This window comes from Ailuropoda melanoleuca, chromosome 12 (assembly GCF_002007445.2).
Source record: "Ailuropoda melanoleuca isolate Jingjing chromosome 12, ASM200744v2, whole genome shotgun sequence".
NCBI classification, from domain to species: Eukaryota; Metazoa; Chordata; class Mammalia; order Carnivora; family Ursidae; genus Ailuropoda; species Ailuropoda melanoleuca.
In genome coordinates this window covers 71,057,372-71,129,460 of record NC_048229.1, presented here as the reverse complement: position 1 = coordinate 71,129,460, position 72,089 = coordinate 71,057,372, and the positions used below count along the sequence as shown (strand labels likewise).

The following is a 72,089-nucleotide window of genomic DNA, read 5'->3' as shown; positions in this document are numbered from 1 at the left end:
AGTGCTGGGGACTCCCAGAGTGAAAACTGAACTGACAGAGACACACAGGCAGGGCTACTGGGAAAGCAACAGGCACACTAATGGTTTGACTTTTCTAAGTCGAAGACACCGTACTGATAGCTAATGGAACAATGAAAAGAACAGTGGTACCACAGGGTTGTAGACTGAGCAATCCTTTCAGGTTTCAAAGACACATGGGTCATAGCAGGAACAGCAACACAGGCAAAGGCATGGTGTGCCTTATGGAGGCTGTTATGGTCAGAGGGGATAAAGTGGAGGGAAAGGAGGCTTGAAGTCAGGAATGAACTCTTCCAGAGCCCTAGCAGACTCACCCAGGCCAGCAGAGTCTCTCTCTCAGCCACATGGTAAATGAGGCGCAGGGGCCTAGAGGAGCTGTGGAGGCGCGCGTGCAGACGGTGGTACAGGTCCGACAGCCGCTGCCGTTCCTCCTCTCTGCTGTACGGGGCCTCCAGCTCAGGGCTGCAGTGATGGAAGGAGGTGAGGCCAAGGTCAGTCAGAGGCTTGCTTGGCTGGCCCTCCTCCCCTCAGTCTAGGGAGTTCAATTAAATGAGGCAGCCCAGCGGCCCCCATTAGACTTGAGGTTTCTCAATGGCTGGAGGCCCGGCTGGCCCAACAACCGAGGGGATTCCTTGGGTACTGGGGCCCTCTTCTTCATCAGAGTAAGGGATTCCTTGAGGTTGGTGGCTGAGCCTCCCTCATTAAGCAGACACCCATTCTATTCTATCCTTCTAGAGACCGCCTGTCTCTCCCACCTCATGTCTATGGGATGCTGAATCTCATGCCTTTCTGCCCAGCCAACTGCCCACAGGGTCAAGGCCTACCTGGTAAACTGGGGCAGCTGGCGGTGGTGGTCAGGGATATCCAGTGGCTTATAGAGGAAGTGTCGGAGGCCAGGTGCCCCCACAGCCTGCACGCTGTAGGCAGGAGCGCCGGCTGACGGGGCATTAGAGAAGCTGGCAGCCTCCCCCAGGGCCCGCATGGCACCAAGGGTGTGCATGCCCTCTTCAACCAGGCGCCGGCAGGTGGCCATGTCATGGAAGGCCTCAGGGTCGGTGCCGAGCAGCAGCAGACAGACCGGCATGGCGTCCAGGCGAGCCACGTAGGCGTAGAAGAAACCATCGGGGTTGAAGCGGGGCAGGCACACAGGTGCCCATGCCTCGCCTGCCGCAAAGGCCGGGGCCCCCACCCAGTCGAGCAGCAGCTGCAGGTCGGCTGGATCCAGCCGGCACTCGGCTAACACAGTCCGCTCCTGGGCTGCCGTCACCAGTCGACCTCCGATCGCCAGCACCGAGAGTGCCAGGCCAGGCGCCGTGCACCGTCGCAGCAGTGCACCCAGTGCTTCCCGCAGGGGGCGAGCCAGAGGCACACAGCGCACAGCGCCCAGCAGCAGAGCACCAGGGTCCCGCTCCACGCTGTCCAGAAGCCGGTCTAGTGTGCGCTCTGAACCGGCCAGCAGGCGGCGGAGGTCGTAGTTCTGCTTGCGTGCAAAGATGCGGGCCACACTTGCACGCGTCAGTGTGCTCACAATCTGTGCATGCACGGCTAGGAGCTCCCCCCGAAGCTGGGCTGCTGACTGAGGAGTCCTTGACACAGCCACCAATAGCAGTGGGCCCTGCTGTAGGAACACCAGCTTGTGGTCCTCTGGGGGAGGGAAGGGGGGTTAGAGGGTAGAGATGGGTCAGCAGCGACTGGAGGGCTCAGGCAGGGCTCTTCTGCTCTTTCCCTGAACACACGCACTCCTGTCCCAAGTTCACATGGTCAGTCCATGGTACACTTGGACAAGGCTAAGGCCAGCATGGGGAGTTTGGGTTATTTGTAGAGACATGATGGGATGGTCAAGGAAGCAGGTTAGACACACAGCACGGATAGGAGAAGACACAGCAAGGACTGACACAGAACCCAGAGACACCTGACTCAGCCACAGAGCCCCCAAAGTCACGCTTTCAGATAAACAAGGAAGTATCCAGCCAGTGACTCAGATCCAGGCGGGTTAATCACTCAGAACCCAGCAGGCCAAAGCGACAGACAACAGACAGATGCCTGGCCAGCCATCCACATACACGGACTTCACCCCTGGCTGCCTGGATAGTGTCCCAGGCAGCCAGCCGGCCAGCCAGCCGTTTTCCCTGTCACCATCCCCTGCTCTACCTCCTCCTCCTTTGCTCACCAGCGTAGATGGCACGGATGGCATCTCCTGCACTCTGCACGAAGGACACGAGGGCTGTCATCACGCCCATGGTCGTCGACAGTGCCTCCACACTACCATACCTTGAGTAGATGGGCTTGCCTGCCTCGCTCAGCACAAACACGTGCTTTCGCTTGCTGCGCCAGTCCTCATCACTGGGGTCCCCACCCTGGCCCCCAGAGCCAGTTTCGGGACCACCCATGGGACTATTCTCAGAGGCTGCAGGATCCCAAAGCCCACAGGTGCATGATGGGGCCTCTGACTGGGGCAGTGGTGACAGCAGGCCAGGTGGCTGATCCTTCGTCTCGGATTCTGAAAGGCAACTCCTGGTGGGTCATTCTGGCTGTGGATTCCCCATTAACCCCATGTGCCCAAGGACTTACCAAATCTCTACCAGCCCTCCCTAATGACTCCTGGCGCTGACCCAGACCTCCAGGCATCTCCTCTGCCCCTCAATGACCTCCATATGATCCCCCTAAAACCTCAACAATCCAATCTCTCACTGTCATCACTGAACTCCCTATGTCCCTAGAGACTATTTATTTTCCTTTCAATAACTGCCACTTCCAAGTCTTCAAAGGACCCCATTGCTTCTGAATGACTATTAATATCTTCCTCTTCAATGATCCCCCATTAACACCTCTGATCCCTCAGGTATTCTCCTAGTATCTACTCACCCCTCATTGCCCATCATGACATCCACTAATATCTCTACAGTCTGTCATTTAAATCCTTCCCCCTGCCCCACCCCTCCCTAATCCCTTATTTATTCTCATGGATGTTCACTGATCCCTAATTACCTCATTGACTCTCCTGGTCACCCGTGTATATTTTTGGTGATAACCACTAATTCTCCCAATGATTGCCGTGAATATCCACTAGCACCCAGATCTTTAAGCCTCCCCTAACCCCCTATTTACTCCCACTGCTGTTCACTAACATTCCAAAGACCCCACATTAATATCACTAATACCTGGGTCTTCAATGACCTCCAGTGACTGTGCTGACACACAATCTGTTTTACCCCATGTGCGCTCCATCCCCGCCATGACTACCATTTAATGTCTACTAACATCCAAGACTTCAAATAACATCTCCTGATTCCCCTGACCCTCTTTTATTTCATTCTCCCTTCTCCCCAATGACTACTACTAATTTCTACTAATATCCAGGACTTCAGTGACCTCCTCTGACTTCCTTGACCTTTTATTCTCATTGATAATCCACTCCCTTCCCTACAATACGCACCATAATATACACTAGCACACAGAACTATAATAATGAACTCTACCTCCCTTCCTCATAACTATCATTAACAATCAGCAATAAAACCCACGACTTCACTGCCCCCTACTGATTCCCTTGACATCCCTCCCATTTATTCCAGTCAATGTCCATTGATTCCCCAATGACAACCCTTACTTCAACAATTTTCCCATAAAATCCCAATGAACTCATATTCCTTCATTCTCTGATTGACATTCACTGATCCCCCATGTCCTCCTCCCAATTTCCCTCCCAAAATCTGCCATTACTTGCCAATAATTCCCAAATTCTCAAAGACAACCCCCACCCTTTATTCTCAGTGATGTCCACTCATCCTTCCCGATGATGCCATCAACATCCACTCATTCCAAAGTGATCAGAGAGCATTGATTCCCCAATGACTTCCATTGAGTCTCCACCAAATACCTTTACACAACCACCTAGGACTTCAAAGGCCCTCCTACTAGTCCTCTGACTCTCCAGATAATCTCATTGATGTCCACTGCCTCCTCACCAGTGATCACTATTTAACATCTACTAATTTCTGGTTCCTTAAAGACTGCCACCAACAACTCTCCACTGACTCCTCAATGATGTAAACACTGAGTGCGCATTGGTCCCTACTGATCCCCTTTCCCACCTCAATGACTTAAATAATGCCCTAGCCTCAAAAGACACTGACTTCTAAATAGTTCCCCTTTGACTGTATTAACTTTCTTTTGGTCATTCATTGACCTAAACATCCTAAATCCTCAATGCCCCTCGTTGACCCTAACTGATCTCTTTGATTCCTCAAAGACCTGAACTCAGACCAAGTCCCCAGGGAACATCCATTGACACCCACTGATTTCCTTTTCATTCCTCAACGATTTAAACTACACTGTGTGTCCACAACTGCCTCCTACTGATCCTGCTATGCTTTAAACTCCTGAGTCCCAAAAGACTCCTTGCTGGTCCCCCTGGGACCTCCCCCAACAGTGACACCCTCCAGGCATTCTTTCCAAGACCCTAGTGAGGGGAAGGCATACCTGTTTTCTCCAGGTCCCCGTCTCCAGAATCTGGCGGGTCCTCGTGAACTCCTCCATCCTCACCAGCCTCCTCACTGGGGAACCGAGTGTCCTCCAAGTCCTCCGCGTCCCCAGGGGCTGGGGCAGTAATGTCTCCTCCAGCCTCCATCTGCACATCCCTGTGGGGTAAGGGAATTGAGGGTGACAGGCAGCAAAGGAAACTTCTTAAAAGCCTGTACAGAGCCTGGCCCCCTTGGACACATTCCTAGTGTTCGTTTCCCCTCGGGTTTCAACAGGATGAGACAAGCAAAAACATGACCAACTACTTGAACCCTCCTCCAACATTTCCCGAAAAGGGAGGTTCTAATAAGCTTCGGCAGATAAAGAGACATAAACACCTGTTCTAACCCCGTATCCCCACTGGCCGGGTACCATCACTTTCCGATCAGCGGTAGCATCACACTTCCGGGTGCGGCTGCCGTTTTGCCACACTTCCGGGTACGACGCCGCTCTGAAGACACTTCCGGCTGCGGAGCTTTATTCGCTCTCCGCCGCACCGGAGCCCTATCTCCCGCCGCCCACTGGTGTCCCTTCACCGTTGAGATGACGCGCGCCACTCCCGGATTTACGTCGGTCTGGTTGGGGACCCGGCCAGCTGCCTATGCACTCCTTCACCGCACTGGCTCGCCAGGCTAACACAGGCGAGCCAGGCAGCTTCCCTTACAGCAGCCTGTTGGCGTGACGGGGGCGCGGCTCGCGTTCAGCCAATCCGAAGTCGGAGGGCCTTCCTGATGGCCCAATCAAGAGAAGGCGGCTCTCCTCCCTCGGTTCGCACCCACTCTGGCAGCGCGGTATCTCCACCAATACTGTGCGCTGCATTGCGATTGCACCCGCCCATCTTGACTGACATATCCCCGGACCCAATCGAAGTCTCGAGGACTCTCACAGCCTCGGTCCTGATAGATACCGATGCCCGCTTAATAGGCGTGCTCCCTCAGAATTGAGGCAACTTCACCCTCCCTAATCCACCTGAAAATGAGACGGGATCACGGGGGAATGGAGTAGTCTGGGCAGAGAGGAAATGTCTGACGGACAGTCCCCGCTTCCAATCGGAACGCTGTGCGCCGCCTGGCCAGCCTCTGGAGCTCGGTTGCTATAGAGGCGAGAGGCGGGCTTCTCAGAAGTAGGACGTATTCGTGTTATCTCTCTACAGTCAGGCAAAGGGCTCGACAGCCTCTGGAAAAAGGGAAGCGCGAGCCGTGGGCATGCTCATGGAGAGGGGGGAGTGAGCTTACGAAGGCGATGTGCAGGCTGCCCAGGGTTTGCCCAGATCCGCCAAAGGCCGGGTAGACCTCACTTCCGAAACAGCTCTGTGGGCCGAGCTAGGCGGTTTAGGAGTCTGGGCTTAAGGGAGGGGCATGCAGGCAAGGCTTTGAAAGGTCTAGGAGCCCTGGTTGGTTGAGGAAAATGCCCCTTCGGCTTCTGCGTGCCACCATTGGCTGGGCCAGGGGAGGCGCAACGCCTCCGTCGCTGGGGACACACCCCCTGGAGGGTGTCCTCCCAGAAAGTGTTGGAGCTGGCTTTGTTCTTATCCTGGGCCAGAGCACGACAGGGCAAAGCCTTTGAGGACCGGCGGAGTGGAGTCCCCAGCTCCATTGCCCGCAGGATTTCCATTTACGTTGGGAAATCTTAGGAGAAACAGACTCCACCTCTGATCACTATCTCCTTAGGAAATTGAAGGGTAAACTCTTCCATCCCTCCCCCATAAGGGTTCCCTAATTGTGACTCGCTTTCCCTCTGCGTGATGTGCCCAATTCCAAGTTTCTTGTCATGTCAGCTGGAATATGCTTTTTCTTGAATCTACATCACCAGGTAAACAAACCAACTCTTCCCATATCCATATTCCCACCAACGTACAAGGTATTAAAAAACAGCTCTGCCAAGAGGGGAGTAAATTTCTGGAGTCCAGTGAATCTTGAAGACACGGTAAGACCCTGGACTCATACAAATAACTTCAGTCCTCATTACAGAGGATCAAGGGAGCTGAAGGGTGCTTGAGTTTATTTATACGGCTGCGAAGGAGAATATGTGCTCACATCCTCAAGTGGGCATCTCCGCTGGGAAATTCTGCGTTTGGGGTGAGTTGATCAATCTCAAGATACTTGCCCTCTCATCCTCAGCACAAACACTTCCATACTGGACTCCACCCACAAGCCCAGGAAAGCATCCCTTTCTAAGAACATTTTTTATTTCATGAGGTCACGAGAACATATTTCCCAGGTCTGCACAACCATGCCTACTTCTGTACTTGCCCCAAGACAGATAGAGCCTCTGGAACTGAGGCTTTGAATTCATAAACCACACTAGGAACTTGCCTGTGCCTATCTGGATACATTGTGATGACCCTCCTGCCATGGGTCCTTTTCTTTCTAGATTTCCTGAATGCTAGAAAATTGAACTTGAATATACACAGTGCAAATTGGAGTGGGAAGAAGAACACAGTTGTGAGTAGAAACAAGGCAACTTGTAGTGTACTTGTGCTGTGATTGGCTCCCTCAGTTGTACCCACAGTGCAGGAACATTTGTGGCCTTTGTTTCCCTGTTACCTGTCACTCTCCTGTTCCTTGTTTCTTCTCTCTTTTCGCTGCCCTCTTACCCCCTTTGATACTCTCTTCTCTGATTTGTACTACTGCTCCCTGCTCCTACTTTTTGTTCCCTACCCCATCATGCTGTTCTCTGCTCTGTTTCCTTAGTCCTGTTCACTCACCCAGTTATTTGCCTCTTCTTTCTCTACATTGATCCCCTGATCTTATTATCTCCCCCACACTGGGTTGGGAACAGGACTAGGGAGAAGAGGAATGATGATCTTAGCTACATTCACCACATTCTTCCATAAGGAAAGTGTTGGTTGCTCTCCTAGAAACACAGTTTTGAATGGAACACCCCCTGCCCTGCATCCATCAAGTGCAAAAATTGAACAAGATTGACCTACCCTATGTAACTAATCAATGTAAATGGCACCAAAAATTCATAGCCTTCTCTATTTCACCTGACAGAGGTCTAGCCCCATTTCTAGGCTTACCATCCTCCACAAGCCAATTTCTTCAAATTTCTAAAATACAAATTTACCAATTTAACCAAACCCTTAAACACAGCTTAAGTCATCAACCTCCATAAAACATTCAATGTCTTCAATTCCAAAACCTCCCCAAACACTATGCCCCCCATCTGATAAACTCTCCTAAACCCCATCTTCCCCCACCAGTGTCACCAAAACTCTCACTCTTGTTATTTATCCCTCAATTTTATTCCTTTTTAAATAAAAATTTATTTATTTATTTTAAAGAGCAGGGGAGGAATGGGGTGGGGAGGGAGAGAGAATCTCCAGCAGACTCCACACCCCAGTGTGAAGCCCAATGCAGGGATCAATCTCAAGACCCTGAGATCATGACCTGGGCCAAAATCAAGAGTCGGATGTTTAACTGACTGAGCCAGCCAGCGCACCTATCACTACAATTTTATTCCTAACGAATATGCTAAACTCGCTAATAATGTTTAGTATTGAGAACAATGGTTCCCCAAAAATGCCTACATCTCAATCTCAATCCCCTGAACCTGTGACTATATGGCCTACATGGTAAATGGAGCTTTGCAGATGTGATTAGGTGACGGTACTTGAGCTGAGGAGATCTACCCTGGATTATCCAGTGGCTCAGTGTTATGATATGAGTCCTTAAAAGCGGAGAACATTTCCCAAATTGAATCATAAATAGTTAGGAAAACGGAATGAGTCAGAGAGATTCTGTATGGTTGGCTTCGAATATGAACACAGGAGGCCAAGGGCTAAGGAAAGCTGTAAGCCTCTGAATTTCACAAAGCAAGACATAGATATGGCTGTAGAGCCTCCAGAAGGGAAAGCGGCATTGCTGATATGTTGATTATAGTCTGGTTGGGGTTCTGACGTACAGAAATGCCAGAGATCAAATTTGCATTAAATATGTGGCTAAGGCTGTGGTGGTATGTTATATACATAACAAGAGTGAACTAATACATAATAGTAGGAAGAAATTCATAAAAACACTCATAATAGCAACACACACTGAGGGATTAACATGTACCAGGCACAGCTCTGTGTGTTATAGGTGCTTGAAGTTATTTAACACTGCATTCCCAACGATCTTGGAAGAAAAATTATTCTCATATTGCATTAAGGAATCTGAGGGACAGAGGGGATGAATGTCCTGTCCTGAGGAAAGAGCCCGGAAGGAACATAACATAGATTTGGTTCTAGGGTGGTTTGAGGCCTAGCTCCGTTCTTGTCTCCACTGTTCCTCCCAGGGTGATTAAACAGAAACTTGTTACAAGTCTCTAGTGTCTATATTTTGTCCACGTTATATTGATACACTGCTGGTGTCAATATATCAATAAATACTGACATCAGAGAATGGGTGAAAAATGCAGCTTCAGGATAATGCCATCAACACTTTCCTCATCCCCCACGTGCACCTCCTTGGTTGCTGTGGCTGGCGGAGAGGGGATCCCCTGGCATCCAACAGGTCCCAGCGAAGTATCTTTTTCCCTACCCCCCCCCCCCCAAGTTCTTTACTTTCTTTTCCACACACTTTCTCCTTATAGATGATCAAAAGGCCCAAGGGACAAACGATATCTTCAATTGAGCTAAGTCAGTGACTCTGTATTCTAAGACCAGTGAGGTTGGTTTTCCAACAGATTTGCTCACATGGGGTATGTTGACCTCTGCCAGGTTTTTTGTCATATTATCTCACACAATGGAGCCCTGCATCTTGCACCCCACGCACGCACTGAGTCATCCAGAATGCCCCTCACTCCAGACATTCGACCCACTGAGTCACTCCCTGGTGGCTGTGGTCACGAATCTGGCAGCTCTTGGCTCTGTCTGTTCCTGCTTCAGGGCTCCTGAGCCTCTGAGACTGACCACCTATGACCTCTGAGCAGTGTGTGCTTGTAAGTGGACATCTGGACACACTGTATTGACCCTTTTGCTATAGCGTCTGTTCCTGAGTGGTGATTTGGACAGTAATAAATTGCATTTGACCAAGCACAATATAATTCCTTGCAGAGAGGTCAACAAAGTCCAGAAAGCAGGTTGTGAGAGAAGAAGGAATTACATCTTCTAGTCTGAGTAGCCTCTCCAGTTTCTGTAGCCAGGCCCTGGGGCTGGTTTTATTTCCTATTGTCTGTTTCTTGCTCCCTGTATCTTGCTCCCTTAACCTGAACAATGCTCCCTCTCTCTGCTCTTGGCCCAGTGCCGTACACTTACACTCACCACATCGCTCTATTCCGAATGGAGTAGGACTCAGGGAAGGAGGGTTGGGGGTTGGCTTTGCTGAGGTTACTCCAATCCCAGATTATTATGGTGCTTACATGCCTTCGGTCAGCATGCTCCCTGGAGGCTTGCTGTGCCCCCACACATGGAAGAGACCAGCACTTGCATCTCCTGGTCTCATGCCTGAATGTATCTTCCAGTTCTTTCGTGTCATGCCATCTCATGCATATCCGAAGGTCTAAGACCACGACACTCCCAAAGAGCACTTAGTCATACAGCCCACGAACCCCCTAAAGCACTTCAAGTATTATCTGTATGGGTGTTCCCCGGGACTTTCTCTTGGTCTGAGTGCTGCAATGAATGAGAGGTGGCTTGTTGAAATATGTAAATGGGCACACAACTCTTTATCTGGATTATGTATCAATAAACTCAAGGAAGTTCAAATATTAATAAGCTACAAAGAATGTCAACATCTCCTCCTGCTGACAGATTCTATCTATACCTTCATTCAATTCCTCTCCCCACCTCATTCTTTTTATTTATATAATTGCAATTAAAAATATTGATGTGCTTTAAAAATATAGATGTTCTTGTAAAGTAGCATTAGACAATTCATACTTTGGAGGTTTTTTAAAAAATGAATCAGAATATGGGAAGAGCCCAGATCTCCATCAATGGATGAATAGATAAAGAAGATGTGGTGTATATACACAATGGAATATTACTCGACCATTAAAAAGAATGAAATCTTGCCATTTGCAATGATGTGGATGGAACTAGACTGTATGTATTATGCTAAGTGAAATGGGTCAGTAAGAAAAAGACAAATACTATGATCTCACTCATATGTGGAATTTAAGAAACAAAACAGATGAACATAAGAGAAGGGAAGGAAAAATAAAGTAAGATAAAAACAGAGAGGGAGGCAAACCATAAGAGACTCTGAACTATAGGGAACAAACAGGGTTGCTGGAGGGGTGGTGGGTGGGGGATGGGGTAATTGGGTGATGGTCATTTAAGGAGGGCACTTGATGTGATGAGCACTGGGTGTTATATGCAACTGATGAATCACAAAACTCCATGTCTGAAACTCATAATACACTATATGTTAATCAACTTGAAATTTAAAAAAATTAAAAAATAAAAACATAAATAAAAATGAGTCAGAATTTCATTTGGAAGGCAGTGTTCATGGCTGCTGCAATTTTATTCCTAATAAACTGTCTTGAAAGAAATGTCTGGAAATAAGAACAGTAACCATAACAATGTCTACTTTTTTCCCCTGAAACCTGTCAGTGTTACCTTACATGGCAGATGGGATTTTGCATGTGTGATTAAGTTCTTTAGAAGGGGATCTTTAAAAGGAGGAATTTCTCTGGACTATGCAGGTTGGTCCAATCTGAAAATATGAATTCTAAAAAACAAAACAAAATGAAACAAAAAAAACCACCTTTCCTAGCTGTACTCAAAATGAGGTTTAACAGTGGAAGAAAGTGGGGGCCTGGGTGGTAAGTCGGTTGGGTCTCCAACTCTTGGTTTCAGCTCAGGTCCTGAATTTAGGGTGGTGAGATCGAGCCCCATGTTGGGCTCCATGCTCTCAGTGCAGTCTGCTTGAGATTGTCTCCCTCTCCTTTGGCCTCTCCTGCTTGTGCTTTCGCTTTCTCTCTAAAATAACTAAATACCTCTTAAAAAAAACAATGGGTTAAGGACATGAAAGAGATGCTCTGTTGCTTGTTTTGAAGATGGAGAAGAGTTCCAAGAGTCAAGAAATGACAGTGTCCTACAGAATCCTCAAAAACAAGGAAACATTCTTCTCTAGGATCTCCAGAGGGAAAGCTGCCCTGTGGACACCTTGGTTTTAGCCTGGTTGGACCTGTTTTGGACTTCTGACCTACAGAACTGTAGGATAATACATTTGTGTTATTTTAAACTGCAAAGGTTGTAGGGCCTTTTAACAGCCATAAGAGGAGGTAATACAGAATTATTTCAAAGATTTATAAAAACAAAACCAGCAACATATATTGAGTTGTTAATGTGTGCCACATGCTCCTCCATGGGCTTTACTTGTTTTCATTTTAACACTGTATTTTGAGGAACAGAGATGATAAATGTTCCGCTCTGAGATGTCATAGCCTGGAAAAAACACGTCTTGGATTGGATCCTAGGGTAGTTTGAGGCTGGCTTTACTCATTTCAACATTGTTTTTCACAGGGCGATTAAAGGAAAACTTTTGAGGAATCTCAAATATGTGTTTTCACGTTCTGTCGATATTAGATTGGTGCATTCGTGACGGTGAGGTCAGCAGGGTCATATAAAAGTCGATCAGGACACAGGAACTGAAAATGGCTGGCATGCACATCAAATGCTCATAGAAGATTCAGTTATCTTCAACTGGCATCTGATTTTCCTATAAATCAGGCTGAGAGCCTAAATAAAATTAAACAGGAAAAAGTTTAGAAAAAACCATAATCCCTGGTCCTGAGTAAATGAATGATGGCTCCCTCTGTCCTCAGGCTTGATTCCTGCTCCCTACCTGCCTTACCTGCCTCAAGTTTTCTGCCTGAAGGAAGACACAGAATACCTACATTTGGTGTATATTGATCCATGATATGGCTAGGGTTTACTATCAGCACTAAAAGGGTCAAATTTCCTTTCCTTCCCTTTGCAAGTGGCTGCCATGGGATTTGATATTTTCCTGTTTCTTACCTGACTTCCCAAGGCGTGCTGTGGGATCCCATGCCAAGAATGGTGCCCATGGAAGGAAAGATGAATAGTGATATAGGTGATCCTTTTGGAAGTAAGGGTGCATGTAGCTAATAAAAGAGGATAATTTGAAAGTCTGATCAAGTCCCAGCTACTGTCACTCATTTCCTGCTTCCCACTCTGGTAGATGGCCAGAGGCTTGATCTCAAGAAGGATTAAAGAGTGGGAGTGTAGCTCACAGGCTATCCTGAGGTTCACTATCTACTCTTAAACTCTGGAGTCCTACAGAATCTTCCAAATTGGCAAAGGCAGGTAGGAACTCGGTGTGTTCTCTGCCATTAATCCCTGGTGAAACATTCTGTTCCCTCAGCGCCATGGAGATCAAGGATGATAGATGTTTTTACAGAATCTATCCTTTCTTAGACATTAGTGGGTGGGAGGAGTTTTTCTGTGAGACAATTGCAATTAACCTCTCACTTGTGCCTTTTATGTCCCCACCAGAGAACACATCCTCCTGCTGACCTCTACGGTTGTGTTGTCCCTGTTTGTCACCTCTGCTGTACCTGATTGAAATTGCTTCCAGCCTCACCCCCAAACTATTTACTGCAATTTAGACACTGGTGTGCCTGATGGACATGAGAAGGGCCACCACCATGAGTCTCATGGGGATTCTCCCTGGAGGTTACGGAAGGTCAGGAAGTCTCCTCCTCCAAATGGTTGCTGGCCTCCTCATTGATTTCCATAAATTCCATCACTTGGAGGCTTGTGAATGAAGAGAAACTTGAATCGCTAAACATGAGGAGGGGCAGAGTTTTTGCTGAATATTTTCTTCTTCACCCAGGTAAAGACTCAAGAATAATCCACATACTCACAAGCCAGCTGTTTCATGATTTCATCTTGATTTAGGTGAATTGTTCAGCTTCTCCCCAAACTCATCTCCCCATAGACACTCCACCCCCTCGCCTTGCTGCAGCTGAGGAGGTGAGAAGTGCAATGCGTCCTGGTGATACAGCAAGACCATGGCCCACCGCCCCACAAGAACTTCTCCATTCCTTAGCACTCTTCCACTGTCTTCTTACAGATGGTCAAAGGTACTGCACCCTTTGAAATTTTTGAATATAGACTAAATCATCAATGGGATCACATCTATATCAATATATTTCCCAACGAAGAGTTTCTCATTTTGGGTTGGTGGACCTAACCCAAGCCCTGTGCTCACGGACTCTTTGACATGAGCCACATTCGTGAAGATGGCAACCCGGTCACTTCCACCCCAGACCCTCTCCCCATGGAGTGTTCTGAAGGATACTCTGTCCTCTGATCTGGCTGTCCTATGTATACCTGCCTTGGGGTGTCATGAGATTCTGAGTCTGAAACCTATGGGCCAAGATGTGTCCTTGTCTATGGACATCTGGGCACACTGTACTGATCCTTTTGTTATAGGATCTGTTCCTTTCAGGTCTGCTGATTAGTAAAAATCAACTAAATGTGACAAAGGGTGAGATGATGTCCTGGGAGAATACCAGCAAATACCACAGACAATGCCTTCACGGATACTAAGAGGCAGACGTAACTGCACTGTGAGTCATCCTCTCGGCTCTTCCTACAGCCCAGGAGTTGTGGATTATTTCTTTCCTGCTATTGTCTGCTTCTTGGCTTTGCTTCTTGCCCCCTCAACCTGAAACTTCCCCTTCTCTATGCCTTTGGATCTACTTTCTGTTCTCTGGCCCCTGCCACACTTATGGTAATGAGATGGAGCTGAGTCCTGGGAGGGAAAGTGGTGACCTTTGTTGTGATCTCTTTCTAGATACAGTCCGAGAAAGAAAGAGCTGCCACTGATCACTCTATCCACGCGTGTTGATGGTACCGCCCGGGCTCCGTGGAGTCCTCACACTTGTGCAGCACCAGAGCCTACCCCCTGGATGGAAAGATATAAGTGAGGCCATCTAACATATGTCTCTATTTCTCCCGTGTCATGCCATCTCCTGCATTTCCAAACCTCTGCCTGAAGATCTTGAGACTCACGAAGAACACTACTCTCATTAAGTCCTTGAGCCACGCCAAGCATTTTAATTATTGTCTCGTTATGATGTTTGTCAAGGACCGGTTTTTCATCTAGTACTGCAGTGAGGGCTGTGAACCCTTTCTCATGAGGAGTAGACAGGGGCATTTATGAGCTGCACATATTTGTTTGTATAGCTTCTGCACTAGGTACCAATGAACTGCCAACAAATGGCTGAATCTTCATCCTGTTTACAGATCCTTCAGCATCTTTAATTCTCATCCCCCCACCTATGGGCTCTCCTTCACTGAGGAATCACATTCATAACCATGCTCCTGGTGACCTGGAAGCACATAGTCTCTCGGCTCCTTCCCCCCTAGTCTCCACATAGGGACTAAGAGGGTGCTGAAGCCAGTGACCTCTTGGATCAGAACTAACAGTGCATGTCATGAAACTTTCTTAAAGACACTTGGGATATAAAAAGCTGAGCAGTGGTGTCAAGGAAGGGACTTCATGTGGAGGGACAGAGTCTAGGTTGGGTCCTCTATGACCCCGAAGAACACACACAGGCCTGGAAAACTGGGTCTAAGTGGACACAGCCTGAGGGGTGGGGCCAGGCCAAATGTGTGTGGCGGGTGTATGGTAGATCTTCCCCGACACGGCTTTGACTTCCTTCCCTGGGAGAGAAGTGGGAGACTGATCTGTGTAGTGGTAAGGGACACAGAGGCTGTTAGTGCAGGGCAGATGGCTCAGAAGAAAGTAAAGAAGGTCCCTCTTGCATAGACAATTTTAAAGCTAAATCTAGACTCCTCTGCCACAAGAGGGCATGGCCTGATCAAGGGTGAGGCTGCTATGGGGCCATCCCAGTGTTGGGGTGGGGTGAACAGACACAATCACTGACCCGTGTGTGATGTCATGACAAGTCCTGGATGTGCAAAGGGGAGGGGACAGCCTGGGGCAGACCATCCACTGAGTGTGTGCCCAGTCTGGACAGGAGGCCAGGGTTGGCACATAGGGTTTGCCCGGTGTATGACCTCCACAGATTGCCTGCAGGGGCATGGCCTTGTGCCCAGTGGGAGACATAACTGTCAGGACAGCTCCTTGTTTCCTCATCAAAATGGGGGTGCCCTAAAGGTAGGATTAAACTATACTACGAGAAGTCCCCATTTGCAGCTCTGGGACTACAGCTAATTTCTCTCCATGTCCCCTGGTCCCCGTGTTCCCTCTCTGGCCCTGCACTCTCTCCTCTTCCCAGCATCTACACTGTTGCGAGCTCTTTCACCTTGTTCCCTGGCCTCTCGCTCTGCTTTCTGATCCTGTTGCTATTCTCGGTGCCTCTGTCCTCCCACTCCTTCACCCTGTTGCTTTCTACCTCCCTCAGCCTGTCCCCATCTCTCTGCCCTGTGGCTTCACTGCAGCCTACTTCTTTTTCTCACACTCCCCCATTCACTTCTCTTCTCTAACTGGGAGCAGAGAGGAACTGACACTGCTAGACATTGGCCCCTGTAGACAGCCTACAAAACTAATGTGAGAGGCTGCTTTCCTGAATTCCTGTCCTGTCCACGGGGCACATTTGCCTGAAAACATTGAGACCCTTCACTTGTCCTTGACCAGCTCCGGCCCGCCCTCTCTACCTGGTCACTGTGACTAGACCTACATAAACAAGCGTCTCCTGCAATTCACTCATCTCACCCAAATGATGAGCTGTCTTAATCCCTAAGCTTAACAACTCTCCCACCGCCGACCATTCATTCTCTGGGACGCCTTAAGACTCCCAGGTGCACCAATCATCCCAAACACTGTTCTCTTTCTGTCAAACCCCTCCAAACCCTCCAGACTCACCAAGTGCATGATTTCAGGTCTGTGCTTGGGCACTTGTTTTGTCCTGCTTCCTGACCTGTGTCCTAGTGAGATGGGTGTGTAAACCTTCTTACAGCTCACACAGCTGTGCGATATGATGTTCACACATATTTTCATACAGTTTATGCATCAACATAATGTAATAAATAAAAAATTGACAAACCTCCTCTCTGCTTCTTCATTCCACTTCATTTTATCGCTTTGTGTTCCCCTTCATCCCCAAGTCGCACTCCTGACCCTGTTTTTTCTGAATCTCAAGTATGGTCTGTGTCCTTACCCCACGGAAAGGATAAAACTTGGAGATAGAGAAGGTGCCAGATTCAGAGTGCTCTAGGGTCAGAAAAATTCTTTTATCTTGTGAACTCCCTTAAAGACTGTGGAAGCCATGAGTCATCTCAGGTAAAGAGACAGGGAAGACACTTAGCCTGTTCGGAGGGTTGAGGGCTAGGTCTGACCCAAGACCCCAGTCTTGGTCAAACACAGGAGATAGACTGTAGATGTGATTTTAGTTTAAGGAGTAGGGCCATGCTTCATGGATGCCATTGGCAGCTTGACCCTTTATCTCTGATGAGCCTGTAAGCCTGCCTCCCAGTCCAAGGCAGGAATAGGGCGATGGTTCATGGGGCAATGGACAGGCCTGTGGAAGGGGCATGATGCACAGGGAAAGCTTCCTAGGTTGCCTGTGACTTCCTTCTCTCTAGAATTTGATTTTCCCCTGAATCCTAATGGCCCAATATTCCTCTTCCTGGTCTTCTGTTCTCCCGGAGCCTTTGGGGGAAGTACACCGCTTGAGGTAGGAAGCACCTATCTTGGGTGCTCAGGAGTTATCATGGCAGAATAGATGAACTAGTCAAGGCCCAGACAATCAAACCTACCTCCTCTAAAATACCCTGGGGACTGTAAGAGGCCCAAGGGTACACCTACTCAAATGGATTCATTTCTGATATGCATGATCTCCTGCTGTGTGCAGAGAAGGTCATGGGGAATGGTTATGGCCTAGGGTCACAATCTAAGCGTAGGGCCCTGGAGGGCAACAGGGCCATTGGTACCTGACCTGCCTTTGTCCTCTAGCCAAATGCCTGCTTGTCTTTGGGCCTTCCCAGAACTGGGAAAAGGCCCAAGATCTGGCTGCAGACTGATATGTATCCAGCATTTATAAAGGCATGGTGACTGCTTTCTGACCTGTAATTGCCCAGTCATTAAGTCTTTGGCTCAAAGGGATATTTCCTTGGTTGACTTGTGCTCTCCTGTGACCTCCTCACACAGGGTCTCCAGTGGTCAAGGAGATAGAAGACTTTGTAAGGAATCAGCAAGCTGTAGTGCAGCTGAACCGGTTGAGGCCTTGAAGACTTGGGTAAGAGGAAGCCTGCTTCTTGGTCCATCCCGTGAGGAGGCATGGACTGGCCTTGGTAATGGCTTCGGTATGGCCAGTCCTCTAGTTTGGGTTGACAGCCATAAGCATTGATCAATTACCTGTGTGTGACCCTCCAGTGAGGCCTGACAGGTGTTGGATGTTCTTAGAATAGGGGGAGGCCATTAATGTTGCATATGATTGCCCCAGTCTAGGACCTGGGAGCTACACTGCATCTCTACCTATTCTTCTGTAGTCATATTTACTTTTCTGAGAATCAGAAAAGGTTCTTTACTTTTTAAGATTCATGCAACTAAATTGAGCACACAGATAATCCAGAATAATCTCCCCAACTCAGTGTCCTTAAATTTAATCACACCAGCAAAATCCCTTTTGCTATGTAAGGTAACATATTCACAAGTTCTTAGGATTAAGACATGTACATCTTTGGTGGGCCATTATTCTGCCTACCTTCTCTGGATTGAATTATGCCCCCCACAGTCCATATGTTGAAACCCTAACCCTCAGTGTGATGCTATGCAGACATGGGGCCTTTGGGAGATAAGTAGGTTTAGACGGTCATGAGAAAAGGTCCCATGATGGGATTAATGGCCTATTGAGAAGAGATCAGAGAGCTTGCTTTCTCTCTCTCTCCACCATGTGAGGATACAGCAAGAAGGCAATGGTCTGCAAACCAGGAAGTGGGTTCTCACCAGATACCAAGTCTGCTGTCACCTTGATTTTGGACTTCCCAGCCTGCAGAACTGTGAGAAATGTCTATTGTTTAACTGCACTAGTCTATGCTATTTGATTACAGAAGCTGGAGTCGACTAAAATACTCCCACACTCCTCAATCCCATGCCACACTCCTACCTTTTATTACAAGTGATCAAGGCAACAGATGGGCTATTTGAGTTCATTTATGTGACTTCTAAGGATAACAGTGTTTACATTTAAAAGTGGGCACCTTGGGAGAAATTCCTTATCTAGGAGAAACTGATCCATCTCCAGAATCCTACCCCTAATCCTTGGCATATTCTCAAAAGGACGCCTCCTCATCTTCCCAGGACAAGAAGTCACCCTCTCTGCACATCATTCTTCATGAGGAACTCAGGACATTGCACTCCTGGGACTGGTGAACCATGCCCCATGCTCCACCTGCCCCAAGTCCCCTGAGCCTCTGGAACAGACTCTGTGGAGCACAGCGTGTTTTTTTCTGTGGACGTCTGCATGCATCGAGGTCACCTCCGGGCAATGACTTCTGTTCCCATGAGCCCTTCTGAATCAGAAGAAATTAAAACTGAAGACAAGCAGTCTTCCTGGGGAGATTTCTAGTTGGGAGCAGTAAGAAGGCAAACCATAGATCTACAAGGGAGAATGCAATTATGCTATTTTAGATTGTATCTTGAACATTTTGTGTATCACTTGACACGGTTCCTTTTAAAATCTTCCATTTTAGTAAGTGGTCACCTGTCTGGTTTTGGAACACACACTCTGGCCTCCTGCTACCGGCTGTCGCTCAGCTAGGAATTTAGCTTTCAGAGCCTTTGCAGTGAGATTATGGTTTCTCTCACTGTGTGCTACTCCGATATGCGTTGCGAAACCTGCTCAGTATTCTGTACTGTAGTTCGTTTCTCAAATCTGCTGCGTCGGCTCTGGTCAATAAAATCTTTTTAAAAGATAAATAAAGTAATTTTTAGTTTGGGATAATTTTAGACTTACAGAAAAGCTGGAAATTTAGTATGGAGACTTCCTATATGCCTTCAATCCAGTTTCTCCTAACAACTTACGTAAACACAGTGCATTTGTCAAAGCAATGAAATTAAACGTTGGTACAACACTATGCCCCAACTACAAGCTTTATTCCCTTTTAAGCTGTCTTGCCGTCCATATCCTTTTTCACTTCCCCGATCAGATCCAGGAGTCTTCGTGTGCCCTTAGTCTCTACAACACGTGACAAAATTCAATCTTTCCTAGTTTTTCATGATCTCGGTAATTTTGAAGAGTACTAAGTCAGGTATTTTGTAAAATGTCCCTCATCATTGGTTTGTACAATGTTTTCTCTTGGTTAGGTTTGGATTGTGGGTTTTTGAGCAGAATATACCACAGAAATGGACTGCCCATCATATCAGATGATACATGATATCAGTATGAATTATCCTGGGTTATATTCACCTTGATCCTCTGGTTAAGAAGGTGTCTGCCAGGTTTCTTCACTATAAAGTCACTAGTTTTACCTTTTTTGGAAGTGAGTGAGTCACTAAATGCAGCCTGCACTGGAAGAGAGAAGTGGAGTTCTGCAGGTTATTTACCTATGTTATCTGGGATTCTTTTGTAGGAAAGGTTTGCCTTTTCTCTTCCTTTATGGTTTATTCAACCTTTTATTTACAACCGTGTGATCACGGATATTTATTCTTTTGGGGTAGAAGCCTATACTACCAACATATATTTTGGGCAAATTACTCCAGTTTTAGCCATTGTGAGCTCCTTTAGATTGACTCCTATGTCTTTTTGGTATATCTGTAACATTTATTTACTTATTTAAAACTTGTACATCCTCCTAGGCCATGGTTATCAGGGTGGGGAAAATGGGAAAGGTTGGTTAAAGGGTACAAACTTTCAATGAGATATACAAGTTCTAGGGGTCAAATGTACAACATGGTGACTATGGTTAATGATACTGTATTGTATAGTTGAAATTCGCTAAGAGAGTAGAGATTAGGTGTTCTCACCACACACACACACACACACACACACACACACACACAAAGTCACTATGTCAGATGACAGATTTGTTAATTTAGCTTGACTCTGGTAATCATCTCAGGATGTATATATATGTCAAATTGTTACAGTATATCTAATGTATATATAATTTTTATCAACTGTACCTTAATGAAGCTGGAAAAAATGGGTCTTCAGTTTATGGCACTAGATGATGGCCCAGGGTTACTATGCATTTCCCTTGCTTCGGCTCTGGAATCAACTGTTTCTCCAAGGTCCTGCAGTCTTATAACATCCTACCAAATTCTTCCCTAACCCAAACCCTTCCAAGGGCTTTCCATGACGTCAATAACTAGGTGAAATTCATTCATATCCCAGCCAGGGCCATGTTGAGCCTGCTAGTTAAGCAGGGGCCATATCTCAACAGAGTAGTGCATCCAGCTGTCACGTGCTGGCCAGAGCCAGGGGTTGGACACAGGGCCAGAATCTGATTGGCGGCCAAACAGTATCAAAGATTAAGTTTGGATACAGGACTTCACAGCATGGCAGGCACTGCAATAGATGGTGCGAGCGTGTTTCCAGGACGGCTCCTAGGAATGTGGACTGATGACAGCACTTGGTGGAGAGGTGGCAGAATGGTGATGGCCGACAGCAGAAGTAGGCACGATCGAGGGGATAAACTTGTAAGACCAGGTAGTTTTCTGGCACCTGAGGGCTGTTAACAGGGCTTGTAGTGTTTTGAGCCATGCCTGTTCCTTTTCTGACTTACTCTCTTGTGCTGACTTCCGAGCTAGATGCAACAGAGGTGAACAGTCTCCATCAGTCCTTCAGGCAAACCCCAAGACAGGTTTGACACACTCACAGACATTTGCCACTGAGGTCTACTCTGATCCTTCCTGATTCAGCGAGGAGGGTACCTCTCTGCGAATGTGGGTTACTAGTGCTTTGAAACCGCCGCACAGCTGGGGGTGGGTGGAATAAAGCCAAGTAAGATCACCACAGAACTTTTCTACTGTTTTGAAGTCATATTTTTTTTTCTGGATTCAACATTTGCTCGGTTGCTGTTGGTTGTTGATTGTTTTGCGGAGTTCTGATAAAATTGGTTCTGACATTTTCTGCTTGTTTTTGATGTGTCTCCGAGGGGATGAGAGCTTGGAGCTGCCTACTCTGCCATTCTGATGACATTACTCCTCTAGATATTGGTTTTTAAATACCATTGTCTGATTTAAAAAATATGGGCTTTGCAAATGGGCACAGAAGCCAACCTGAAATTGACCCCAATAGGCAAAACTGGGACAATTTGAGCAAATACATAAATAATATTACAACTGGATTATAACCCCCCAAACAAAAGAAATATCCATGAGTCCATAATAATATCGATGAATAATTGAATAAATAAACAGATGGGGGAAGGAGGCAAATCTCCTGACAGAGCAATTTGAAAGAATTCCAATTACTTTCCCTCCCCAGGAGCGTGGGCTGGATTTATTCACTCACTTTCCAAATGAAAGGGTTTGGCAGTAGAACATAAAAAGTGGTTTTACTGTGGAGAGACCTGGTAGTGGCCACTTAACCCAAGTGATCAAGATTAACTTCACCGGAGATAAACACGTGCAGATAATGGACCCCTGATATGATACAATGAGAAGGACACTTCTCCTTTGCGGTAGTTTTCTCCATGAAAACCATAATCCCAGTTTAATAATGAGAATGCAGGAGACTAACAATACTTGAGGGCCACTGTACAAGATAGATGATGAAGACCCTTGTAAGTTTCCTAAGTTAGTGAAAAACAAAGGACGGAGAAAGTGTCACGAATCAGACTGAAGAGACGTGGTAACTGAGGGCTGTGATATTCTAGATTAGATTCTGGCAAGAAAAATGACTTAGTGGGGAAACGGATGAAACCTGGATAGGGTCTATCATTGAGTTAATAGTATTGTGCCCACGTTGATTTTTTAGTTCTGATGAATGTCCCCTGGTGATGTAAGGTGTTCTCATCAGGGCAAGAGCTAGGTGAAGAGTATGAAAAAAATTCCAGGTACAGTCTTTGAACCTTTTCTGCAAACCTAAATTTCTTCTAAAATTAAAGAATGGGGTAGAATAAAAAATAGAGAACACACTGTTGTGGAAGGGCTCTGGGCAAGTTTGAACTTGATGAATTATGTTAAAAGGAGAAATTCCGTCAATTCCCCCAAACACTCATTGTTCAGCCCTTCTTTATTCTGTAAATTCTTTATAATTTCAACCTGGGTCTGCATCTTACAGTGTGTTCAGCTTACAGTGTTTATGGTATTTGATTTTATTTTGGGAAACATGTTTTATTTTAAAGTAGTCAGATTGATTAATAACCACCTTCACATTTTGTGCCTTTTGTATCTCGTAGTCCTGAAGACAGTCTCCTTTGTGTTATTATAAAAGGTTAAGAGTTTTGTGCTAGGGGAACTAGAATATTCTTCCTTGTCTCACCTAACGATTCTTGGTTCAGCAAATCATGTAGGGAGGTTTCAGGGTATGTCAGCTGGAGTGTGACCCCAGGCTTCTCTGGATCTATTCCTTTCCGTAGGCTTTCTTTTGCTTTGGATGGAGTGAGGCATCTGATTTTAGAGAACCTCAGACGCAATGTATCTTTCCATTCATTCAAGTTAACTTTGTGTCTTTTGAGAATGTTTATAGTTCATATATACTTTGGAACTTATTTGTGGATGGTTTTTAATCTTTCTGAAAATTACATGCACATTTTATTGCTAAACCACTTTGAAGGTAAATTGTAGACATCAAGATATTTCACCCCTGAATACATGTGTTTCCTAAGAACTAGGATATTTTTATACACAGCCAAGAAATTCACATCAATTCAAAGAGCTTACCTAACATACACTCAATTTTCAAACATTTTTTATCATTCAATGTTATAACATAAGGTTCCACATTCTCGGGCCTCCAGATTCTACATCAGACTCCTCTGCCTAAACATCATTTATCCTATGTCCATAGGCAACTACTATGTCCATAGACAAAATACATTCCACATCTCAGATATTTCAATCTCCAATTCTAGACATTATTTCTAGAGACTCCATGGCTAACTCCAAAAAAAAAAAAAATCCATTTCTGGTTCCACAGTCTTTCAATGACTCAGCCTTTAGCCCCACTCACTGAGCCACAAACATTTGCCCCTGAACCCACAGACACTAATCACTGACCCCACGCGTGCCCATCAGTCTCCATACACCACCATCATTAATCCTAAAAGCCCCATCACCTCTTTCACAAACCCAGTTCCATAACCCGCACTTCCAGTGAGATTTATGGGCAAGTCCCCAGGTGGGTCAAGAAAGACAAGAGGCATCAAAGACCCCATCTTTGCTCACAAGAAGATTCTTGTCCTTCTCAAAAATGACCAGTAGATGGCAGAAAAATCCATGCTTTTGATATGCAGATGCCTGCGCCAGGTTATGGAGATTTCAGAGTTTTTTGAGACCAGCTCATATGCCTGGTGAATAGCGAGAATTAGAGATCATTGTGACATCAGAAAATTCTCCATCTAAAACATTTTCTTCTCAGCCCACTTCAGCCCACCACTAATAACATAGCCCATCCCACTCCTGTGTCACTAATCCAAATCGGTACCTATCTGAAGAGTCTTGTGGTTCATCTCACCCTTCTCTTCACTAAAACACATTAGGAGGAAATAAATGAAAGTCTTGAGTGTATGTTTCCTACTAGAGTTTTCTGCATTGCCATAGAGATTATTTGTTAATCCAAAGTGATGAATCTGTAATGGCCAGAGTGGTGTATAGAACAATTTTGGATAAGGAAAGAGTCCATCTGCTTCTTAAATTAGGTTGGTGGAGGCAGCCTTATACTTTTAGAAATAGTAGTAAGAGCAGATATGGGTTTAGCACGTACTATGTGCTAGGCATGTACTAACCACTTTACATAGGCAAACTGAATCTTCACATTAACCCTATGAAGTGATGGCTATGAAACATTTTTTACTAAGAAGTACACTGATGCCCAGAAGATTCAAGCAATGTGTTCAAGGTCCCACAATTAGAAAAATGCTCAGGACCGTATCTTTTCATCTATTCACACTACATGCAATGAACAATATGGTGTTAGCATTTCTGGGGCTTTATGGATTCAAATTAAGTTACTGTTCTCTTGACCCTGCAATACATATGTTGGAATCTGCTCATTACTGGATCTGGGAAACAGTTTTAGCTGTGTTACCTTGGGTAAGTATGACTATTAATTAGTTCTTTGGGGGGCACTGGGACAATGTCTATATTTTAAACTTGGATTGTCCCACTGGCTCCAGGTTACATGACTCTTTAGGACAGTGGAGTGTTTAGATTATACATCCCAGATGCTGCCAGGGACCAATTCAAGCTCATTTTCTTCTTCTCTGGCAGGCAGAACATCACTTATCATTCTTCAATTTGATGTGTTTTTCTGGTGGTATAGCTTGATGGTCAAGAGCTTAAAGCAACAGCTCTGCACCAGCACCCCTGGGGTGACGTGGTATGTAGGGTCACAGTCCTGTGCCTAGAAAAGTCTCCCTCCTCATCGTCCCATTTCCTACAACTCGCTTTGGTGGTTAGGATTCTGGGTTGAAAGTAAGAGAAACCAACTTTAAGGCGCTCATTAAAAACCGAGTTAAGAAAGTGTTGCTCCTCTTTGTCTTTCAGGAACTTCTCTCTCACCCACCTGGCTCTTTTGGTCATGCCCATCCTCCCTGGACACAAGAGTGGAAGGCTTGAGCCAAGCCAGTCCAATCAGAGTACCCCAGCCCAGACCATACAGATTGGTCAGTGAAGGGCACATGACCCAGTGAGAGTTGTCCTCGGAAATTTTGGTGCCCGAGAAGAGAAAAAGTTGGTTACTTTTGGTGAGGTTGCTGAACTGGCAGAGGGGAGCCTGTCTGAGGAAGGCTGCTGGCAGAGTCAAGCAGAGCTGTGAAGTAGAGAGACAGACCGAGTCATAAAGGTACCGAGTCTTTGCATCAAGCCAGGCCCAAAGCCAGGGGGCACTTCTGTATTTCCCAATTATGAGAGCTCATAAATCCTACCTCTTATGCTTAAGTGACTTTGAGTTAGTTTTCTGTCACTTATAACCTAATATACTGGCTTGTATGCCTCAACACACAACAGGCTCTGAGAGTCCCCTCAGGCCCTATTTAATAATTTCCTTAATGGATGATTATTTTATTTGTAAAGATCTTTAAAAGAGAGCATCTAACTAATCAGCAACAGAGCCCTAGCAGGTCACCATTCATAACCCTTTGAACTAGCCTCACTATCTGGTGCTGTGATTGGTATCATTTGGTGCTGTATCATAAATGAATTCATAGTCTTAGGGATGTTATCTTGTTATTATCTGTTTTATCTTAGGTGAAAAATTCAGGGTCAAGGTCATGAAGTAATTTTTATAAAGGCAAACTGTTGAACTCAAGGAGAATATCTAGGAGAAATGTTCAACTTTAATATTAGGCATTCCTAAAACCTAAATACAGAACAATACGTAGAAACAAGAGATAGTTATGTCCACACAAAAATTTGGTGTCAAGAGCATGAGCTAAATCACACACAGATCACTTTCTTAAATTAGTACAAATGGTCTGATTCCTATCATTTGTTTGCCAGCTCACTTCCCTGACAAGCAATGGTGGCATCAACCAAATGTTGTAGAGACTCCTAAATTCCCCTGAGCTTGCAAAACCAAAAACTGAACTCAGAGTATGTGAAAGAGAGGTTTGAAATGTGCTTATAACAAGATCTGGAAATTACCAAGTATACTATTTTTCAATATATACGTGCTAAACATCAAGAAGGCTAGGACATCTCCAACTTACATCATTAACAATACGAATTGGTTATCTCATAGAGAAGTAGCCAATCTGAGTACATTCTCTGCAAACATCCTGAAGGATCCAAAGGCAAGAGCCCTATATGCCAGTAAGTCACATTTTGAGATTGTCTGCATTGTGTTAGTGGGTCCTAGTTGAAAAAATTCAACCAAAAATGAGGATAAAACTGTAATTATCAGCATTTAATTTTGTTGAATTATTTTAAAGTTAGTGGTTATAGGTTCAGTCATACAAATTTAATATAACAGATGTTTATAAAGGAATTGTAATTTAAATACAATGCGTTATATTACATATTCAAGTAAATTTCACTGTGAATAAGGGATACTTTAAAACGTACTCAGAGTTAGAGTATGTTTTTCGTTGCATCATATCAGGGGGTGTATGACACTGCTATAAATGATCTCTTGTGATATTAACTTTGATCACTTGGTTAAGATGATTTCTTCAGTGTTACTCTATTACAAAATCACTATTTTCTCCTTTCCGTATTCTATTCTCTGGGACATGGTAAGTCCTCCCCATACTTAAGAGAAAGGAAATTAATTTCCCACCTCTTAGAAGGCAGATATCTACACATGCTATTTAGAATTCTTCTGAAAGGAAGATTTGCCCCCTTTCCCCATTTATTTATTCAGTATCTTATTAATACTGGTATAAAATGATGGGTATTTATTTTATTTTTGAGTTATAATTTAATAATCTATATTTATTTTCCTAGGAAAATTTTCCTGTATTTTAATTGTTCCAATTGTTAACATATTTTGCTTGGAAAATTGTTCCAGCCATGGCTATTGAGAGTTCTTTCATAGTGATCCATATGTCCTTTAAACATACATGGGATCATCTTGTATTTTAACTGCCCCTGTAGTTAGCCCTTTTCCAAAGAGTTCTGATTTCTTTTATTGGATAATGGTGTTTAGAAACCAAGACCTGGGGCGCCTGGGTGGCACAGCGGTTAAGCGTCTGACTTCGGTTCAGGGGGTGATCCCGGCGTTATGGGATCGAGCCCCACATCAGGCTCCTCCGCTATGAGCCCGCTTCTTCCTCTCCCACTCCCCCTGCTTGTGTTCCCTCTCTAGCTGGCTGTCTCTATCTCTGTCGAATAAATGGATAAGATCTTTAAAAAAAAAAAAAAAAGAAAAGAAACCAAGACCTGGGCGCTAGGTGTGCTCATGGCTAATAGGGTGTCAGCGCTTTTAGGTCTGCTCAGGAGATACAGTCAGGAAATAAAAAGCAAATTTGATAAATAATATAAATATATATGTATGTGTACATAAATATGTTAAACTTTGTATATAAGCATATCTATAATAATTTATGCATCTGTGTACCTGAATACATATTAAAATAAACATGAATTCATACTGTACTCATACCTCTAAGCCTCACGACAGGATACAATGTAGCCTTTCTCCTCCTTGCTTATGCAGGGGGATTGGATGAGTTCATGGATAGCACTGAGAGGCCCTAACAGGGCATGGGGACAAGCAATTGATCCTTGACCTATTTGTGACCTTCTCGTGAGGCAAAAAAGCCTGGGTGTTGGTTAAAATGATGTCCTGAAAAAGACTGCATGTTATATATTAGAGGCATGGCTGTAGGTCCCTGTTCTGCAAGAAGGGTCTAGCTGCTACATACCTGTCTGGACTTGGGAATTTGCAGAGGATGGGGCAGGGGGAGATTAGGTCATGGCCTCTCTGGTGAGTGGTCAGTATGGGTCAAGCATGTAGGGGCATCTATTAAATATTTAATCTTGGCAGTGGTTCTGTACGAGAAATTCTGTAATTGTTCACATTTCACACTTGTAGAATCCGAGGAGATGAGCTGTTGAATGAGCTGCTCCGAGGTCCTACAGCCAGAAATTAATGCAATTTGTATTTTAACCCAAGTATCTTGAGTTCGGGTACCATTAAGTTAACCTTTGTTTCTCATGATGATTAAAGGAATACTTACCACGAGTCTCTAATATTATTTATCCATATTCTGTAATATTTTAATGTTATATCAGCAAATTCAGAAGAACTGTATGAAAGTCTGCCTAAATCCTTCATTGTCCTCCAGGCTCCCAGCTGGCTCCCACCTTCCTGGTGGTGTCTGTATCTTCCTGGCCATCATGGCCATGCCTGGACAAGTCTGCTTTTATGCACTATTATACCACTGGATTGTTTACTTAGAAGTTGGTGAGTCTGTTAAGAATGCAGAGTCTCTTGCTGTGGTAATTCACCATTTGGTCATAAGGGGTGAGAATTCTCCCTGCTGTGGTGTTGAGTGGGGGATCGTGGACATGGATGAAGTGGGGCTGCATTTTTTGTCTTTTTGAGACTTGGCAGGAGACACACACGTGAAATCTTGAATACCTAAACATGAGGGGTCCCGTGCATACTCTTTTCAACCTCTCAATCAATATCGCTTTATTCTAGGGCCTGGCCATTTCACCAGGAAAATGCACGTCTATGAAATCACATTACCAGGTCAACCCTACCAACTCCTCTCCGTACCTATCTCCCCAGGAGAACAGAAGATTCTCTATCCTACTGTGACTGAATGTGCCTGGGTCTGACAGATTCCAGTCAAACATCAACACTGCAGCCCCCCACCCCATACATATTCCTGAGTGGCGTATCATTTTTCCTTTTTCCTCTGCAGATGATTAAGTCCCCTGAGGAGAAATTTCCATTTTCATACACATCTGATGAGGAAAAATACCATGGTTATATTCAGAAGTGGATATTTTCCAGGCAAAAATACCTCATCTGGGGTGATCTTACACACCCTAACCCTTTGTCTTCTTTGTCCCGCTGCATGGAACCTTTGACTTCGGCCAAGAGATCAGAAACACAGGCATTGTTTCTCCTTAGTAACTTGGGACATTGTGCTCCCAGGACTGCCCATCCATGGCTGATTTGTTTCCTTGCCCATGGTCTCCTGAAGGCCTAGGGCTGGATTCACTCAAACTCTGAGGGAATACAGTGTGCTGACCCTTCAAGTTTGACTTCTGACTTCATGAGCAGTTTTGAGCAACAATGAATGATAATTGAATAGATGTAGCATGAAATATGGGAAAGTACAACAAGGAGGAGGAAGAAGGCATCTTGATATCTGTAAGGCAGAAGGTAATTCTACCATGAGCGAACCACCAGCTGTTCTTCCAGCCCAGCAGCTGTTCTTCTCTCTTCTTCTGCTGCTTCTCTCACTGTATTTTGCTCCCTCTCTTGCTTCATTTTTTTCTTCTCCTTTTCTCTATCCTCGTCTTTCCCTTGTCCCTTGCTTTCTTTGTTTTTGCCCTTTCTTCCTATTGGGTGAGCCTCTTCACCTCCCCTTTTCCTTATCAGCACTACCTGCACCAAGGCTTTTTCTTCAGTTACAACTCCTGACCCCTGATAGAGACAAACCCAGATTAGTTAATAGATGGTTTGGCTTGGTATGTTTAACAAGGTGAAAATGGATGCCAACTCAAGGGTGATTTTGAAAGAGGTGAGAGAAAAATTTTCCCAATATAGGGAGTACAGAAAGGGCTGCTCCTGGTCATATTGTTTTTGTGGAAAGACAAATGACCTGAACCTCAAAGATACCTGTATTAGTTTTCTAGGACTACCATAACAAAGTACCACAGACTGAGTGGATTACACAACAGAAATTTACTTTTTCACAACTATGGAGGCTAAAATTTCAAGATCAAACTGTCAATATTGCTGGTTTCTTTTGAGGCTTGTAGATGGATGTCTTCTGTGTCTTCACATGGTCTTTCCTCTGTGTGTGTCAGTGCCCCAATCTCTTTTTATAAGGATGCCAGTCATATTGGATAAGGGCCCATTCTAATGACCTCAATTTAATCACTCCTTTAAAGACCCTCTTTCTGGAGTGTCTGGCTGGCTCGGAGGTAGAGTGTGTGACTCTTGATCCCAGGGTCATGAGTTCGAGTCCCACGTTGGGCATGGAGCCTACTTAAAATTTAAAAAGTGTTTTGAATAAATACCCTCTAATTACAGCAACATTCTTAGGTATTGGGGGTTAGGACTTCAATATATGAATTTTGGGGACACAACCCAGCCTATAATAATATATGAATTCATGGGCAGTGGCAAATGGATGTTCTGGTCTATTTCCATCAGCAGTTAATTGCAGCCCCCAGATGGTGTTGCATGGAGGGGAAGCTCCACCTAGCCAACTCACAGAATCATAAGAAGTAATAAAAGTGGCTACCAATTTAATCAAATTTATAAGGGACATGGATAAACAATGCAATTTTCACATTTCAATGATAGAGTCTAAAGAATTTTTATGAATAAATATGCTATGTAATAATACCTCAATCAAGATATAGAAAAACAGCATTAAATACTCCAAATCTCTCTATCCCTTTGGAGCTAATCATTCTCTTAGGCCAGCTTCAAACATTGACCTAATATCTCTAACTACAGATTAATTTTGCATGTTCTAGAATTTAATATAAATAGAATACTACAGTGTAATCTCTGTGCTAAATGGTTTCTTTAGGACAATGCTTATAAAATTCATCCATGTTGTTGCCTCTACCAGTAGTTCATTCCCCTCCTTGGTGGTTACTATTACATTGTATGAATAAGCCAAAATTTATTATTCAATTACTGATGGAAAATGTTAATTTCCCAGGATTTTGGCCATTATGAATAAAGCTGTTATATACATTCATTACAAGTCACTTTATTTAAAAATAAGTTATATGCTTTCATTATTTGTATAAATACTAAGGCTATAATCTGTTGATCATATGATAATTGTATCATCAACATCATAACAAATTATCAAACTTTTCCAAATTGGTTGCCATATTTTATACTCTCAAGAGCAAATTGGAAGACTTCCTGTTACTTCAAATTCCTGCCAACACTTGGTATTGTCAGTCTTTTTAATTGTAGCCATTGTAGTGAATATGAAATGGTATCTTTAGAGGTTCTATTTACGTTTTCCCAATAATAAGTATTTTTAGGGACTTTGGCCATTCATGTATCATGTTTTACGCAGTGTCTATTCAGATATTTTGCTCATTTGTATTATTTTTCCTTTTGAATAGTAAGATATTTTTTTCCCCTTTTAATATATTCTGAATATAGCATGTTTGTCAGATATATGTGTTTTGCATTTAACTCCCCTCTCTGGGGCTTATTCTCTTATTTTTGGAATTGTAGCTTTTGAAGAATGAAAGTTTTAAATTTCAATGAAGCACAATTTATCAGTTTATCTCTTACCATTTTTGCTTTTTGTGCCCTATGTTAGAAACTACTGCCTATGCAACTGATAAATTTTATTTCATTTAGGCTCTCAGAGCACAAAGCTAGGACATGTAAGTTACCTACGTATACGCAACTGCATATAAACATTTTTATAATTCTGTGTGTGTGTGTGTGTATGGCTTAAAGCCACAGAACACATTCCTGTATCCATTTGGTTCCCTAAGTCTGTGCCAGGTATGCCATCTGTTAGGCAGTGTTCTTTGTCCATAATTCTCTTCTGATTCCAAGGTCAATGGTTGAATTCCAGGGAGGGTGAGATCACACACAATTGGTGCATGAATTTTGCAGCCTCCTCTATGCCTATTAACTACAACTTTGTCCACTTAGATTCTTGATTCTCTGCCAGGAGCTCTATGTTCTGAGAGTTTTAAATGGGAAGAGGAAAGTTGAAATTGGGGGTCTGGATAAATTAGGTTGGGATTGTAGATGTATAAATATCAGGCAGTGCCTTTATTGCTGACACTGCATGCAAGTTCAGTCAGATTTCTGAGTCTGTGCCATGAGGCACCATCTCGTTTATAAGGCTTCCTCTCCCAGAATGGACCCAGGTGTGCTTGGGAACCTTTGAGGGGTTTTAGAATAGAAACTATGTGCAATTGAGTTTGAATGAGTGGGTTAATGTAAAAGCTCCATAAACCTGGTACTAAATTTACTAGTTTGTAAATTTACTTTACAGGGGTACATTCTGGCAATTCTGAAACTACTTTACATGTATACTAGGGTTGCACAAATAAATCGGATAAAATGAGAGTTTTATCAGAGAAAAAACATACAAATAATCAAGAGTTGAGGGCTATAATGAGCCCTGTATTACTCTGTAGTTGTTATTAGTATGAAACTCATGTTTATTTTAATATATATTGAGAGAAATAGGGTAATAGTTACAACCACGTAGATATACATAAATTAGTAAGCATACATTTATTTGCTAGCTCTGGCTACTGAGAAGGCCCGGAAGCAGTGATACCCCGGTAGCAATGAGTAACCCAGAGCCCAGATATGGTTTTCTAAATTCCATTGTCCAGCTGAAAAACAATGGGGGCATGGCCAACAGAGTATACAAAGGGAAAACAGTGCCTTTCCAGTGGAGAAACCTGGCAGACACCACCTTAACCAACTGACTACTGTAAGCACTAACCATGATACAAAGTCAATGCAACATACTTGTGATACAAATCAATTAGAAAAGTACTTCCTCTTTGTCATATTCTTCTCCAAAATCCACAGCCCCAGTCTAATCATGAAAATACATCAGACAAATCCAAACTGAGGGATAGCTTCCAGAACACCAGTACCCTGTAAAATTGCCAGGTCACTGAAAACGAGGTTAAATTAAATGAGTTAAATTAACTCAGATGGTTAAGCATCTGCCTTCGCCTCAGGTCATGATCTCCAGGTCTTGGGATCAAGCCCCATGTTGGGCTCCCAGCTCAGTGGGCAGTCTGCTTGCCCCTCTCCCTCTCCCTCTCCCCTTGCTCATGTGTGCTCTCTCTCAAATGAATAAATAAAATAATTTACAAATAAAATAAAAGAAGCTGGCACAGACCAGGGACACCTGGGTGGTGCAGTCAGTGGGCTTCTGACTCTTGGTTTTGCCTCAGGTTGTGATCTCAGGGTCATGAGATTGAGCTCCACTCCACGTAGTGCTCTGTGCTTAGCGCAGAATCTGCTTGAGATTCTCTATCCCTCTCCCTCTGCCCCTCCCACTATGCTCACTCTCTCAAATCAATCAATCAATCTTAAAAAAAAAGTTGTTGTCACAGACCAGAATAATTTCTGCAGTATCCTGGATTAGATTCTGGCACAAAAAGGGGGAAAAGTTGTAGAAATCTGAATGAAGTGTCATTTAGTTAATAGTACTGTACTCACATTAATTTCTTGGCATTAACAAATGTATCACTGTTGCAAAAGATGTTATCATTAGAGCAAACTAGGTAAAGGGTGTATGTGAATATTTTGTAACATCTTGGCACTTTTTTTTTTTTTGTAAATCCAAAATGGTTCCAAAATTTAAAATAAATAAGTAAAATAAAACCATGTAATTAAATCAAATTAAAAATTAAATAAAACAGAGAAGACACTCTTTCTGGAAGGACTCTGAGGAATTTTTAAGTTAATAACTTATGTTCAAAGGAAAACTTCAACCAATTCCCCCAAACATTCATTATTCAGACCTAATTTTTTTAAAAAAGACTATTTCTTTGAGAGAGAGAGAGAGAAAGAGAGGGAGGGAGAGAAAGAGAGCATGAGCCAGGGGACAGGCAGAGGGAGAGGGGACAAGTAGACTCCCCATTGAGCAGGGAACCAACTAGGGGCTTGATCCCATGACCCCAGGATCATGACCTGAGTGGAAGGCAGATGCTTAACTTATTGAGACAACCAGGTGCCCATGTTCAGACCTAATTTCTACCATGAAGCGGTAAATCCTCTATAATATCAATCTATGTTTGCATCTTATATTTTTATAGTGTTTATGGTACTTTGTTTTATTTTGGGGGGAAGATATTTTATTTTAAAGTAGTGGAATTTATCAATTTTCCTTCATATACTCCCCTTTCTGTTCTTACAAAAGTTTAAAATAAGTTTTCCATTTTATTTTCAGAACTTTAATATGACAAGGAATGATTTTTATATTTGCAAGAGAGTCTTGAGTCTGTGGGAACAAGGAACATTCTTTCTCCTGTGATTTTTGGTTCTGCAAATCATCTGGGGAAGGCTATGTCAGGTGGAGTCTGAATCTAGCCCTATATTTTGGGCCCAGGGCTCTTGCTTTAACAGGATGAGGAAATGTCAGGAACTGTAGAATGAGAAAAATCAGGGTCTTGCATGAGGTTTCTGAAAGAATAAGAAATAGAACACGACTGAAGAACTGAGAAGATCAAGGCAATTTGTCACCAGGGTGGGGTTTATCAATTTGGGCTTTATTTTTATAAGTTTTATTGATGCATACACTACTTACAGAAAGTATAACAAAACTGAAGTGTACAATTGAAAGGAGGTGTAAAAAAGTAACTCCATTCTGTTAACATCAGCCAGGTTAGGAAACACTATTAGAGCCCTGATACATCATTTTGGTCTGAGTGAAGAGAGAGGCCGCTGGAGTTGGGGTTTGGTATTGATAGTTCTTCTGGATACGGGTCCATTCGCAAGACCCAACCATGGAGGGGACACACATGGAGTACGAGGAAAGGTTTCCCTCCCATATTTCGTAGTCACAGTTCTTTTGTTTCCATACACACTCTCCGAAGTCAGGTTGAGGGCAGTTATGCCTGCAGATGAGGCAGGGCTGAATCTAGGGGTGGAGGGAGATATAGGATTGCTCAGCTCTTGTCTATACCCTCTATCCTGGACAGAGAAGAACAAGAGGGGTCTGGGCACAAGGAGAAGCTGAAGGGAAGAATGAAGGAGGCGAGGACAGGACAGAAACAGTGAGAAGAGGTCAGGGCCAAATGGAAGGAAGGTGAAGGAGCAGGGATCATCCAGAAAGGGAGACTGCAAGGGAGAAAGATCTGTTAACAAGGACATGGGACAAGAGCAGTGCCTGGGCTGCAGAGAAAAACCACTTAGGTGGCTACTCACTTCACATTTGCATCCTGTTCTGTACACTGCCTCGAAACCTAGCTTCTGCTCTCTGGTGAGCCGGTACCAGAAATAGACCAGATGGCATCTTGTGAAGTGCAACATCCCCCGCTTCAGATAGCCTGCAGTGATGGGTGAGCACGGCCTGAGTTAGCACAGCAGGCATGCAGGTCCTCTGCGAATTAAGCCCAGAGGGTCTGAAACTCCTGAGGCTGGTAGAGTCAGCCATGAATGAGGGTCCAACATTTCCCCAGGAAGAGTGTGTCAGATCATGGAGAAGGGGCCCGTGGTCCTTGGTGGTGCTGGCTGCAGAAGTCAGGGGGTTCTTTCAGGGGGTGGTAGCAAGGCCGAGGGGCTCTATGTGGACAGGGATGCTCACCTGCAATAAGTAATAGTGATTGTTGGCTGGTCCTCACCCTGTAACCACAGGCCCCCCAACTGATAGGTGAGTAGATCTCATGGATTCTTGGGGTACCCTGGGGAGCCTTGAGTACCTGTGATGGGAGACAAAGAGGGGCTATGACCTTAAGTTTTCATAGAAGCTGCTAGGCTCCGGAGACCACCTAACTCAGCAAGAGCAAATTGGACGGTCTTGTTTATTTTGATGAAAGAAGGTAAGAAGAAAGAAGGTACTGAGTTTACCTTAATGACATTCACTCTGAAACCTCGTTTTGTCCTGGTGTTGTTTGCTGGTCCTAGTATATCAGCTAATATGACTGGGAGGAGGAAGAAATGGGTCAGAGGCCCCTAGGTTCACTGATTTAGGATTTCCCCATCCAAAGTCTCATGGAGACATTGCTCAGATCACCAGAGCTACCCCAGGGTGAGAACTCCTTGGTGGAGAGTTCTCTGGTGTCTCCCTAGACTCACCAACGTCCGACATACAGTAATATGTCTGAGGGTGCTGAATTTTACAGCGACAAGCATTGTAAGGTGTTGACAGGGTCAGGAGCAAAGGAAAGGCCAGCAAGAATGCAGGATCCATGGTGGGTCCTACAGGACATAGGGCATGAATTACAGCACGAACTTCTTCTAACCCAGCTCCCCCATCCACCTCTAGACAGAAACTGGGATGACTGTGGATGACTGTCTACCTCCCTTAATGTTTAAGGACCTGAGAAAGTTTGGGTCCGGTTCCCATGATCTCGTGGACCAGATGCATGAAGTCTATGCCCTGCATCTAAAATGCCTTACCTCTGTCAGTCCAAGCCGAGGGGTACCACAGCTTCTGCGGCAAACCTAGCACCAGGAAGGATAAATAGCCATCTGCATTGCCTTTTTGCCCTGGGGCATATCCACCAGGGAGGAACAATTTGATTACTGGGTGTACTAGTTAGTTAGAAATCATTTTTCTTTCATCTGCATTTTTCATCTTTCAGGCGTATCAACCAGGATGATACAGTGTGATTACTGGGTGCACCTGTCACTTGGAATCGCTTTCTGTGTGGTTATTCAAACAGCCACCAAACTGACCCATTCCTAGATAGTATTTTGGGCTGAGCTGTGTCCCTCTAAAATTTCCATGTTGAAGTCCTAACCACAGGCCCTCAGAATGTGACTGTATTTACAGACAGGTCTTTAAAGAGGGAATTAAATAAAATGAGGTCTCTAATCTGATATGATTGGTATCTTTATAAAAAGAGATCAGGACACAGACACACATAGAAGGAAGACCATGTGAAGACAAAAGCAGAGGGTGGCCATCTATAAATGAAGGAGATAACTCTCAGAATAAAACAGCCCTGCTGCCTCCCTCATCTCTGACTTCTATGCTCCAGAACTGTGAGGAAATAAGTTTCTGTCATTCAAACCAGTCTGTGGTACTTTGTCATGGCAGCCCTAGAAAACCAACAGACTCCTTTGTTTTATTACTCAAAAGTATATTTGGGGCTTTCTACAACTTAAATTTGCCTTAGGATTTTGAGAAAACAAAATCACCTGCAACACCAAATCTACCAAACCAAATTCACTCAGTCATTAACTTCTATTCCTTTCCCACAGCTCTATTCTCTGCTACCCACCCCCACACTTCCACGCACTGTGCTGAGGTTCATCCTCCTATTGCTCTTTTAATTGAAACACCTGTAAGCACAGAACCAGCACATCTACTGTGGCACACGACATACAGCTTTTGTCGTCCTGCCATTTCTAATCTAGGGCATACTCTATGATGACACCATAGTAGCATATATTCCTTATTCTCTATACAGTTGTGAAATACTCTGTGTTGCAAGGCCCTGGATTACCCAATAATTTCCTAATTATTGGTTCTTTCAACAGTTTTCTGCTGAAATACATCTTTTCTTATATTTAAAAATGTGTCTTTATTTTCAAAGTTTTTTTCATTTTTATTTTTTAAGTTTTTATTTTAGTCACCCGGTGCTCATCACAAGCGTACTACTTACTCCCCATCTCCAATTTCACCCATCCCCCCACCCCCCCCTTCTGGTAACCATCAGTTTGTTCTCTAGGGTTAAGAGTCTGTTTCTTGGTTTGTTTCTCTTCCCCCCGCTCCTTTGCTCACTTGTTTTGTTTCTTAAATTCTACATATGAGTGAAATATATGGTATTTGTCTTTCTCTGACTTATTTTGCTTAGCATTTTACTCTCTACTCCATCCATGTTGTTGCAAATGGCAAGATTTCATTCTTGGTTGTGGCTGAATAATATTCAATTGTGTGTGTGTGTGTGTGTGAGAGAGAGAGAGAGAGAGAGAGAGAGAGAGAGAGAGAGAGAGATGTCCTCTTTATCCATTCAACTGATGGATACATGGGCTGCTTCTGTTACCTTGGCGATTGTAAATAATGCTGCTATACACAGGGGTGCATGTATCCCTCTGAATTAGTGTTTCTGTATTTCATGGGTAAATACCTAATAGTGCAATTGGTTTGTAGGGTACGTCTATCTTTAACTTTTTGAGGAACCTTCATACTGTCTTCCACAGTGGCTGCTCCAGTTTGCATTCCCACCAACAGCCCAAGAGCGTTTCTCCTCTTTCTCCACGTCCTCGTCAACACCTGTTGTTTCTGTGTTGTTGATTTTAGCCATTCTGACAGGTGTGAGGTGATACCTCATTGTAGTTTTGATTCACATTTCCCTGATGATAAGCGATGATGAGCATCTTTCCATGTGTCTGTCGGCCATCTATATGTCTTCTTTGGAGAAATGTTTGTTTGTCTTCTGCCCCTATTTTTTAATTGGATTATTTGATTTTGGGGTGTTGAGTTTGATAAGTTCTTTACATATTTTGGATACTATACCTTTATCAGATATGTTGTTTGCAAGTATCTTCTCCCATTCCATAGGCTGCCTTTTACTTTCATTGATTGTTTCTTTTGCTGTGCAGAAGCTTTTTATTTTGTTGTAGTCCCAGTAGTTTATTTGCTTTTGTTTCCCTTGCCTCAGGAGACCTATCTAGAAAGATGTTGTTATGGCCAATGTCAGAGAAATTATGGCTTGTGCTCTCTTCTAGGACTTTTACACTGTCACATTTAGGTTGTTAATCCATTTTGAATTCGTTTTTGTGTCTGGTGTATACAAGTGGTCCAGTTTCATTCTTTTGCATGTTGCTCTCCAGTTTTCCCAATACCATTTGTGAAGAGACTGTCTTTTCCCCACTGTATATTTCTTCTTGCTTTGTAGAAGATTAACTGACCATATAACTGTGGGTTTATTTCTGGATTTTCTATTCTGTTCCGTTGATCTATGTGCCTGTTTTTGTGCCAGTACCATACTGTTTTGATTACTAAAGCTTTGTAATATAACCTGACATCCGGAATTGTGATACCTCCAACTGTGCTTTTCTTTTTCAACACTGGTTTGGCTATTCTGGGTCTTCTATGGCTCCCTAAAAATTTCAGGACTGTTTGTTCTAGTTTTGTGAAAAACGGTGTTAGTATTTTAATAGGGATTGCATTAAATGTGTAGATTGCTTTGGATAATTCAGACATAAAAATGTGTCTTTACAAGCGATTTCTATAGGATTGCAGTAAGGGCCCTTTGCACTCTTTTTCTGTGACTTGTCCATATCATCCTATTTTTCCTACAGGGTTATTACTGTTTCTCTACTTTTAGAAACTGTATATTAAACATATTAACTCTTCATGGTATAATTGTAATTATTTTTCTCATAAAACATTTTATTCCTCAAGTTAAAAAATATATAATCAGTTTAACAATATTTTGATTAACTGCATCTGGAATTTGAGTCATAGTTAGCAAAGGCTTCCACTACTAACAGGCATTAAAAGATTTTACCACGGTTCTTTCCATCATTTCACTTTCTATACTTAGATCTCTAACCCATTTGGGATTTCTCTTAGTATGAGTATGATGCGTGAACACAATTTTATTTTTGTCCTTACGGCTATCTAATTAACTCAATATTCCATTACAAAGGTGTCTTTTTCCATACTTAACTGAGATGTCACCTTTATCATATACTAAATTTGCACACGCATTTGAGACTATATAATGATTTTCTATTCAATTTGTCCCTTCCTTCATCAGTACCACATTACAGAGATTTTAATACATAACTCAATATGTTCTAGATATTTTAATATTTTTCTAGAGAAGAATTTTTTCCTTGTAATTTTTTGCTTTTTCCAATGCGAGAGGTTGCCCCCAGGTTTGATCTCATGATGTCTTTCCAGCTTCCAAGCTGGCAACGGCAAGTCAAGCCTTTCTCCCATCACAATGTCTGACACTGACTTTTCTGCCTTCTTTCCCCACATTTAAAGGATCTTTGTGATTACACTAGCTCCACTCTGGTAAGCCAGGATAATCTCTTTATTTTTAAGCAAGCTGATTAACAAACTTAATTCTATTTGTGTCATTAATTCTCCTTTGGCATTTAATATAACATTTACAGGTTCCAAGTATCAGATGTGGTTCTTTTTGGAGGGGCATTATATTGACTACCTAGGGGTCTCTCCCTCTCTCTCTCTCTCTCACACACACACATGCATTTTCCTACCCAGGGATATAGAAAATCCGAGCTCCACCAGACACACCATCTTTTTATGCTTTGTGAGGCTCTTCATTGGACTATCACCTCCAGGCAAATGCAACCACACTGCTGTATTTCAAGTTAATCGTTTTATTTTTCAACTTTATTGCATGAAATATTCACTATTTTCTTTTGTCTGGCTTCTTTTTCTTCCTTATAGTGTCTTCTGAATAACAAACATTTTGTTTTAATTATTTTTTAAACCCTTCATGGTTTTTTGTTTTTGTTTTCATTTTGGTTTTGTTTTGTTGTTGTTGCTGTTCTAATACAGGAATTATTTGTCTGTGCCAACGTTGCAAAAGTGTTTCGTTTTCCTCTAGAAGTTGTAGGCAGAATCTTTTACACTTAGGTCTGTGATCCATTTCAAGGTAATGTTTGTGTGTAGTCGGGGGACAGAATAAAAGTTAATTATTTTCCATATAACATCAATTGTTCTGGCATAATCTCTTGAAAAGACCCATTTTCTCTACTGTATTACCCTGGGCTCTTTGTTGAAAATCAGCTCCCTCTAAATGTGTGAGTTTGTCTCTAGATATTTTCTTCCAGTACCTACATAAGGATTCTCATGCTAATACCATATTTTGTTACTGTAGCTTTATGATATACTTGAAATTTTGTAGTGTTATTCTTTCAAATGCATTCTTTTTCAAAGCCACCTTGGCTATTTCCACTGCATGTAGAGCCCACTGCATATACAATTTAGATACTGCTTGACGGTATCTACAAAAATGCCTGCTAGGCTTTTGATTGGAATTGATCTGAATCTAGAGATGATTTTAAGGAAAACTGACACCAATATTGAGCCTTTCAAACCATAAGCATCTCTCTCTACTTATACCATTTTAAATTTCTCTCTATAATCTTTTGTAGTGTTAAGAGTCTGGCACATATTTTGTTAAATTTCTTTTTACCCTATTATAGTAGATATTAATTTTTAATTTCAATTTGTAATTGTTCCTGTCATATAAAAATGAGTACAAGTGAATTTTGTACATTGTTCTTATCCCTGCAACATAGCTAAATTCACTTATCGGTTATAGTAGCTTTTCTTTAGATTTCTTTAGAAATTTTAAATACAAGGTTATGTCATCCATGAATAAAGACTATTTTTCTTATTCCTTTCTAATCAATGTGATTTTTATTCCTTTGCATTGCCTTATACAGTAACTAGAACTTTTGTTACAACGAAGACTAGTAGGGATAAGAACAGAAATCTTTACCCTGTTGCTGATGTTGAGAAATCATTCAGTCTTTCACCACTAAGTATGAAGTATGTTGAAAAGTGTTATAACACATTCTTTAACAGGTTAACAAATGTTCTCTTCTATTGCTATGCTGCTGAGAGGTATTATCAAGAATAATTGTTGAATTTTCCTATTTTTCTGCATCTACTTATACAGTTAAATAAATTCTAACTATTTACTTGGTTAATGTAGTAAACTACATTATTTGGTTTTCATAAGGATAAATCAACTTTTTTACATTGCTGGATTTGGTTTACTAATATTTTCTTGTGGAATTTGTGTATATGCCCTGAGAAATACTGATGTTACAGGGTGTGTGTGTCTGTGTGTATTTGTATTTTCTTTGATTTTAGTGTTATAATTTCTCACTGATAAAATGACTTAAGAAAAGACTTATTTCTCTTCTTTTTTTCTTAAAGACTTTGTAAACGAATGTATTATTTTTGCCTTAAAAGTTTGTTAGGTTAACCAGGAAAGCAAAGTTTATTTGGATTGTAAGAAAAATTCAGTAAACAAAGTCAATTTCTTTCACCAATACAATGGTATTGAAATTTTTGTTTTTTTTTTCTCAAAGATTTTATTTATTTATTAGAGAGAGAGAGAGAGTGAGAGCACTAGAGCGGGGGGAGGGACACAAGGACAAGCAGACCCCCTGTTTAGCAGGGAGCCTTATGTGGGGCTCAATCCCAGGACCCTGAGATCATGACCTGAGCTGAAGGCAGATGCTTAAACTGGGCCACCCAGGCACCCTTATTTGTGGTTGTGTATATTTTGGAAATTTTTATCTTTCAGGAAATTTGTCCAATTTACCTAAACTTACAAATTTATTGGCATAAAGTTCTTCATAATCTTCTGTAATTTTATTTTTATTTCTGTAAGATCTGTAGTGATGTCCTTTTATCATTCCAGATAATAGTAATCTGCACACTTTCTCATTTTTCCTTGATAATGTACCCACTGAGTTGTCAATCTGATTGCCCTTTTAAAAAGACAACTTTCTGGTTTAATCAATATTCTCCATTTTTTTACTGATTCCCATTAATCTTCTGAAAGAGGGGAAGAAGAGACCCTATTCTGATCTTTCCAACTTATCTTAGAAATAGTGCTCCTTCTTGCTTGGTCAGTTTGTGTATAAGACCTGGTAGATGGGGATGCGGAGAACGCCTCTCACAGTAAAGAGAGAGCAGGAGCATTAACAGGCATTTGCTGTGCACTCATATGTTAGCTGCCGGCGATAGTAACATTAATAAGGGAAGGCTGACTTTATGCTTCTTCAACTTTGTAGCATCTTTCAATTCTCATTATGGCAATGTGAGATTGCCCAGTGGCTTTTCGTTGGTCTGTTTGTTTATTTTTTAAGATTTATTTGAGAGAGAAAGAGAGAGAGGGAGAGAGAATGTGTGCAAGCCAGGGCAGGAGCAGAGGGAGAGGAAGAGAGCAGACTCCCTGATGAGGCAGATCCCTGAGATGAGGACCTGAGCTGAAATCAAGAATCAGACGCTTAACCAACTGAGCCACTCAGGCACCCAGAGATTGCCCCGTGTTTTAAGTGTTACTCTTGACTCACCTAATAATCGGGTCTTAAATCACCTTATAGGCATTACAAATATTATCTAAACAAAGTCAATCATTGCTTATTCCCATTTACCATGTTATCTTGGGTCAAAAATGAACAGGGACATAGGCTGGGCAATATACTTCAACTTGTCACTGTAGCATCTCATGTTTCACCCACTAGTTTGAATATCTAGAACTAGTTTTAGTTTCACCATGAAATTGCTTTATGATAAGGAACTCTTTGATTCAGTTCTTTTCTAAAAAATTAAGAATGATGTGCTACATTTTTTTTCCTACAGTGGAAATATATGTTTCATAGCTATTAGATATAGAGCAAAATGAAATCTTTGTTAACAGTCAGTAAAGCTGGTTTTGAACAGCTAAGCTCGACTTTGAGCTGGGAAACTCAGAACTTGACCATTTTGCAATTATTTCACTTAGACAAGAGCAATGAGTCTTGAGGAAAGGCAAAAGTACTAATTAATACATTAAAAGGTGTAGAGTTTAAGATGTTTAAAATGTCTGACAAAAAAAGTTTGGTAGAATAATTAAAAGAAAAGTATGAAGGAGAGATGAAGGATGTTTTGAATTTATTTCTAATTTTTAATTTTACATTTGTTTCACTGACTATAAGAATAGTGTCCATATGTCATTCCTTGATTCAAGTGTTACTTAAACAGTCTTTGTTACAAAGACAGTCTTTGACTTTAAGGACTCCAAGTTAATAGAAGGTGTGGGTGGTAGGTGGCTGGGAAATGTATCATAATAGTGTGACAAGTGCATTAGGACACATAAGAGATACCTTATATGGCCTTGAGGGGTAGGACAGAGCATGGAGGAATTTATTCTAAGCTTGAAATTCAGGGAAACATGCAAAGAATAGTAAGAGAACAGGAGTTTTAATAGTTAATCAATACATTTTGGTGAAATCAGCTCTAGAATGGAAGATAAAATTGACCTGCTGGTGACAACGAACCAGTCTCCCCATTGCTATAAGATAAAAAGAGCAAGCGAAAAAAAATTAAGGTATTATTTCTTTATAAAAGATTTTTTTTTAAATTATGAAAGACATAAAAAGGAAATCAAAGACACAGAAGGTGAAAAGATTTTGTGGGTCAAGATAACAGGGACACATGACCATAACAACCAAGAACAAGTATAAATAACTTTTAAGAATAATTAACATCTAAAACTTAGAAATAAAGGAAAAGATGACAACATACCCTTTTTAAAGTCATACTAGGTCATCATTAAAAGGTCTCATCCAAGGATTATTTAATTATCTCAGAGGATGCATCTGTGTTTGACTTTGTTCTTTATTATTTGATGGGAGCACTAACAGTATGATTTTATATGTTCAGTTGTAGATTTCTGTCTGATCAGAAATCTAAACTCCAAAGGTTTCAGGTTATGGTCCTAAAGGGCATTAACCAGTTTTGTATCTATTAGCAAATTCACTTCAGCATTCCTTTGAATGACTCTAAATTTCTGTTCCTTGAATTCTGCTTTATATCATTTGATTGATTCCTTCATTTATTAAGAAAGTGAACTGAATTCTCGGCATGTCCTTATCATATGTTTATATAAGTTCTGTTTTTAACTTTTTGAAATTATCCCTCAATGAAAGTCATTACTTTACTGCTAAAGTTCAACAGGAATACTGATATTGTCAGACATTATTTAATAATAGACAACTCAGAGCCCCTGTTAGAGCAACGTGAAAACCTCATTTGCTAGTGGCTTATAAACTGGACCAAAAATCTAAAGTTCTCAGTGGGTTCCACCCCAAAGATAAGGACCTAGAGATAAAATGGTCTACCATCACATCAAGATGAAATCTTATTAAGTGAAAAATCCATTATTTTGTTCTAGCACTATTTTTATATGTTCACACAGACAAATTTGAAAGGATCATTACCATATCTCACAGCAGAAAGGTATAAAATGATAAGGGACTTTCATTTCCCACTTTATACAACTGTTATCATTTAAATATTTGAAAATGAGCATCTATCAACTTTAATAAAATAAAATTAAAACAATAAAAATATCCCACATTGAAAAATGGCAATTTCATATCATTTATGTTAACTATTCCTACTGTAACCCTTTGCAAGCATCATGGATAATTTGGAATGGAATATCCTGCTTAAATGTTTTCTTCCATTGGTTGAATATTTAAAGCCCTATAACAATACCGCTACCAGTAGCAACTTCCCCTTCCCCTGTGCTCCCCCCCTCAGCCCCATAAGAATTGCTATTCATGGAACCAATACTGTGTATCATGTACAGGAGATATGCGAGATATATTATCTCATTTAAATCTCAGCACTCCTTTAGAATGGATATAACCATCCTATTTTAGAGATAAGGTAAACAGAAACTTAGAAAGGTTAAATCATTTAGTCAAGACACATTGGAATCTGCATCTCTAGACTTCATGGCATCCAATTCCAAGCCTTATCCACCATTCCACACCAGCTCTGCTCTACTCTAGTGCTCATATTAAAATGCAAAAACATGAGCAATTCTCAGAACTGCCAGGTTAGAATGCAAGGCCACAATCATCTTGTTATTCCTTTGGATAAACACAATCTGGTCACCAAAAACTCAGAAGATGTAAATTGCCTAATAGTGATGGGTGGGTGCCTCCATTTTCATAGGCCCCTGGATCCCAGATCTGTTTCCCTGTGGAAGTAATGAAGCCACTCAGCATCATCACTCTTCAAAGAATTAGAAAACAAGGAGCACAAAATCATTTCCAAGTCACCTGCTGCCAGTTAAATAAGATTTGAATGGATTTTCTAATGTTTCAAAGTACTTCCTTGCAGACAGCTAAGAAATTCATAAAACCAGCCATGAGAGTTATATTGCCTGTAAGAGTAAACAGTTATGATAGAGGAGTAACTGCTTACACCCAGAGAGCCTTTTAAGAGGAGACTGATAAGAGTTTATATATCTCAGACAGAGGGAAAAGGCCCCTTTGATCATTCTCATGCAAATCCCCAATAGCTGACAGAAAGCTGCTTCAGGTTGTGCCATATTTTCTTTTTAAAATGCATATGGAACAACTAGCTTAGAAGTAACACTTTCCTTTTGAAGATATTTTTTTTCTTAAATTGGAAACAATTACGGGAGTTAGACTCTTCCTCTTTTTAAGTAGAAATTTTCTTTGTTAACTTTTTCTCTGAAAAAATTCCTTTAGAGGTACAGGCACAAAACAATGCAATTAGCTTCTGGATGTGTTTATCAGAATGGCTCAAAGTTCCCTCTTCTTTTTCTCCATCTTGTATGTAATCAGAAAAAGAGGCACAAAACATCACCAGCTGCCTCATTTCCTATTCCCTGGATTTTAATAGACACACCAAACGGTCTCCTGATTCAGCTGAAGGAAGGTAGAAAGTTGCAATTAGGAACCCCTTTTTTGGTTTAATTTTCTGTGACCTCTTTCTCTGAGCAAAATCCCTTCCTGGTATCCTCTGCTTCTCCGGTCATTGTGATGGGTCTTGGGTTTTCAGGTGAGGTGGGGTCCCTTTGTTGAAACAGAAGGAGAGATGAAGGATGGTTTCCCTTGAGTGAAACCAGTTGTTTCACTCTGGTGCTCCAATTCTTTGAAACAGTGATATAATTCTGCATAATATAGTGGTATTGTCAAATTAGGCAGGGAGGCACGAGCACCTGCCTCAAGCTCCTCTCCCAGCCTACCCCACTCCTTCCCTCTCTTCCACCTACATCTTCAAGATACAGTGTTCGTGCTAGCACTTCCACTGACAGCCTATCATTCCCACTGCAAGACATCACAGAACTTCCTGGAATTTTTGATAAACATAAGCATCAGGCCCACAGAAGACACTGGGACTTAACAGTTCTGTAATTATTTTTGGATAATTCAGCTTTCATTTATTTCTTCATTAATTGAGCACATAGTCGTTGAGGGCTTTGGGGGGATAGATGGAAGATGAAGAGCACACAGTCCATGTCTTCAAGGACCTGCCAGATTCCTGGTGATGGTAGACACCAACGTTGGGATGGTAGTCAACAACCTCTGAGGCTCAGTTGGATAATTCTCCTCAAATCCAAATTGTTCCAAACTGAACTTTGTTTCCTTTCTCCCAACTCATTTCTTCTCCTAGTTAATGGTAATAGTAGTTAGTCCCAAAGTGACTCAGGTCTGTCCTCGTGAGGTTTCACTTTCCTCTGGCTTCTCCCCCAACCTTTAACAACCAAGTCAGCACCCCCAGAACCCCATGAGCACTTCTGGCCTTCACCTACACTGTCCCTTCAGCCTGAATATTCTCCTTCAGGCTGGTAAAATTGCGAAGAAAAAGTCTATGAGGACTTGTGCCAAATGTATGGAAAGTTTGCATGGGGCTGATATGACTTATGAATTATTATTATTGTTGGTGTCCTTATTATTGATTCAAAAGGCAGAAAACCCAATTCAAGCTGCCTTAAATAATAAATGTGCTTTGTTGGTTAATTGAAGAGAAAGGAAGGACTAGTTTCAGGTGAGACTTGGTCCAGGGCTCCAATGATCTGACCAGGATTCAATTTCTTTCTCCATTTCTTGCTCTTCTTTGTTAGAGCTCACAAGTTTCTAGCAGTTTCTTTCCTCTTGGTCCAAGATGGCTTCAGCAGTTTCTTTGGCTATATATGTCCTGCTTATGTCCAAAAGGGTCAAAAGGAGTCTATCTCTCAGAAGTCTCTCCATAAATCTCATTGACTTGGGTTGGATCATGGGTCCACCCCTGAACCACTGTGGCCAGAAGAAGGGTCATTTAGAGTGGCCTAATCAATAAAGATTTACTCTGGCCTTGGAAGTGAAGTCAAGGCTACTAAACCCATAGCAGGGAATACTATCCCGAATAAAATCCAGGGTGCTGCAGCTGGTGGGAGGTAGGAATGCTGAGGAAATGATAAACAAATGTCCCTTCTAGGGTCCAAAGAATGCTTTGATGGCAAAATGTAGGTTTGGACTCAATAACAGCAGCAATGGGAAGACAGTGGGACCTTCAGAGTTGATTATTTTCAGATTCCTCTTTCTTAATCATTGAATAAAATAATGATGAAGGGAAAGGAGAGATTTTAGAAGTGGGTAAAATGTTAAAAATTATATGGTAGTCCTTTTTGGAAGGGATTAAGCCAGTGCTGTGTGCGGCAAATGGAAAAGTCTAGGTTAAGTAAATCCAACACATGAATAAATAACTGTGTATTGCTGGTGTGATTAGCTGTTCTAGCATTCATCAAGAAATATCTGAGTATTAAAAACAAGCCACCTGCTCATTGCTCTTTGCATTTTACTTACAGACTTTAAATGATTCAGTAATTCATACGGTCTTCACACAGCAACTAAATAGGAAGAGCTTCCCCAAGAGAAAGATGATGTCATCTTTACATTACACTTACCCCACCTTATCACTGAGCTGTTCCAAGGAATGGTAAATCAGTAAATTGTCTAAATGTTATACTTTCTCCTCGATTTAGTTTTATTAATGAAGTACAGATACGTTTTAAACAAATATTTGCAATCTGAGAGACACTAGAACACCAAATTATTAGAGCTAGCAAGAACCAGTCAGTGTGACCCATCTGATAGATGAGAAGGTGGGTTGGGAGAGAGAAGTGGCAGGCCTGAGCCCACGTAAAGAACAGACGGCTAAGGTAACTGGTCTTTGGATAGCCAGTCTGGGGCTCAAACCTCCCTGAAGACCAGGCCTTTGTGTTTCTTTCCACCTCATGTAGGGTCTCAGCCCCTGGAAAGAGTAAGCTGAAGAAGATGCCTGGCAACTGCTACTGCTTTAAGGGCCTTTATTAAAGTATAACGGATACATAAATCCTGCACATATTAAACGTCTAAGATTTGATGAGTTTGGACATGGATGCACACCTGTGAAATCATGATAATCAAACTCATAGAAGCCAGGGAGATTCTTGTGCATATCCAGGGTGGGACGACGCCTTTTTTGCTCACATAAAGGCAACTGTCCTCAAAAGTTGACCACTAGATGGCAGAAAAAATCCACGTACCTAATACGGAGGCACCTGTTCTTAAGATTTTGGAGCTCTGAGCATCTCTGAGGCGACTAGCTCATCTGCCTGGTGACTATGGGGGAATTAGGGATCCGCCCACCACCATGTCAATTCTTCGAATCCGTACCTCTCTCAAAAGTCTATTGGTTAAACTCATCTTTCTTTTCATTAAAATATATTAGAAAGAAATGATCTACGTTGAAAACTATTTTAGAAAAGGCTTGAATAACCATTAGGTAGTCTTTCCTATTTCTTACTAGAATTTTCTGCATTACGGAAGAGATTATTTGACAATCCAGAGTGATGAATTGCTAATGGCTACAGTGGCATCAAATATTTTTAGGCAAAGAGGAGCTCATCAGCCTCTGGAATCAAGTCAACAGAGGCCGCCAGATACTTCTAGTAATAATACCAGAAACTCATATTTGTTTAGCACCTACCATGTGCCAGGCACTGTGCTAAGCACTCTATATTGGTAAATTTAATATTCACAATAATCATGAAGCAATACATATCAAATCTGTTTTACAGAAAAGTATACAGAGGTCCAGAGAGTTTAATTAATTTGCTAAAGGTCATATAATTTAAAAAATGTAACTTAAAAAGTGTACTTAGACTGCACAGAATTAACAATGTGGTGCTTGATGTTAGCATCATTTAGGGTTTTATAAATCCAGATGAAAAGTAATTGCTCCTTTGGCCCTGTGACTCATGTAGTAAAAACATCTCATAACTGGAACACTGGAAAAACTGGATCTGGAAAACAGTTTAAGCTGTGTTACTCTGAGTTCCGATGAGCATAAATTTGTAAAGGGGCACTGTGAAATATCTAGGTTGCTGTTAGCAAATTAGACTAGGCCTGTTCTGATGGCCCCAGGTCACATGGCCTTCTGTGCAATGGAGTAGTTAAATCACACAACCTGGCTGTTTTGAGAGGCCAGCTCAGGTCTATCTTCCATTTTCTCCACAGGCAAAACACATCCAGCCTGATGTATTTCTTGGGTGTATAACTTGATGTTCAGGGATTTTGTCTAACAAGTCAGCACCCTTGGGACAAGAGTGAGCTTTGTTGGTGATGTGGTGTCCTGTGTCTGGAGAATGACCCCTCTACTCACTCAGCCATGTCCTAACATTCGCTGCAGTTGTTAGGATTCTTGGTACAAAGCAAGAGAACCCAACTCCAGTCAGCTTATTTAAAAAGTGGCTATAAAACCAACTTGAATATACCTCATAGCACATAGAATGGAAAGCAGCTGGACTTCAACAGGTTTGGAATTCAAAACTGGAAAGATCCTGAGACTCTTTCTCTGTCCACCTCCAGTCCCCACTTTTACTTCTCTGTACATCTTCATTACTCTTATTTCCTGCTTTCCTGAACATTTCCTGCTTCTTTGTAAAAGTCCTGGCCATCCACAGCTCTGAAATCCCTATGTTATATGTTCTGCTACACAAGAAAATCTGACTTCCGAATTTCTCACAAAAATATACGATGGGCTCATTCTGAGCCAATATTGTGCAAAGACCTTAATTTTTCTGTCTCAGGTCATAACATGCTTTGGAAGTTTTTTGTTTTGTTTTTCCATCATGATGGGGCTGTTCTTGCTCACTTGCAGATAAGGCTGTATCAGCTCTGCTAATACAACCTGTTAATTTCAAAGGACTTTATAAGTTGGCTGTAATTCACATTCTCAGAATTGGGAAAATCTGTGTCTTTCGAGATAGAAGAGTTCTTTTCTTTTTCCTTTTAACTTTTGTTTTATTTTTCCCCCCTAAAATATCGGAATGCTATTTTTCCAGGTGCCATGTGGCTCTCTGACAACACACAGGCTGCTTTAGTTGTTTTTAATGAACGTTATCGCCAGCTGCTCAGCTGTGGCAACTTTTGTTTTAATTTTTTTTTTTTTTTAATTTTGAGAGGTGGCAGAGAGCTCCTTGTAAGATATTCACGCTGAATGTCGCAGTCTGCATCACTGATGTTCTCCTGGGTACCAGGAAGTCTGTACTGCAGGGGGCGCCAGCACCCATCCTTTCTCTAAATAAAGCCTCAGGTAAAATTGTCAAGTGTCCACCACATCTGTTTGGACCCCAGTTCCCTCCCTGTGGTCCCCCTTCTCCCCTGAATGCCTGCCCTTGTGAGATGAGATGTTGGGTCTGTGGAACTTGTCCGGTTATCTAAGAATTGATAAACAGGACCCCCAAAGCTGAGGGAAAAGAGGCATCACAGTTCAACTAGAGGTAGATGCCGGATCCTCATAGAAGTGTCCAAGCTGTCTCTGCTGTCTCAGTCTCATCCCTCATCCTTTCCTGCCAGGCTTATACAAACAAAGGATTTGGAAGAGGGGCAGGGTGTGCTGTGGCTATTCCCACGTGCTCTCACCTTTTAGAGATTCTCCAAGACTGTCCTTTATGAAGGATGCAGGCTTCAGGAAGACAGAGAAGCAATCTTTTACCTGGCTGGGTGTGTCTGTTCATAAAGGAGATTGACTTGAAGAGCAGGAAAGAGAACCAGCACAAGCAGCAGGAAGGAAAGAAGACAGTGCAGTGGAACCCGGTAATCTTGGAGGGTGAAGGACATGACAGAGTCCCATGGATCAAGAAGAGTCCACTAAGAATGAGCTGGTCTTGAGTAACCTTGTTGGCTTGACCTTAAAACCAATAGTTACTATGAATTCTTTCTTATACCATAAACAAAAGTCAATTTCAGCTGGACTGTAAATCTAAATATGAGAGCTAAAACAATGATGATTTCAGTACACAATTTAGGAGACTATCCCCATGACCCCGTGGCTGTCAACAATCTCTTCAACAGGACACACTCACGCGTACTGTGTCAATGCTGTACAGTGCCAGGTGCTTAACCAAGTTTATGTTCTACTCCTCGCAAAACCCTAGGAGGTAAGAGTAACTCTCCACTTCTGTCCAGGAAAATAAAATTCAGTATCTGAGTGGCTCCTGGCTTTGAAAATTTGACAGGCATGTGATGGGAAGTCTGCTTGGAGTTCTCATCTCAGCCCAAGAGTTGGCTCCAATGATATTTCTAGTTAAAATCAGGGCTCTTTTCAAACACAAGTATTAAAGATCTCAAATTAAGAGAAAATAGGGTCTAAACTAGCTCATTTATACACTTATTCTGCTCAATCCTTACAACAAATATGATTATGCCCATTTTTATAGTTGAGAGAACTGACTGAAAGAGAATAAACATTCTCCCCCAGGTCACAAAGCCAGAAACCTGAGAAGTCAGGACTGGATCCAGATAGTCACCTACATTTACTATCCATGAAGTGAAAAGGGTAGGGGTTATTTGGCTTAGAAATTTTTCAGAACACATGCTACCCACTGTTGGCCTCCACTATGGGATAATCTTAGTTTTCTTTCCATGGAACCACAGGGTTTCCATGTTCTTCCTTTTCAATAGCCAGTCAAGTGGTTATTTTCCAGTTATACTGAGGGATGTTTGGGGCTCAATTCATTTGGCTTTTGGAAATTTTTGGTTAATGATTTTAAATGGAATGTCTAGCTACAGGACTACGGATGTTCTGTGCTTGGTATTTCAGAGCAGTGATCCATGCTTCCTTTAAAAACTTAAAAAAAATTTAAATTTTCAATTTCATCAGCTTCATAAAATTGGAAAAACATATGGAAAAGTACTATGGGGCATAGTATAATATTTGTTTCGTTGTTTCAGGAATTTTTTTTTATTGTCCAAATTTTTTTTTTAAATAAAAGGTTCAGAAGCAGAGAGAACAGCACTGACGAAAACCATTCATCCCATTCTTTGACTCAAACCCTTATACTTTTTGCCTTCCTCTATTCTCCTTCTAGATCATATATAAACTTTTCTGTGAAATCTGTTTTTCACTCAGTCTTTTCCCCACCTCCACCCTCCCACCCCCCACAGTAAGCACTGAAGACTTAAGAAGTAGATGGTAGACTTGCTGTTGCTGGCTTGAGGATGGACAGGGCATGTTAAAGTTGTGAGAAGGAAATGAACTGCCCCTTCTCCCCTCCTGTAACTAGGAACTGCAGAACTGAGAGTGGACCTGACAGGCAGTGATCGCCGTTTCTGTGGGATGGTCTCAGATGCAGTGTCACAAACTAACCTCTGAGAGATGCTGGAGCAGCGGGTGAGACGAGAAATGGCCATCCTCGGAGGTGCCAGACCCATCCATGAATTTACAAGGAAATAACCATACAGAATAGTAGGATAAACCCATCCATGACATTTTTAGGAAATAACCATATAACCTCATCTTGTATTTCACATTCTTTTAGGTGTTTGTTTAAAAGTCACAAGTTAGTGCCACTTCTCTGGGAAGTGGTTTATCCTGGATGGCAAGTCAGAGAATAATAAGATAATGTAGTTGCTGAAGGATGGGATCTAGTCATGAGAAGTTTAGAAACCTGTGGGGTGGTGGAAATCTGTAGAATTGGTAAGGTCAACGTTCGCGTAGCTCAGGGAGAAACATAGCAACACGAACCTAGAGGTAAAGTATGTTCAGATTGTATCTGGAAGGAAGACAGCCAGTAAGTCACAGAATGTCTGGAGGGGGTTATAATGGTTATCCCTGGACCCAGAAACTTCAGGCAGCAGGACCTGGCAGAATATGTCAAGTCTATGGTGTCTGTGCCAGATAGAGGACAATGGCTTCCTACCGCCACAGCTTTATTCTCACGAGTGGGAACTGGAGTTAAGTTTTTAAAAGCAGTACCTAATATACCACTTGTTGGTTTAAGGTACTTACTCTTGAGGCGTCTGTCTCTTTAACTCTTGTTTCATGTTACTGAAGGGTTAACATAAGAACAAGGTTATGTTTGGTTAAAGTTAAAAGCCTTATTATTATTTTTTTTTACTAAAATGAATTTTATTAAATGGTAAAAATAATAGCAAAGAAACAGGATCTAATAGAATTAAATGTGGGTTGAATTCATATACTGTTTTGGGCTTTGAAACCTTGATCTGCCACTTCCTAGCTAAGTGACTATAGTCAGAACACCTAATTATTTTGGTTTTCAGCCTCCTTCTTTTTAAAACTGGGATAATGATATCTAACTCTCAGGGTTGTGAAAAACAAATGAAATAATAAATGCAAAACCCTAGTTTAGTGCTTGAAACTAAGTATGCAACCAATAAACAATTCTATGTAAATGAATATTACTTTAGTCTTTTGGTTGCACACATGAAGGGAGTTATATTTACCCGAGTCCTTCTTCTCTGGCTGGCACCAACCTTTCTAACAAAAACAGAACATACGCGTATAGAGCTCATGAAGAAACGATTTCTTGCTAACTTATTTTGTAAATGTAAGATATTTTAGTAACAGCAAATCCACTGCTCACGGCTGCAAAACTTACATGAAGTTTCTCCTCTTCCCATCATAAAATGCTACAAAGATTTATACTGAGTAACAATTAGAATTAAGGAGAGACCATGACCATGTCTTTAAAACCTCCAAATAAGAGGAAAACTGGGTACCCTTTGGGAAGAAAGAAAGCCCGCCCTTTAGCTCAATGAATCAGATGAAGCCACCAGTATTCTCCCTGAATAATGAAAATAGTTGAAGTTGCATATACATGTCATGAGAAAACAGTTGCTTCTCCGCTGTTAAAATTTAGCAAGTACTTTAAAGATAATTCAGAGATGTGCAGCTTTAGGCACGACATCAAAACGGTTTCACAAGGGACAGCTCCAGTGAAAACTCACTGTAGTAATGTTTACAAGTGAAAGGTTGGGGAGAGCCAGGCCATCCCATTCCTTTAAACTCCCATTTCCCAGAGCTCAGCCCCGCCCCCGGCAAGGGCAAGGAGGTGAGGTCTGCAAAAACTGGTGGGACTCAGCTCCATGATCAATGGAGAAAGCCAGAGAACAGCACGATGGTAGCTTCTTACAAAGACAAAGCTGATGGCTGCTTTTCAACCAATTCGTCTCTTTATTCCAATCTATTCCTGGTGATACTAATATTTGTAGCCAGGGATAAAGGTTCTTAAATACTTTTTACAGGATTTCACGGTCTTGCTGAATCAGCATAATAACACAGAGGAGGGCTGTGGCTGCAAAGAATGGAAAATGACTCTGCAAATCTCAAATGCAAAGGGAAGTTATTTCAAGACTATTGGGTAGCTCATCAGATTGAAGGAAGAATTGAAAATCAATCAGGCCCAGTATCAAGGCAGCTGTAAGAACCCAGTAGCAGGAGTGATCAGTGATATATGGATAGCTTAGATCTACCTCCACTCCCATGGTGTGTCATTCCTCTTAAGGCTCAAGTCCTGGGAAAGAGAGCTGAATTCTCCTGAATGTCCAGTGGGGAGGGGAAGAGTATAGGGCACCGCAACTGACACAAGCAAAGACGATCAGTTTTGCAAAGAAAAACCAGAGCAATGTTACTTAAAGAACACTGGAAGTATTCCGGGCAGACAAAGCTTGTCTCCACAAGTCACATCACGCTGGCAGGTAATGATTTTACCTGGAGTAAAGCTTTCCCAGTAAATCAGTTGCTAATGATGAGTGAAGTATAACAGCAGCTAATTATCTGACCGACACCTCACTCCTATTAGAGCTCAGGACCAGCAGGCACTTTGGCATAGATGATCTTACAAAGAGAGGAAACAGCAAGAAAGAAGAGGAAGGGGGGGAGGAAGGAAGAAGGAAGACTTGGTGGCTCACATCAAAGCTACCATAACCCAGTGAGGGCCAGGGGTGGCGGGGCATAAATAACTTCAGCTCTTGCATCACACAGTTCTATCATCATGTCACATGGCACCTGGAAGAACATTCAGGTCAAGCCTATCCCCAGAAAGAAAATCTGTTTTCCAGATCAACACTGCCTAATAGAAATAGAATGCTAACCACGTAAGTAATTTAAAATTTTTTTTTAGTGGGGCACGCTTAAAGTAAAAAGTAACAGGTGAAATTACTTTTAATTCATTACATACAAAATATTATTAGGTCAACATATAATCAATGCAAAACATGAATGAGTTATGTTACTTTCCCTTCACACTGAATCTTTGAAATCTAGGGTGTATTTTATACTGATAGCACATCTCAGTTGGGACTAGCCACCCTCCAGAAGCTGCATGTGGCTACCATACTGGACAATGGAGGTTCAGAAGATTCTGGCATTCTGGCTTTGCTCTGAAACATCACAGTAATTGTACAATTCTACAATTGCATCCAGAGTATGTGTGAGGGTGGGGTGTTTGGTTTTCTTTCATTTTAAGCAGAAGTAAAGGCAAACCCACTTTATTTCCATTGCATGTTTCCCAAGCTAGGATGATTTGTTTTTGTTCTGATTTCCAGTTGCAATTTTTTCCAATCCTGTTCTGAGAAGTCAACGTTCTGTGAAACTTCAACAATGGTTTCTTGGAGACAAAAGAGAAGACTCCTACACAGATGAGGAACATGAGGCCACATGAGGCTAATTAACTTGCCCAGAAGGCTAGGTGGTGGCAGAGCTGGTATGGGGGCCTTATTTGCCTCATCCGCAGAATGTCCCTGAGCTTCACCCTACATCAGACCAGTTGGTATCTGACCAGGCCAATTTCTCCAAATCCCCATTCCCTTGCTATTGACTTTGGTTTGTAGCTTACTGCTCCCTGAATCTCCAGGCGAGGATGGAAGTGGTTAAAAGGATAGATGTCCCTCTCGAGACTAGGGGAAAGAGAAAGCTGCCTGTGTCTTCCCTCTTCAGAACCACCTTAGTCTACTCTCTACAAAGGTAGATTCAGTGGTCTAATGACTAAGTGTCTGATGATGCACTTTTAAAGCTTCATTCTCTTGGTTACAGGAAAGCCATGTGAGAGGTACAAGAGGGCTTAGAGAATGACTCTGTTCTTTTTCGTTTATTTATTTAATTTTAAGATTTTATTTATTTATTTTACAGAGAGAGACAGCGAGAGAGGGAACACAAGCAAGGGGAGTGTGAGAGGGAGAAGCAGGGTCCCAATGGAGCAGGGAGCCTGATGCGGGGCTCGATCCCAGGACCCTGGGATCATGACCTGAGCTGAAGGCAGACGCTTAATGGCTAAGCTACTCAGGCACCCCTTCTTTTTCGTTTTTTTAAATCAATTACTTAACATATAGTATATTATTAGTTTCAGAGGTAGAATTTAATGATTCACCAGTTGCATGTAACACCTAGTGCTCATTACATCAAGTGCCCTCCTTACTGCCCATCACCCCCCCCCCCGTCCCCCCCACCTCCCTTCCAGCAACCCTTAGTTTGTTTCCTATAGTTAAGAGTCCCTTACAGATTGTCTCCCTCTCTGATTTTGTCTTATTTTTCCTTCCCTTTCCCTATGTTCATCTGTTTTGTTTCTTAAACTCCACATGAGTGAAATCATATATTTGTCTTTCTCTGACTTATTTCATTTAGCATAATACCCTCTAGTTCGATCCACTCATTGCAAATGGCAAGATTTCATTCTTTTTGATGGTCAAGTAATATTCGCGTGTGTGTGTGTGTATGTGTGTGTGTTTGTGTGTACCACATCTTCTTTATCCATTCATCTGTCGATGGACATCTAGGCTCTTTCCATATTTTGGCTATTGTGGACATTGCTGCTCTAAACATTGGGGTCCATGTGCCCCTTTGGATCACTCTGTTTGTGTCCTTTGGGTAAATACCTAGTAGTGTGATTGCTGGGTCATAGGGTAGCTCTATTTTTAACTTTTGAGGAACCTCCAAACTGTTTTCCAGAGTGGCTGCACCAGTCTGCATTCCCACCAGCAGTGTAAGAGGGAACACGACATCAAAAACTAAGGATGTACTGTATGGTGACTTACATAACACAATAAAAAATTTTAAAAAAAAGAGGGTTTCCTTTTCTCTGCATCTTTGTCAACATCTGTTGTTTCCTGAATTGTTAATTTTAGCCATTCTGACTGGTGTGAGGTGGTATCTCATTGTGGTTTTGATTTGTATTTCCCTGATGCCAAGTGATGGTGAGCATTTTTTCATGTGTCTGTTGGCCATTTGTATGTCTTCTTTGGAGAAATGTCTGTTCGTGTCGTCTGCCCATTTCTTGACTGGATTATGAGAATGACTCTGTTCTCACAGGACTCACTTGGCTCATTAGTAGCACTCTTCCAATTCATAGGCTGATGTGGATCATCTGCAATTTTTTTAAACGCTCGCTTTTTTTTTTCTCATTATGACAACAGTACGTGCTTAATGGAGAAAATGTGGGAAAAAATAGGTCTGCATCACAAACAATTGAAAATCACCTGTATTCCTAGCAGTCAGGAAAGAAAGGCTCAAACTTCTGATTTTTGATATATTTCCTTCCGATATTTTTTCAAAATATATCAATATGACACATACAGTTTGCAGTTTTAACGGGATTACACTGTACAATTTGTTTTATAACCTACTTATTTTTGCCCTTCATCTCATTGAGTCCTGTGGGTAGATTGTGGTTTCCAGTCTTTCTCCTGGGCTGCCCGGATTGCTCTACACAAGTCCTTTCCCATTGGCCTCATGACCTAGCTGGGGCTGGACCCAGTGCCCCAGGTCTCCATGGACAGAAAGCCTCCATTAGCTACTTCAACTCCTGCTGGACTCCCTGAGGAGCCCCAGGATGGAGTATTCCAATAGATTAATTTTTCAAAATATGCAAAAACTTGCGTTGAGCTGCCGAACACCTCCAAATATAACTGGAAGTATGTCAAAGGGCTTCTGTGGGTTTGAAAGAAGGGTGTTTACCACTCTGGGGCTCGAGAGGGTGTGTTGGAAGAGAACAACGACCGTAACACATGTGAATAAATGTGAATTCTCAGCCCAGTTTGTGGTGGGCAGACATGGTTACATGAAATATGGGGTGCTGTCACCCAGCCAGCTCATGCCTGGTCCTCTCCACCCCCAACGCCCACCCCAACAGTCCCAAGGGAGGCTTAACTTTCCCCTCTTTGGGGATAAGAATCTAGATGGGCCTTGAGATGAGGAGTTAGTTGCCCAGGCAGCATGTGTGGGGGTAAGGGGCAGTGATGGTGATGCATGTCTGCCCCTATAAGTTAATGTTCCCATTCCCCAGGTACATTTGGCTAAGGCAAAGAACTCCCCTTCTGCTGAGGAAGAGACCTTTTGTTTCCTTCTCCTAAGAATCAGGAAGCAACTGATTATCTTTTCACACTAACAAGCACCAGGAAGCAGTAAACATTTTTTTTTATTAGTTTTCTTATGGATACATTTGTTGACCTACTCCCCAAATTCATCATAAGGTGTGCTGATAACAGCAAGAGAGAAGCAAGGGGAGAGAGATTTTTCCAACTGCTAACACATGAATAATGGCATCTCTATATTTCCTTTACTTAAAAAATAAAACCTACTGTCTACAAATACGGAAGATGACAGCAGGGTATGCATAGATAATTTTATGAATTTAGCTATCCATTTGTCTAGGGAAATCAGCTCTGTTTCAAAGAAGATTAAAAAACAGTGCTTTCTCAGAGTACTTTTCTCCTGTTGATCACCTTGTGATTGTTGACAGTGAGGTTTGCCAATTTCTTTTTCCCAGAAACTTTGTGCTCACGTCAGGATTCTCTCCAGCAGTGTTCCTGCAGAGGTATTGACTGTTCTTTCCTTCAGTAAAAGAACAGCCAAGCCCACCTTCAGCAAGGCCACTATGGCTCTAGAATGATCCCACATTCTGCCATTTACACACTATGTGCTTCTGGGCAAGTCCCACCACCTTCATGCACCAGACTCCTCACCTGCAAGATGGGGATGAGGCTCTCTACCCCCACTGGGATGTGGTGTGGACACAATGAGTCCTGATTTGGAGTGCAGAGAAAAGCAAGTGTTCCTGTCATCCACCCCCACAGAACAGAAGGATAACAACAGTCCTTACCACTCAGGAACATGCGATGTGTGCCAGGCATCTAACCTGCTTGGTGTTGCTTAATCCTTGGAAAGTCAGAACAATGCGACGAGGTAAGCATTACAAACTCACTTTCCAGATGAGAAAAATGAGAGATTTGGGGATTCTTTTCAGTGTAAATAAAAGGGCCAGAATGTGAGGTCCGATGAGTGAAACTTCAGAATGGACCATGTCCAGTACTGCACCAGAATTCTTCCTTATAGGGAGGTCTTGTTGTCTGATATATCCTAAACAAGCGTGTGTGTGTGTGTGTGTGTGTGTGTGTGTGTATTTTACCACTTGGGAGTAAAATATGAGCAAACATTAGGCACAAAAATACTCCTCTTTCCCCATAAGGAGACACTGCACTCCAGAACAGGTGGAAACCAAGCAGGGCCCTAGGTTCCCTTTGGCGTGGTGTTTGGCTCCCTTTCAGAACTGAAGAAGCCAGAGGGCTGGGTCCCTGAGCATCCTCTGCCCTTCAGGGGCATCTGGCCACTCAGTCCCTTGCTACATGAACTCAGAAGCTCGCTGGAGAGTTGGTATCACTCCGTGCAAGCAGCATCTAGCCCCATGCCCACTCAGAGAGTGGTGAGGTTGCCCTGGGAGGTAGTCCTTCTCCATCTTACCAACACGTGCTGCCTGTCAGCTGCCCCTGCTTCTGAAAACAGTCCATTTATTTTCATTACTAATATACAGTTCTCCCTTTGCCACAACAGTGCTTTATGAACCTTTTCTTTGAATCCCTGAATTCGTTCTTGGGCTAGGATCTGTGCTAGAAGCTGGGGACTCAGTGGTGGCCAAAACAGGGTGCATGGGGAGTGTCACACTCTCTGATCAGGAGAACGGACATTAAACAACACATCCCGAATTAGTGTTTGTAGGAAGTCTCGGTGCAGGTAAAAGAAATATAGAAGGCTGTGCAGGCACAAGACCAGGGCCACAGAGATCCTCAGAGCCTCACTTTCCTCATCTTTAAAGTTCGTACTAAAAATTTCCTGTCCTGCTAATAATACCAGATTGTTCTGAGAGTCAAATTATAAAAGAAAGTGCTTTGTAACCTTTAAATTCTTATAATTTTTTTTTTTTTAGAGAGAGAGAAGGCACGCAGCAGAGGGGATGGGGGGAAGAGCAGAGGGGGATGAAGAGGGAGGGGAAAGAATTGAGCAGGCTCATGGCTGAGCACAGAGCCTGACATGGGGCTGGATCTCAGGACCCTAAGATCATGACCTAAGCTGAAACCAAGAGTTGGACACTTAACCGACTGAGCCACCCAGGTGTCCCTTATAAATGTTCTTTTTACGCTTTTTAGTAGGAATAATTATTAGGATACCTAAATTATGAAAAAGCATATTACCATTATTGATTATAAAATAATCACATTTAAAGTTTTTCTACCTTCTCTACACAAAGACTAAATTCCACTTCCCAAATCTTCTTTGAGGGTGTCACATTCTAATCATTTGTATAGATGTGGATGGAGCTGTTTCTGGACAAAACTGCTAGGCAGGTGGGGGGGGGCGAGGGGTCATATGTAGTGAGGGCCAGAGATGACAGGAGATTGCTCAAGAGAACATTCCTTGAATGTCTACTATCTGTGCGCATCTCGCAACTGCTTTACAAGATGGGTGTTCTTTTCCCCGTTTTCTGATAAGGAAGCAGTTTTGAGGGTCAAGGCCGCTCAGCTGATGGGTAGTGCAGCCAGCAGCATCTGGAGCCCTGCTCTCCAGCCAGGCCCAGAAGCCTCCCACAAACAGGAGTTTTGCTGCCTTTTTGCCCCCTGGAGATGCTTATTGAGCTCACACTTTTCTGGTTTAAAAGAAGTAATCTTACTGACACTCACTGAAGGTGTTTTTGACTTAGCTGTGAGTTCCCCACCCCAGTGCAGAGTTCCTTGAAAATGCAAATTCCCTTTTGTGATTGGTTTTGAATACTATGAAGCTTCTAGAAGGCATGAGATACAAAATTTTAAAATGAACTAAATGACCTCTCTCAATGTCATTTCCATTATAAAAAATGACTCAGAAATGGCACTAGCTCCCTTCGGCAGTATTTCAGATGGAGAGAAAGTCTAGAGATGCAATTAATGGTGTGCATTCTGGAGTCTATGGGGACACCCTCAAATCTGGCTCCCTACTCCACTGACTCATAATTCTTGCTGAGGCTGGAGCTCTTTTCTGGAAGGCACTTCTCCAAGTTCTACATCTGGCCTTGCTCTGATTCTCAGTGAGCACAGTGAGGCCCAAGCTCTGTAGCCTGCCAGGACACAGGGTAGTGTTTCCCATTTGCTTTCTTTCCTCAGAAAAACCATTCAGTGCAGGGAATTAAAAAATGTAGCAGACACATGCACGTGTGTGTGTATGTGTGTGTGTGTGTGTGTGTGTGTGTGTGTGTAGCAGCAAAATCTGGGATATATGCCCTTCTACAGCAATTAGGCTTCTTACTTGTTCACTTCAATCTCCAGTAAGATCTTACACCTTGACATGATTTCTGATGTGACATTTTCCTATATAGATGCAAGGGAAGATGTTGATACTCACTTTGCATTTGCGAGGAAGTTGTTATGGTAGCACTTGCCCCTTGGAAGGTATAGGAAAATAAGTCATCTTTGTATGATTTATTCCCAAAGCCCATTATAACAAAAAGCCCCTGATAATTCAAGTTCATATTAAATTTCTGCCAATCAGAGAAAGAACAATTTGGGCAAATAAGTGCTCATTAAAATTTATTTAGAGGGAATATTTTCCATTAGGGTGTTTCATTATTTAAGAAGAAAATAGAAGCCTATGTAGTAATGCATAATGCTCACACCAACATGGCATTTCAGATAAATTACATTTGGATAAAGATGAACGTGTTTCAGTTTGGAAGGCTGATTGATTCTAGCAGGTACTGTAGTTGCATAATTATAAGCCAGGTTGAAAGAAGTCACTAAAAAACAACGATGAGCCCGAAGAAATCCACCAACACGCCAATACAAAATTATCCCATGCTGGTCTAATTTTTGTTCCCTTTGGAACTGAGGTTTTGGGCCTCCATATAGATGGAGCATTACTGAGGTGCATTACTGAGTCTGAGGTGGTTAAGGGGATAGACAGGTAGTTTAAGGAGTGAAGAGGGAATAGTGGGCACCCTCAAAAATATCAACCTTAACTCTGGACATTGCATTTCATTATTTTCAAGGCAAAGGAAGGATGACTTGGGCCGGATTTGGGGCTTGGCTCATCAAGGAGAAGCCGTGAAATTAACATAATTGTGTGTGTCTGCAAGAGGTGCATTTTCCATTCATAACTGTGGCTTGATAACTTTCTTTCACACAGCCTCACAGCAAGTTCTCAGGATGCCCACTTTCTGCATAAAGGCCCTCTGCCCAGACACCTTGGAAGATTTAACTTTTTCTCTAAATAGTTCTGATACCAATACAGTGTGTGTGTGTGTGTGTGTGTGTGTGTGTGTGTGTAGGGGGGGGTTCCCACAAGAGCAAGCAATTCTCCAGATACCAGCAGGGGGTCTTACAATTCAACTCAATTCTGACACCATCTACCTGAAGATAGCATCAGATTCCACAGGTTAGGGGTTCAGTCTTATAAGACTGATCCCCCCAAACTCCCTTTAGACACCAGTTGCAAGTTCAGGCTATTATCTGTATTTCTGATTGACTGGCTATAAATTGGAGGTTTCCAAGAGCCCCTTCAGTTTGATTACTTTGCTAGAGTGATCGGAGAACTCTAGAGAAATATTTTTCAGATTACCAGTTTATTATAAACAGATGTAACTCAGGAACAGCCCAACAGAAGAGATGCAGAGGGCAAGGTATGGAGAGAGGGCGTGGAGCCCCGTGCCCTCTCCAGGAGTGTCCCTCTCCCAGCACCTCCACATCGTCACCACCCTGGAAGCTCTCTGAACCCAGGTGTGCTGGTTTTTTGTGGAGGCTTCATTACATAGGCATGACTGGTTAAATCGTTGGCACTGGTGACTGAATCAACCCCTAGCCCCTCTCCCTGCCTCAGAGGTTGGGGGGGGCAGTGACTGAAAGTTTCAACCCTCAAATGATGTGGCTCCCTTGGCAACAAGCCCCCTCCTCAGCTTACGTAAGGGCTTTCCAAAAGTCACCTCGGTAACACAGATACGAGATACCTCTGTCACCCTCTGCATGGGAAATGGCAAGGGTTTTAGGAGCTGTGAACCAGGAACAGGTTGATGACCAAATACAGATTTCTCACTGTCCATCACAGTATCATACTCTCCATCTCCCATCCAGATTTCTTCCGGGAGCCCCCTTTCTGCCTCCACCCCTTCCCCATGTGGCATCCTCTGCACACGGCTGCCATGCGTACTCCTCTTCCTGTGGTTCCCACTACTGGAATCCCCACAAGTTTTACAAACCCTCACTTTACTTTACCTTGCTTACCAATTCCAACTTGCGCTCCCTTCCCCCTCCTCAGCCCAAATGACTGCATGCTGCTGAGTCAGAAGAAAGAATGAGCACTGCACAGGGAGGGAGAGCACCACATGATCAACCCATGGTTTTGGGACCTGCGCCAAGGGCCCATTAACTGCTTTAAGGCTCAATTTCATCATTTAAGAAATGGGCATCAAACATACCTTTCCAGGAAATTCTGGAGATGAAATGAGATAATGTGTAGGAAAAGGCAAGCAAGCTGCTATCAATTCAACAAATATTAATTAAATAATGTTTTACGTGCTACATAGCACATTGCATTTCCTGGTCCTTGTTTTCATTATACTCATCGTCTGCTGTCTGCAATGTGGTTGGCAGTCAATTAATAGTAACTGAGAGTGACACTACCAGAAAACAAATATTTTCTTTATTGTACATATTAAATTAAATGCTTAACTTCTTCTTTACTCAACTCTGCATATGATCAACATTTATTTAATATTCTAGGCAGGTTGCCTGCAATAGCTTAAAACTTTTGAATGCCAAGGGCCAAATCAGATTCTCATCTCATACAAAGAAGCATTTGGTGAAAGCTTCTGATGGATTTCAACCTTATGTCACTTAGAATATATTACGAACAAGTCTCACACATCCCATTCATCAACTGATGTCCAACATGATTAAGATATGAAATATGTACTTACCCAACTGAAATAGACAGTTGCAAGTAAGTTAAAAACTGGTATCATTCTTCTTCATGTTATTTCCCAAGTTAAGTAATTGCTGGTTAACTTGAACTTCAAGAATAATTGCCAAAACTTACAAGACCTATAAGGTAAAATGAATTTTAGTTCTAGACAGACCATGAGTACTTTCCTTTTTTTTTTTTTTTTGTTCCTACATTCTTTCTTTTTTTAGCACCATTTATCATGTTTACCTAAGTGGCTCTGATTCCTCAGGGAAACAAAATTGATAGTAAGCTTTAGAGATGCAATTTTCACAATAAAGCAGAAAAGAGGAAATCAAGATATTTAATTTTTCCCAAGATATTTCTGGGAAACCTGGAGCTCTAATTCCCATGCTCTTAGTTGCATCACAATAAAGCAGAAAAGAGGAAATCAAGATATTTAATTTTTCCAGGTTTCTGGGAAACCTGGAGCTCTAATTCCCATGCTCTTAGTTGTATCACAATAAAGCAGAAAAGAGGAAATCAAGATATTTAATTTTTCCCAAGATATTTCTGGGAAATCTGGAGCTCTAATTCCTATGCTCTTAGTTGATTATTCCTTGTATTTATATGTTGCCATCCTATTGAGGGACCAGTGCATTCTCATGGTCTTTCACTGGAGTTAGACTTGAGGGTGGGGAATATTAATGGAGATAACCCAAGACCTATCCTGCAGTGAAGATAAATGGCATGTTTTCAGTCATGGAGCTAAGAAATGCTTGGACTTTAGAGCATCTTCAGACCCCTATATCTTCAAGTACCAATCTCCTAATCAATACATGTTTAGTTTTGACTTTAAAGCCTTAACTTTAGAACTCAGATTGAGTTTTATTCTCACATGAGATGCTCATTAAAGTCAAGTGTTATTTTTATTCTTATGCAACTGTTACTTTCGATTCAACTGCAGAACTTCACTTTCATCCTTGTTCATGTTCAACTTAGTTCACCTCCTTGTGAACAAAGACATAATGGGGGATTAACACAATGGATGAGTGTATGTTTTTGTTTTGTTTATAATAAACTTTTATTTCCCTTCAATCCTGAGATTTTCTAAGACTATATCTTCTTTTTTATGGCAGCATGGCTGGAAAAGAAAATACGGATTTCATCATTGTTCCACTTAGAACCACACAGAAAGCATAACTGGTATAACTTATCAAAGGTGAAGTTAAATAGTATTGCTTCCCTATCACCAATCATGTATGCTTCAAGTTCACTTACATAATAGAAAATTTAACTGTTTATAGTTTATAGGGACCAGATACAGAATATTATCATTTCCTCAAAAAATTACTATTTTTAAAATACATGAACAACCAGGACATTAAGTTGAGATCCCATAAAGTCAATGCCATTTGGGTATAGGTGTTAAGTGTTAGGACAAAAGTGTAGCAGATCCAACCTAACAAAACCTAAAAGTGGGCCTCATCAGGAACAGAGTGATCTGCTGGAATTTTAACAGCACCCAGGACAAAAGCCAACACTCTTTAGAGGAAGATAACATAATATGGACTCTCATTCACAATGCCCAGCATGCAATAAAAGTTATCATACATGATAAGAAGTGTCCAATTATAAATAAAATAGTCAACAGAAACAGACGTAGAGATGATTCAGAGTTGTCAGGCAAGGGCTTTAAAAACTGGATATTATATAAAATAGAAGATAAAATGAATGTAAAATTGATTATTTCAAAGGAAAATTGTGATCTATAAAAAGAATCAAATCAATATCCTAGAAATAACAAAATAGAGTATTTGAAATAAGGAACTCATCCAATGCATTTATGGCAGAATGAACACAATAGAAGACAGAATTAGTAAATCTGAATAAATATCGAGTCATAGGTCAATATACATGAAGCATGAAGAACAAAGAAAAACAAACAAACANAACTCATCCAATGCATTTATGGCAGAATGAACACAATAGAAGACAGAATTAGTAAATCTGAATAAATATCGAATCATAGATCAATATACATGAAGCATGAAGAACAAAGAAAAACAAACAAACAAAAAAAACCCAGAAGTTAACAAAAATGAAATGTGAGACACTGTCAACAAGTCTAATGTATGTATCATGGGAAAACCAGAGAAGACAAAAGATGTACAGAAATTATATTTCAAGAAATAACAGCCAAGACTTCCAAATCATCTGATGACAGACATTACTCTATTGATCAAGAACCCTAATTAACATTAAGTCAAATAGCTACAGAGAACACCGCACTCAGGTACATTATATTTAAACCGCCAAACACCAAAGATAAAGAGAAAACCTTAACAGTAGTTGAGCTATGTGTGCATTTTGTTGTTGCTATGGTTACCTTCAGTAGTAGAGCTAGGTGTGATTTTGTTGTTGCTATGGTTACCTTTTGTTCCATAGGGGAGGAGGACGTAGGCGGGGATTTAGGCCTTTTGTACCTCTCCATCCTCCATCTTTCTTTTAAGTACCAGGGGTGTCCATGAAGAATAACCTGTGAGTTGGTACAAACTCCCTTTGCATCTGAAAACCTCAGGGGTTCTATACTCTCACACTTGCCTATGCTTGGGTCTTTAGCAAGTCATTAAAATTCTTAGCTGATGGGCACCTGGGTGGCTCAGTCAATTAACCTGTCTGCCTTTGGCTCAGGTCACGATCCCAGTGTCCTGGGATCGAGTCCCGCATCAGGCTCCCTGCTCCTCGGGGAGCCTGCTTCTCCCTCTCCCTCTGCCTGTTGCTCTGCCTACTTGTGATCTCTCTCTTTCTCTGTCGAATAAATAAATAAAATCTTAAGAAAAAATTTTTAGCTGAAATTTGACCCACTTGTTTGGCTTATATGGGTTGGCTTGGTGAAGAAATTAGAATGATTTTCTTATTCAAGGTACAGTTGTGTTTGTATCAAGTTTTCTCAGACTGTGGGAAGCCCAACCTAAGATGGAGATAGGAATATTTGGCCAACCTTGTCCATGGTGTTAGTTCTATGGGTCTAAACTCACTCTCTGCACCCAAACCAAAAGCTGCATTTGGATGATTCCTTTTTTGGGGAGCAAAGAGCTGTGGCTTCAAGCTGTTGATACATTCCTAAACCTATGTACTTATTTTATTATTTATCAAATCTTGCACTCTTTAAAACTCAGTGTGATAATCTATTAAATTCCCTATGGAACTTCATAATCTGTGGATACATGCAGAGCAGAAGACCTAGACCCTTAACAGACACATATGCTTTTAATATGAATTGCCCAAAACCACAACTCACACTGGCTGAAGCATGACAACTGGTCTTCCCGGAGGAAGTGCACTTGTAAGATCTGCGGTCGAAACTTTAGAATAGTTAATTTAAAAAGATCAAAAGGGTGGAAAGTACTTATCATGGGGGAGGAGAGATTCCCTTTTACCATAATTTCAGAACTTGTTTGTTGCTTATCCAATAGCCATTACCTCCAATTTGCTTTTTTAAAGACCTTAGGTTTTTCTCAGGTACCTACCTTTCTTGTTATGGTGAGCTTCTTCATTAAGCCTATCCTGGTATTAATTCCCCTTGCCAGGGACCAGTTTTAGGAATGGATATAGGAAAAACTATGACAGAAAGGCGTATGTGTATGGAAGAGAAGAGTGCCGGGTGGTTTGTTAAGATTGTGTGTGTGTGTGCGTGCGTGCGTGTGCGTGGAGATGTTGTGAAAGTAGAGCTTTTTCTTTCATTGGATTTTGTTGTTTTTTTATGACACCTGGGATGGTGCCAGCCCATCTATGTCCTAGCAGAGTAGCAAGACAGAAAGAACACAGCTCCTTGATGATGATGGTGAGACACTGAAATATGAATTAAGCAGTCATATAAAAATCTAAGCAATATAAATAAATCATGAAATGACAGTACCTATAACTTGAAAGTATGTACCAACCCTCTAATTTTAATAAGTATCTTGTTTCCATTAATAATAAAATGAAAACACATCCTTAACGAAAAAGATAAATGTAATACAAAAGTATATCAACTTCAGTATGGACATTTCTCTCTACCACATTCTCTCTCTCCTGGGCCCAGTCTTTCTTTACCTCCTCTCAAGTAACCCCCGGCCATTGTTGGATATCTTTCTCATTATTTTACTTTGCATTTGACTACTATCACAGACTTACATATACACATATAATTTTAGTTTACAAAATGGAAACAGAGCGTATGTATGTATCTTCACAGTGATGTTTCACTTAATGTCTTTAGGTTATATTTCCGATTCACCACATACACTGTATATTTATGTACGTAAAAAAAAGCAATTCAGTAAGACTCATAGAAGAGGACGTGCTGCAACAGTGGCTATGCCTATTTAAATTTTGGCTAATATTACCAGATTTCTATCTAAATCAGCTTTAGCAGGTTATGCTCTCATCAAAAGTGTGTGAGAGAAAGCAATTTTACGTTTTCTGGAAAACTTTTTAGAGAGCAGAAGACAATCAAACCAATAAGTTGTTTTCTGATAGGTATCAGATTTTACATTTTTTACACCCAATTCCACTTTCAGAAATTAATCTTACAGAAATAATTACACAGGTGGACAAAAACATATAAGGATGGCAGATACAACAATACTTAAAATCTTGAATTGGAGACCACTAAATATCTGGCAACAGGCAATTTGTTCAATGAATTATGATATGAAAGACTGCTTAAGAAGTGACTTTCAATATGTCACATAACCACCCAGCTTAGGGAATGTATGTTCAAAGAACATAAACCTTAAAATCTACTGCTCTTAGTTCCAGATGTCTTTGGGCAATTCCATGAACATTTACCCCACAGTAAGGGGTTAAGAACTAGCAAATGAAGCAAAAGAATACAGGATTTCAAACTTATATTCTCAAATGTTTTCTTGTAATTTATTTTTTTTTAAAGACAAAAACCCCACAAACTATTTGACCTCAGGACTTAAAAGATGCGTATCAAAATCAGCCAATAACAATTAGGAAGAAAAATGAACTCAGATGAAAGATATGAAAATTTTAAGTGTAAGGGAAAGCAGAAACGTTTTAGATAGTATACACGACACTTAGAACAGATGCTCCCAGTTCTACACAATATTCATTCCCGTCCTCTCACTAATAGAACTTGGACTTTTTTTTTTTTTCCTGATGGAGAGCTACTCAGGCTGTATTCCCAGTGCTCCCCTGCATCTTGCTGTGGCTCTATGACTAAGTTCTGGCAGATGTGTACACAAAGGTATGTTCAGGAAGTTCTGGGAAGGCTAAGAAAGGGGGCTGAATCATTAGCGAACCAATCCTTTCATTTTGTCCTCCTTCTACCTGCTGCTGGCCAGAAGCATTCTGAATCTGATCATTAGAGCCCCAACAGTTATTGTGAATAATAAGGTTCATAGGATGGAAGCCAGGTAGTGGGAACTGGAGCATGAAGATAAGTCTGGGTCCCTGATAATACCAGGGTACTGACACACCAGTCCCAAGCTGCACAACTTTGGGACCTCTTTTACATGAGAGGCAAAGGAACTTTTGTCTTCAGATACTGCTCCTTGACTTTTTGTAATATGCTACATGTTCTATGTTATATAATACAAAATACACATTTTATTCTTTAAAAAGATTAAAATAAAAAGGGAAATCCCTGGCAAACCTAATAAACAGACATCAAATGAATATATGATATTAATAATGAAATATGATCTTCAAACAGAAAAGCTTAAAGATTTATATTAAAGCAACTTATACAAACTTACCATAATAAACTTGGGAAATCTGAGAGAAATAGGTAACTTGTTATCAAGACATAAAATACCTCATTTGACCCAAAAAGAGAGAGAAAATTTAAACAGTCCAATAACCATAGCCAAATTTGGTGGCAGGTTCAGATGGTTTTACTGAGTTTAATCTAAATCCACACATCACGTAATTCCTATGTTATTTTAAATAATTCTAATCCACAAAGAAAGATTAAAGTTCCCGAAATTCACAGTATGAAGTATTGTAAAGATAGCACACAAGAGAAAATAAGATGAATTCCAATTACAAATATAGAAGCAAATATTTCAAATAAATTATTGCAAGTCTGAATACAGCTATTCATTTACAAAATTATGATATAAACAAATGGGATTAATTTCAGTAATGCAAGGACTTCAGAAATAGGAACTTTATCAACATATTTCATTACCATAGCAAACTAAAGGATAACAATAGACGTTGAAAGCTATTCAATAAATTCTAGAGCTACGGTGAATAGCCACAAGGAGAGTAGGATTAGAAGGAAGCCACTTAAACAAATGCTATTTACTGAAAATAGGGAACACTGTTTGAAAAGGTGTAATATTAAAGCCATTTACTATTAAAAACTGGAATCAGTACTAATCACTTCTCATATTTACTCATTTAACCTTCCCATTGGCGCTTTGAGGAAAATTATTAATGCCCCATTTTAAAGACAGAAAGGAGGGCAGAAAGGGGTTAAGGTCACTTACACTAGCTAGCACTGAGCCAGGATCTGTACTCAGGCAATCTGGTTCCGGAATGTTTTTCCACACCCAAGCCGGTTTATTCGGTCACCCGCACACCCAGGCCCGCAACCCCAGCAGGCTGGCTGCAACTGCTCGGCCTGCAGCTTCAGTTCTGAGCAGGTGGAGTCGGCACCGCCCACACCAGCATGACGCTGCGGGTCTGCGAGCTTCTACCTATTTCCGGGGTGCACATGTCCTTCGGCATAAGCTTCCGCCCACGCTCAATGACGATCCGATGCCCAAGGAACTGGGGCGCGGCAGACTGTACGACGTTGCTCAAGCGATCCCGGGCCACGGCGCACGCGCAGGACTCACTGAGCGAGGTGAGTCTCACGTGGTGTAGGAAGGCGTCGAGTGGCATGAAGCGCACGCGCGTCAGATCTGACATGCGTAGTGGCTCTTCCCACCTGGGGTGGGTCCCAGTATCCTTGATAGTCGTGGTCTTAGAGGTTAGTGACAGGATTCTGAAGCTGGAAAGTGCTTTGTCCTTGTCGTCGCTTGCGGGTTGAGCATCGTCTGGGCTGCTCCTCGAGGCAGCCTTAGGCGTGAAGGGGGGGCGGTCACCAGGGCTGCCTCTGATCCAGGAAGCCGCCGCCTGCTCCTGTGCCACGGGCGAA

The 72,089-nt window shown here is 42.0% G+C and overlaps 2 protein-coding genes across 7 annotated transcripts in view; both read right to left on the bottom strand.

Annotated features, from left to right (window-relative positions):
- The window catches only part of MON1B (MON1 homolog B, secretory trafficking associated), an 11,808-nt gene extending 6,011 nt beyond the window's left edge, over positions 1-5,797 (bottom strand). The window contains exons 1-5 of one of the 6 annotated variants that reach the window (XM_019810079.2): positions 5,775-5,797; positions 4,501-4,658; positions 2,189-2,518; positions 843-1,662; positions 333-480 (exon numbers count right to left, since the gene is read on the bottom strand). In XM_019810079.2, the coding sequence (XP_019665638.1) occupies positions 333-480; positions 843-1,662; positions 2,189-2,518; positions 4,501-4,648 (1,446 nt within the window). In that variant the 5' untranslated portion in view covers positions 4,649-4,658; positions 5,775-5,797. Of the gene's footprint in view, positions 1-332; positions 481-842; positions 1,663-2,188; positions 2,519-4,500; positions 4,659-4,877; positions 5,222-5,774 lie in introns of those variants that run through there. The other 5 variants (XM_034672902.1, XM_019810076.2, XM_019810077.2 and 2 more) reach the window with 5 other exon arrangements.
- Positions 5,798-34,612: 28,815 nt separating this feature from the next.
- On the bottom strand, positions 34,613-65,070 carry LOC109491272 (metalloproteinase inhibitor 1-like). Its single transcript, XM_034639041.1, has 4 exons — positions 64,962-65,070; positions 35,534-35,648; positions 35,155-35,276; positions 34,613-34,867 (listed from the first exon to the last, which is right to left on the bottom strand). The coding sequence occupies exons 1-4, from the start codon at positions 65,004-65,006 to the stop codon at positions 34,613-34,615; spliced, it is 537 nt and encodes a 178-aa protein (XP_034494932.1). The 5' UTR covers positions 65,007-65,070.
- Positions 65,071-72,089: the final 7,019 nt, after the last annotated feature.

Coding starts and splice junctions, on each gene's coding strand:
- LOC109491272 (XM_034639041.1), bottom strand. CDS start 65,006: ATGATACCAGTTTTTAACTTACTTGCAACTGTCTATTTCAGTTGG. Junction 35,649..64,961: donor CAACTGTCTATTTCAGTTGG/GTAAGTACATAT, acceptor CTCCCATCACAG/GTACTCAAGGCTCCCCAGGG. Junction 35,277..35,533: donor ATCACTATTACTTATTGCAG/GTGAGCATCCCT, acceptor CCATCACTGCAG/GCTATCTGAAGCGGGGGATG.